At 43.6% G+C, this 60,948-nt stretch overlaps 1 protein-coding gene across 1 annotated transcript; it reads right to left on the bottom strand.

Moving 5' to 3' along the window:
• Positions 1 to 5,658: 5,658 nt before the first annotated feature.
• Positions 5,659 to 43,453, bottom strand: LOC142748282 (zinc metalloproteinase-disintegrin-like crotastatin). Its single transcript, XM_075855382.1, has 15 exons — positions 43,360 to 43,453; positions 42,450 to 42,512; positions 35,416 to 35,487; positions 35,124 to 35,293; positions 34,913 to 34,994; positions 28,133 to 28,263; positions 27,007 to 27,184; positions 26,190 to 26,279; positions 21,746 to 21,941; positions 14,691 to 14,793; positions 14,013 to 14,157; positions 12,346 to 12,426; positions 12,148 to 12,226; positions 10,432 to 10,529; positions 5,659 to 5,749 (listed from the first exon to the last, which is right to left on the bottom strand). The coding sequence occupies exons 1-14, from the start codon at positions 43,423 to 43,425 to the stop codon at positions 10,441 to 10,443; spliced, it is 1,545 nt and encodes a 514-aa protein (XP_075711497.1). The 5' UTR covers positions 43,426 to 43,453; the 3' UTR covers positions 5,659 to 5,749; positions 10,432 to 10,440.
• Between the last annotated feature and the right edge of the window lie 17,495 nt (positions 43,454 to 60,948).

Genomic DNA, 60,948 nt, shown 5'->3' with positions numbered 1-60,948 from the left:
ATTGATGACGTGCTGTTGTTCTGGAACTCAACAGTTGAGGAGTTCAATAGTTTTGTACCAACCCTTAACAAAAATGATCTAGGGCTGAGGTTCACCAGCGAAATTAGTGACCAAGAACTATCGTTTCTAGATCTGAAAATCACAAAAACAATGGAGGGCACAATTAGTACAAAAGTACACCGGAAGGAAACAGCTACCAACAGTTTCCTACAATGGAACAGCTGCCATCCCTATCCCCTTAAACGTGGTATTCCCAAAGGCCAGTTCATGAGAATACGCCGTAATTGTAGCTCCATGGATGATTTCGAGAGACAAGCCAAGGAGCTCAAAAATAGTTTGAAAGATAGGGGTTTTCCCATGGGAGTAGTTAGGAAGGCCTACGAGGGAGCGAGAGATGCGGATAGGCAGAGTCTTCTTGTCCCTAAAAAACGTAAAGAAGGAAAAGTTACGAGACTCATAGGCACTTATGACTCTAAACAGGGCGAAATTATGCAAATCCTCAAAAGGTACTGGCGTATCCTTAGCACGGACACAGACTTAGCAGATCAGATCACATCATGGCCTTCAGTCACGTTTAGGAGAGGAAAAAACATTAGGGATAGAGTTATGCACAGCTGTTTTGAGCCTATCACATCAAAGGGCACATGGCTGGATAGACAAATACCAGGCACATATAGATGCGGTAGCTGTAAGGCTTGTGACTTCATCTTAAGGGGAAACAAGTTCAGGAGTGTCGTCACAAAAGAAGAGTACGACATTCGTGATTTTGCCAATTGCAAAACAGCAGGGGTGGTTTACCTGATTACATGCCCATGCCCCTTAAATTATGTGGGCAAAACGATGCGACAATTTCGGCGCCGGATAAGGGAGCATGTCGGAGATATTGTCCATACAAGGGATACTCCGATATCCAAACATGTACATGCCAAACACCAGGGTCATGCAGAATGTTTAAAGTTTCAAGCAATTGAACTTATAAGACCTCCCAAACGGGGAGGCGATTGGGACAATCTCATTCTACGCAAAGAAGCCCAATGGATTTACAGATTGGCATGTACACAACCAGCGGGTTTAAATGAACAGACAAACTATACGTGCTTTATATGAACATACAGTTATATTATCCATTATCGGGCAGCCAAGTCCATATGGCTGTTTTTCTTCGAAAGGTGGCTTTCAAGCGAATTGATATGGCCAGTGGGTCATTCTGTGTGTAATCAATACTTTACAATATGAGGGACATCGCACTTATCCTTTCAATATGTACTTACATTGTGAGAGTTGGTTTTAAAGGCAGTCTTTTTGCGGTTTGGAACTGATCCGTAAAACCAATATCCTATATCCCATATCGTTATACTCCATCCTTATCGCTGGTTCTGGCAGCATGGGCGATACGTCCGTGGCTTCCACTGCGCCTGCGTGTTCTTCTTGATGCGGTCGATGATGGTTCCGGGTTGTCAGCTGACGGCCGGGAGTCACATGGACAGGCGTCACGAATTCGGGGGACGCATGTGATTGGCTGGGTCGGTTAGCGCTGCCGAGAACAGGGGGTGGAGCTAGGTGTTTAAAGCAACTCATAGCCCCGTTACGAAGTATGCCGCGGACATCAATGCGAGCATCCTTCCGTGATGTATAGCAGAATATCTGCTGCTGAAAATATATATCGCTGGCAATCGGGCCAGAGTGACCAAGACACAGACCCCTCAGGATAAGTATTTGAAACGCGTAGGGTCTTTTTGATTAAGGGATTCTTTGCATAGGGAACGATAGCATTGTGTTATACCCAGCACTGGGAGCTTCCGGTGTGCAAATCTCGGACTCTGGTGTGGACCTGGGATTCAAACTATTGTTGTGCCCAATATTAATGCTGATCCCGTATGCATATCTGCAAAAACACTGTGCTATGTTCATGAAACTTAACAGTGTTTTATGTTTAATAAGTTTTTAATACACACGGTGGGGCTTTTCACGGTGGTGATTTACCCCTGTTTTTAGTGAGTTACAAATAAAAGGTATTTTTTACTCTATTGTCACTTCAGTGAATTTACTGAAATTCCTATATTGTGGGAGCACAATTATATATATTTATCCAATTAATACAGTGAATTCCACATATAGCCACCCCTGTAGATAATGCTCCACATACAGACCCACCTGTAGATAATTCTCCACATATAGCCACCCCTGTAGATAATGCTCCACATACAGACCCACCTGTAGATAATTCTCCACATATAGCCCCCACATACAGCTTCCCGTAGGTAGTGCTCCACATACAGCTCCCCTGTAGGTAGTGCACCATATATAGCCCTAACACTTTAAACAGAAAAAAAGCTTTACATACCTAAACCCGTTCCTGTGCAGTCCTCTTGCAATGCAGACCTGCTCCCTTCTGAGCGGGTCTGCTGGGGCTAAACAACGCAAGCGGCGATGAGTGGTAAGACAAATCATTCTGCCCAGCCAATCAGCGCCTTTCAACGTTGCGTCGTTGAAAGGCTCTGATTGACAGGATGTCTTGCCCTCCGTCTTGTCAGGAGCCAACGGGACTCCAAAGTCCCTCATGACCCCCTGTAAGGCATACAAAATATTTGCGCACACTGTTGAACCACCCGGGCCAACACACAAAAAATCATCCAGGTAATGAATGACAGACTTCACACCTGCGACCTCCCGTATTACCCATTCCAAAAACGAACTAAATGCCTCAAAATACGCGCACGACAAAGAACAACCCATCGGCAAACAACGATCCACAAAAAATTCCCCTTCCCAAAAACATCCCAACAACCGTTGGCTCATTGGATGAACCGGCAGTAACCGAAACGCCGCTTCAATATCCGTTTTTGCCATCAAGGCACCTTTCCCCGCTTCCCTAACCAAAACCACCGCCTTATCAAAAGACGCGTACACCACTGAACACAACTCTGGATTAATTCCATCGTTCACCGATGCACCCCGGGGAAAAGACAAATGGTGTATCAAACGAAACTTGTTAGGCTCACGCTTAGGCACAACCCCCAAAGGAGACACCACCAAGTCATCCACTGGGGGTTCTACAAAAGGACCCGCCATGCGGCCCAAACTAACCTCTTTTCGCAATTTCTCGTTAACCACCCCTGCGTGTTGATACGCGGACCTAAGATTCCTACAAGTAACCGGAATATCATACGGGGGGGCAGGAATCACAAAACCACAACTAAAACCGTCCTCAAGCAACTTTGCCCCAGCCCTATCCGGATAATTACTTAGAAAGGGGGCCATCCTTGGTAAACTCACCGGTGTCACTCCCTTGACCAGCTGCCCCCCCCGAAACCCCACCCCTTTTTCCCTTTCGTAAGCATTTTGACGCACCATGAGACGCCCCGCTGCAATGGGAACACACGTGCTTGAACTTGCACGTGGCCCCAAATTTACATTGGCCGTCGTTAAATTGCCAACAGAAACCGAGTTTCGAACCGGAACTCTGACCAGACTGTCCGACCTGCCCTGCAGATCCCCCGCTCCCTGGAAAGGACTGTACCGGCTTAACCGGAGCAGTCACCCGCAACCACAACGCGATGTCTTTCTGATCCCATCCAATGCTGGGTCGCACCGCCTTCCGCTGCCGAAACTGCTCGTCGTAACGCAACCATGCCATACCGCCATAAACCCGATGCGCCTCCCCAATAGCGTCCATGTAACAGAAAAGGGCAGAGCAATGTTCTGGAGTTTTTTCCCCCACCACACTAGCCAATATCGCAAACGCCTGCAGCCAGTTCACAAACGTTTGTGGAATAAGACGATAACGCCGCCGTTCCTCCTCCTCCTTTTTACTCTCGTCCCTTTTCCCTTTATCCAAATTAAATTTCGCCAAAGGAAGGAGAGAAAATATTTCCACATATTCGTCCTTCCAAATGCGCTCGCGAACCTCCTGTTTTAAATGCGCTCCCAACGGACCCTCGAAACACACATAGACTTCACCCCGCGCTCTATCATCCAACCGTACTCTCTCGCCTTCTTGCGCCCCCTCCGTCTGTACCGACACCGCTACGGCCCCCCCGGAGCCCCCAGCTTGCAACCCCACCAATGGCTGCCCTGCCCCCAGCGCTGCCGTCCCCCAAACCGCCACCGGAGCCACTCCCGCCGATACCGACGCCTGTGACTTATCCAACTTATTCACCAGCTCGCGCAAACAACCTACCAAGTCCGCGAAACCACTAACATTCCCCCCAGAAGACCCGCCATCGGCCGCGCTGCTCGACAAAACCCTTGCACCCCCCGACAAACCAGCATTATGAACAGAGATAGAAGATGAACACCCACCTGGCTGCTCAGGCGCTGTGATCCCGCCAGCCGGACTAACTTGACCGCGCTGATGCTCTCTGACTTCTCCCTCTTCCAAATCCCTTGTCAACTGCGACCGCTGCCCACACACACAGTGAGGGCACGGAGATCCTCTTCCCGATTCTCCTGCCGGGCCGACCTCCATTGGAGCCCTGATGCTGAGAGGGCCAACCGCCTGTTGCCCGATCCGCGGAACCCAGACCTCTGACCGCACTCCACCTCCCACAGGCCTTTCCATCCTCCCTGCAGACAACCTCGCAGCAGCCAGCCCCCTGATTGGCTCTTCATCATGCGGGGCTGCCGACGTGCCCATCTCCTGCATCACCCCCGACGGAGGGGGGGTATTTGGAAAACTGGGGGCAGTCCCCCCCCTCACCGCCAAGCACCGCCGCGGCTGGGGATTTCTGCCAGGCCGGGACCTCCTAGGGGATGCCGCTCTCCCTGGAGACCGGACTGCAGCGACCCTGGAGGGGCTTCCCCGGCGGCGCCGTGCCCGCGGGATTTCCTCAGGGCTAAGTCTCGCCGGCGGGCGGGTACGCCTAGACCTGCGAGCAGTCACCCCCCCTGTAGAGACCGGATCACTTCCCCCACTAACAGGAGTCGCGAACAGCAGCGGGCTGCCCACGTCTAAGTCCAGCACTGCAGCAGCAAACAATGAGGGAGACGAGTGCAGGGGATCCGTCCCTCCCCCCTCTCTGGACACCGCGCGCTGCGAGCGCCGGGGCCCTGCTGCCTGGGGCGCCGCCAGCCCCACCAGCCTTGTCACCTGTATCTCCAACCAGCCGTCCTCATGTGACTCCGCTGCCACCCGGAGCCGCTCCACCAGACCATCGAACGACGCCATCAACCGCCCAGGTAAGTAAAATCCGCTTTGCACAGATGAAACAGCTCACTGCTTCTGCTGTTGTTCTTCTCGCTGTCTCCCTCGCACTGAGGAAAACAGCGGGAAGCCGTTACTCTCACCCCCTCCTTCCGAGCCCCTCCCCTAACTACCTTATGCATCCCTCCCTTAACTACCGTTATACCTATTAACCCCTTACTTCCCCCTACCTCCTATCCTGTCATGGCGGCCTCCCCTTATGTCCTGCAGTCGGCAGTGCGGCCGCTCCTTTCTCACTGTGATGGCGCTGCAGGGAAAATGAACACTTGCTTCCAGATTCTCTCACCAATTACAGCTGAATACTGGGGGGCCATTATAACCCTTATAACAAAACAAAAAAAAAAGCACTGCCCATAGTAGAGAACTCCTTTAAAAAAACAACTATTAAAAACAAATGACAACTATAAATACATTTATTAACAGTATTCAAACCACAAAAGAAACAGAACAACAGAACTGATGAACAATGTCCGCAGTTGGATTCATCCGCAGGGTCAGTGGTGTAACTATAGGGGATGCATTCGCACAGGAGGTCCTAAAGCTTCTCTGCAAGAAGAAAACAGCAGCTTTATAAATGGCACATGGCGGTTGGGGGTCCTTGATATATATTTTGCAACGGGGCTCAGCTTTAGGTTGGATGACACACGTGCATTAATGTAACTATGTTGTCCGATATGAAAGCCACACTGCTGGCACATCAGAATAACAGCTCTCACTTATCCCACCATAAATAAGAACTGGGGAGTGAACCCCAACATGTAACTGTTTATTGGATGAATTATGGTGGAGACTGGAGTTATTTGTTTCATCACCAGTGAGATGGTTAGAGGCAGCTCATGTATCTGGGTGACTTGTGTGTGATACTAGGGAGAATCTTGTGTACTTCACCTTATACATTGATAAATACTCAATGACTAACATACATAGTTCTTATGGAGCAGCCACACGCTTTTGATGAGGGTAAATAGAGTCCACCCTGTGTCCATGAGCCGGGAGCACTGAAGACAGTCAATAGGAGATGCTCAGCCAATCAAGTGTCAGAAGTGATCTATAGAGCAGGAAGTAATCCACTTTAGGTGGGGATCAACACTGGGCCCCTATAAGGGTATGTTCACACTACAGCGTCCGTAACGGCCGAAATTGCGGGGCTGTTTTCAGGAGAAAACAGCCCCGTCATTTCAGCCGTAACGGCATGTGCAGGCGCTTGAACGCCGCGTCCAATACGGACGTAACTGGAGCTGCTTTTCATTGGAGTCAATGAATAACGGCTCCAATTACGTCCCAAGAAGTGACAGGTACTTCTTTGACGCGGGTGTCTTTTTTACACCCCGCCTTTTGACAGCGGGGCGTAAAAAAAATGACCGTCTGAACAGAACATTGTAAGACCCATTCAAATGAATGGGCAGATGTTTGCCGACGCTATTGAGGCGCATTTTCGGACGTAATTCGGGGCTAAAACGCCCGAATTACGTCCGTAAATAGTGTGTGTGAACATACCCTAAAGGTGAAGATTGGGTCACTGGATCCCATCAGCTATTGGTCCTTGACACTGTCTGACTGATGGACCCTGCGGCCACCAATGTCTCCTTCATTACAATGTCTTCTGAATACATTCAACTTTGAGGAACAAAGGAATAAAGCTAAAGACTGCTTTTTGTTTCCATTTTTTGTTCAGTTATTTGTCTCAATTATTTAATGGGGATACTCTACTTTTTTATGACAATATTAGGAGCTCCCCGCTTCACAATCCGCTGCTTGTGTCACCAACAAGGCAGAACAAGATGCCCAGATCAATGGACATTTACAATGGGTTAACTATAGCTGAGGGGGATCAAGAGTATGGCAATATATAAAGGTAACCATTGAGGAATATGAAAGTCACTTCTTATGGAAGACTTAGGATATCACATGAAATAAACATACACAACATGTTATCTGTGCTGATACATTTTTAAATATTCCTTTATGGGGTCAAAGCTCTTTTTCTTTTTTTAAACAGAGCTCCAAATCCTCTGTATAGATATAGAGGTAATAATAACAATTCTGGCTGCCTGCAGTCACCACTAGAGGAAGCTAAAGCATTCACTGTATACTTTTCATACATTGAACTGAATAATAAAACCATATGCTGTAAGCTCGCTCGCCACAAGGGGAACTATTGCATACTGTTTTATTAAGCGTCATGCACACAACCACAGTTTTGCGGCCGTATACTATCCGCAACTGCAGAACCGCAATTGCAGAATGTATAAAATGTATGACTTCCCATGGGCCAATGCACACGACCGTGGTTTCCATGATCCATGCATTACCCGGACCGCAAAAAAAATAGGACATGTCATTATTTGTGGTCTGGGCTCATAGGAATCAATGCACATCTTCTGTGTGCACGGTCTGTGATTGCGGCCGGCCTTCGGATGAAACTTCACAGGCCCGTCTGTGCCGAAATCACGGACCGTACACACCGTGTTCAGGGGGCCTTAGAGTTCAGACAAAATTTTACATTTTGACTCTGTCTATGCTGGTGATTTGAAGACTTGAAGCTGTGTATGAGAAACTAACCTCTATAAAATATATTAAGAAATTAATCAGTACAGAATGTTGGACCTAAAAATAATGGCGTTAAAGGGTGTAGATTCACATTCTATGTCCAAGAAACATATTCACTTTTCACTATTACATTTTCTACTAACAAACTTTCCATCATTCACTTCACATCTTTGCACTACATTTAAAGTGTACTTAAGAAAAACTCCTGACGTATACGCTAAGAGTATGTTCACACGGCTTATTTTCAGCCATTTTTCAGGGTGTAAACACCTCGAGAAACGGTTGAAAAAACTGAAGCTGAACGCCTCCAAACATCTGCCCATTGATTTCAATGGGAAAAAACGTATTTTCGTTGCGACGGGGTGTTTTTTTACGCGGCAGTTTGAAAAAACGTTGCGTAAAAAAACGCCCTGTAAAAAGAAGTGCATGTCACTTCTTGAGCCGTTTATCATGGGGTCAATAGAAAAACAGCTCAAAAAACGGCTCCAAAAAACGTTTGATGCTTTATAAACGGCTTAACATCAGAGGCTGTTTTCCCTTGAAAACTGCTCCATATTTTACAGCCGTTTTTACTTACTACCCTAAAGGTGCCCATAAGAATCCCTTAGCCTGACAAAGTCCAAAAGAATCTCCTTTTGCCCTCCATCGGGTTGGTATACCTTTTTTTAGTATGGAATACTAAAGTAGTAGACTCTAATATTTAAAAAAAACACGATTCCGCAAAAAAATGCCTGAGGTATGCCACTGTATGGCAGTTGTCACAGGTATCCATTAAATGTATACGTCATGGGCTTTTCCTAAGCTTTTCTATGATGTATACGTTAAACAGATGCCATAAAACATTATTATGGGATCTGTTTAATGTATATGTTAGAAAAAGGGTCATAAAAGTTCATAACTTATATGTCAAACGTATCCCATAATAGTTTATGGGTGACCAGTGGTGGAATAAGTAGACCATAGGCCCTGGGCTGTTCCACAAACTTGGGCCCCCCTTCCCCACCGCCGTTCTGCCGTGTCTGTAGTGAACACCACCTTCTTGTGCGAGCATTGACAAATGGGTGTTACGATTCCCCTTGTCAAAGGGCTGTGTCCCTACATACTGACAGTCTCCAACCATCGCTGACAGTATCACACTGTAGGGACACATCCTTCTGACAATCGGAATGGTAACACACATTTGTCTATTAGTCCTGGATACACAAAGATATGTAGAATACAAGGGTTTTCTACTACAGACATGTCAGGAGAGGGGACAGATCCTCTATAAATCCAGTGACTCACAAGTGACGTCTTCTCTGATGGGAGTCGTTCTCTTTTCTTCTCCATCTGACTCAGACTGTTATGGCGACTTCTCCTGATGAGACATTTTTGCCCATCACTTCTGCAGCCATTTCCAGCCCCTATAGAAACACACAAATTCAGACACCAAGGCCCAGGACCATACATTAAAGGGGTGGTCTGGGCACAGACCGTTTTTTATACTGATGACCTATCAATATGCCCAGACAACCCCTTTTACTCAGACTAATAAATTTGGACCCCAGACTAGATCTTAGAATACATACAGATCCCAGACCTTATAAACTATTGCAGTCCCCAGACCAGAACCCCCCTAAACAAATACAGACCCCAGAACAAGCACCCTAAATAAATACAGACCTTAGACCAGACCCCAGACTTGACCCCCTTAATACAGACCCCAGACCAGACCCCCTAAACTAATACAGCCCCCTAAATAAAGACCACCTAAACTAATACAGACCCTAGACCAGGCCCCCTAAATACAGACCCCATAAACTAATACAAACCCCAGACCCCTAAATAGACCCCAGACCTCAAACTAATACAGACCCCAGACCTGACTGCCTTAAGTAATGCAGACCCCAGACCAGACTCCCTAATCTAATACAGACCCCAGACCAGACCCCTAAATAAAGACCCCATAGCTAATAGACCCTAGAACATGCCCCCTAAATAGACCCCATAAACTAATAAAGAACCCCAGACCAGAACCCTAAATACAGACCCCAGACCTCAAACTAATACAGACCCCCTGAATACAGACCCTAAACCCATAAACTGATACAGGCCCCCTAAATACAGACCCCAGATCCCCTTAAACTAATACAGACACAAAGCCCCCTAAATACAGTCCCCAAACCAGGCCCCCTAAATACAGTCCCCAAACCAGGCCCCCTAAATACAGATCCCCACACCAGGCCCCCTAAATAGAGACCCCTTAAACAAATCCTACCCCTTATACTTATATAGCAGCTCACCTCAGTCTTCTCTGTGGAGTCTTGCTGCTGCTCATGGACCTGCGGTCATGTGACCAGCAGGTCGCTAAACAGTAGTAAGAACTTCAGAGATGAGGTCATGTGACCTTATGTCAGGTCCTTTTGCAGGACATACACAATGCAGTTTCGTTGTCATTTGCGGCAAAAACCAGACAAAACTACGTTGTACCTTGGGCGGCCATGGGCCCCCCGGTGACCGCCCAAAACGCCCTGTGATGATCCGCCATTGTGGGTGACGGATGCAACTGTTAGGCATCCGTCACAGCTTACATTTAATGTATTCGTTGGGACCTCCTTGCCATGTGTATGTTAACCATAGGCCAAAAAGAGCCTTAGAAACTCATGTCTTTACTTGTTTCCAGTGCATCAGTTATTTACCCAGCGCTACTAGCAGTCTGACACCATTATGGAGAAGAACGGTAACCACCAGGAACACAGACTCAACCGTAGAACACAAAATGCTGAAAAGCCGACATCTGTAAAACAAATAAAGAGAAAAATGTCATCACCATGGAACAGTATCTTGTGGTTCCTTGGTTGTACTACTACCAGCTCAGCCTCATAAGGTTGATATGTTTTCATATATCTCAGAAGATCACATCTATCAGTGTCTGGGAGCTGGGTCCCTGAAGAAGCCATCCCTCCACTAGTAAGAGTTCTGCTACGCATGTGTCAAAATCATTAGTTGAGAATACAGTTCTTGGGCCCTCCCCCATAATACAACATGAAAGCTGAGGCCACTTTCATAACTGCTGTGGTACTTGCCAAATCAGGCAACATCGCGATTCAGGAACTTACGTGTCATTCGTTCACTCTGTTGGAGTTCCCTGAAGTCAATTTTCATAACAAACAGTGAAATGTGTCTTTCCTACCATGACTATTTTAGTAAATATTGGAAATACTGTATTCTCCACGTAATCACAGTGTTGTAGCTTCTGCCATTCCTCTGTTATTCCTACTGGAAAGTCACACTGAATAAACACTTTAATAGAGACACCCATTTGATTCTATTAGGGCGTTGTGTACTTCTGTCATAGGGTAAACAGCGGCCATAAAGGGATGAATTTGGTTGGCCACAATGCTTAGGTAAGCCCTACTGTTCAAACGTCCATTAACAGGTATCAGAAGACCCAGGGTGTGCCCAAAAAATATTCCCCTCACCGTTACTCCACCTCCACCAGCCTGACCTGTGGATACCGGATTGGAAGGGTTCATCGATTCATGATTCTTAACCCAAATTCTGACCCTCTCATCAGCATGGTGCAACAGAAATGTGGATTTATCTGACCATGCGATTCTTTTCCACCGATCAGTGATCCCATTTTTGTGTTCTTTTTGCCCACTGGAGTCTTTCCTTTCTGTTTCCCTTTAGACAGCAGTGGCACTCAAACTGGTCGTCTCCTGTTACAGAGCATCCGTGCTAAGGAACGACGAGTTGTATTCAACTGCAATTTTCCTGACTGTGCACTGCCTGATCGTCAGAATGATTCTTGACCTCCTCCTCTGACCTCTTTCGTCGACGAGTTCTTGACGTCCACAGGATCCCCCTTTCACTGGATGTTTTTCCTCTATCACACCATTCTTTGTATGCTCTTGACTCGACTACATTGCACGAGAAAACACCACAAGGTTGCCAGTTTTTGAAATACTGGCCCCTGCTACTCTAGCAACAATGATCAGGCCTTGTTCGAAGTCACTCAGAGCGCTCCATTTTCCCATTGTGATTTGGATTGACACTGCACCTGATCCACAGAACACTTGCTCGCTTGATTTGTTGCCTCACTCTGGGGTCACGTGTCTAATTTCCATATTTCCAATCCTGGGAGGCAGGTGTCTCTAATAAAGTGGCCATTCAGTGTATGTCAGCGGTACGCCAGTATTAGTAAGTAGGACCCATTCATGAAACACATGTATTTTACATGGTGGCATCAAAATGATTCCCCTAAAGAGTTAAACCAGAAGGCACTGAAAGCATCTGCTGTATAGTCCTTTGTTATAGTACAGTCTACTATAGGGTATGTAGAGCAGATGATCTCACTGCCTGCTGTCTTATACAGAAACCCATCAATGCTCTCTTCCATCTTGTAAACGTACCACTTGGTTCTATGTAGACTTTACAGTCAGGGGGTGCCCATCCCTCTTCACAGTGGCACTGCAGATCGTGATCACAAACCTGTGGGGAAGAGAACCACTATCAGCCACAAAACAATCCTACTGAATATTCGATGCATCAGATATGTATGACTGTAGTACAGAGGGGATCTGGGGGACACATTTTTAGACTTGTCTCACCGCATGTCCTATGCAATTGGCTTTACAACTTGCTGTCATGTAGGACTCCTCGATGCTGGAACATTTCCCATTCATACAGACCTGAAAATCACAGTAATACTGGTAAACCACATGCCATGTAGGACTTCTCCATACCACTGCTTCTCCCTGGTCACAGTTATGGGGCAATACCAGGGACGTAACAAGTAATCATGGGGCCCCATAGCAATAATATGTAACCATGTCCCACCTGGATTAACTATGACCAGCAGCAAGTGAGTCTAGAAAATAGAGCGGTATGACAATGTTGTGTGATTTAACCCCTTGGGCACATTAATCATTTTTTAGATTTTGCCTCTTTGAATTCTGGCGGTCATAACTTTCCTACTTATTGTTTGACGTAGTTGTATGAGGCTTTGTTTTTTTGCGGGATGAATTAATAAGGTACTTATGTAGGCGTCATGTTTTAATACGTATACATTAGCAGTTTGTATTATTTTTATTGCAGCATACATTGTTCATTAAAAGGATGTTACAAAAGTGTAGTACAGGTTATTTCGGTCATGACGATACCAAATAAATGCGTATTATTTTATATCTTTGTTATTGAGTTATATTTAATACATTTATTTATTGTGAAAAAAAATGGTGTTTGTTTTTTTTAAAGATTTTTTTTAACATTATTCTTTTTTATTTGACTTTTAATCCCACAGGAGTATTTTTCATTTAAATTATTAATTATAATTTACAGTAATTATTCTGTGTACTAATACTACGCAAGTAGTTGTTCCATCATACTTTAATACAGTATGTCCTAACGACAGGAAAAATAGTCAGGCAGCCCTGGGGTCCATCAACGGACCCTAGGCTGCCTGCCCATATAAGATATGGGCCCCGATTGTGACACAGGGGTTCCCAATGATGAGATAAAAATAGGTTCCCCCAAGGTTCCTCTGATCTCCGTAGTTAGAGTGGGGTTGCGGCTGTGTATTACAATAGCAGTGCCCGCATCTTCAGCATGACATGTATGCTCATCATAATGCGGCCACTGCTGCTGCTCATGACGAGCGTACTCCTCATTGGTCATCAAGTGGTTAAAATACATGAAAAAGGTGAGTTTTAGTAGGTATCTTCGATCCTTGTGTGTTTTATTTTTCTCTACCTCCTCTTGGTCCTTCCCTCACCTCTGATGCTCCTTTAAATAATGATCTGTGCCCATATTAGCTGCTATGCCCGCTATCCTGCTAGTTACACCCCTGGGTAATACATATAAAACATTTAATACGATTTGAGAATGTGTTACCATTAGTAAACACTCAGATCCCAGCCAGTCCGGTCCTCCAATATCCTTTTTCCCTACTTTACTTACAGGGTGTATTTACTTCTGCAACCACTTTTGATTTACTCTGATGCATCAATAATAATAAAGAACACTGTAAATAATCTTAATAAAAAAAAATCCTCATGTTTTGTGTATACAACTCCTATGCAGAACTATGTGTCTCCACGGATACAGACTACAAACAAACCTTGTGTGTAGTCGGATCCAGTACTTATGTGTTACTCCCTTCAATATGTCTTCTCTTCTACTGTCTGTACATTAGTAAGAAGAGGGGTCGGAGGTGGTAGAGTTACACATGACTGGCGGATCAGACTACACACGCATGTAATGTGCACTATGTACTCACATTTGTAGCACTGCACTTTGTCCCTGTAGTCACCAGTCCACCTTTAAATATAATAGTTTTACATTGGTCATAGGTACTAATAGAGCCTCCGATGTTAGGAACTTGTGAACCACCGACACAATAGAGAAGTCCACACTTTACATCCCTGCAAGAAAAAACATACCTGTTCTACAAATGATGTGACTCCACAGATCACGGAGTATTACATATCACATAGCACGGCCCAGTTTTGTTCTGATCTCTGAACACTGAGCAAGGAGAACCCACATGGAAATATCTAATCAATAAATCCATTCCAATCATTTACTATCAATATTTCGCTTTCTGATATATAATTCCAACATTACAATATTTGTAGATGATAAATCAAATCAGATTCGGTCTGTAGATTACAGAGCAGATTATTGTTATCAGTCACCCCTTCTCTCTATGATATAAACATTGGGGTGTATACAGGCCGGTGCTTCTCAACCTCAGAGGCTGGTGTCACTGGTGAGGCGCCCCCCGGTGGATGGTGGTTTTGACAGAAGTGATCATATGAAGCAAAACCCTTTCTATGGTTGCACCAATCTCTGGTTTAGCAACATGATTGACTTCTTGTTTTGGGGCCCCAGATTAAGGAGCCCTGGTGTAGAGGGTCAGGACGCTTCCCTGTGTTATTCCATATAAAATACTCACTCTTTCTCACATTCAATGTAGTTCCTCCCTTCTTTCCTGCAGTATCCTCTTATGCTGCCTTCTTCATTCAAGCTAAAACACTTGTCATATCCAGCGATGGATCCTAAAAAAAAAAAGAGCTAAAATGTAACTAAAACTGCAAATATAAATTGTATAGTACTAGCTAATTGATGTTATCCTATATCCTGCTGCAATAAACTGACATCTAGAATGGGGAAGGAAACAACATTATAGACTTTAGTAAGGATTACGTATCAGGTGCTGCCCTGTACCCGACTCACATTTTTACCAGGACCTAATGTAGTTGTGCCCTCACCTATAGTGGTATTCCCTGAAGGGATTCATGAGGATGTCTTTAATAATATAAAGAGTATTTTTCCAGACCTTATTTGGAAGGGGCGGCCTCCTAGAATAGCTCTCAAGGAAGTTTTATGGGGGTGACAGATGGGGGTTTAGCAGTTCTGAATAACTATCTAGCAGCTAAGTTGAAACACATTAAAGAGTGACATCTTCTGTCGGCAAACAAACACATATTGGACGTATTTGGTAAATTTGGTTATAGGTCAATATTTCACATTTTTGAATCTGGGAAGTTGGGGAGTTCTCATAAATCTTGCCCTATGCTGACCTCGATACATAGAGCATGGTTGGATATGAAGAGGATATTGCAAATTTCCGGATGCTTCTATTTTACTCCGCTATGGCTTAACCCCTTAAGGACGCAGCCTAGTTTTGGCCTTAAGGCTCAGAGCCCATTTTTCAAATCTGACATATTTCACTTTATGTGGTAATAACGTCGGAATGCTTAAACCTACCCAAGCGATTCTGAGATTGTTTTCTCGTGACACATTGGGCTTCATGTTCGTGGTAAAATTTGGTCGATATATTCAGTGTTTATTGGTGAAAAATTGCAAAATTTAGAGAAAATTTTGAAAAAATTGCATTTTTCAGAATTTAAATGCATCTGCTTGTAAAACAGACGGTTATACCACCCCAAATAGTTACTAGTTCACATTTCCCATATGTCTACTTTAGATTGGCATCGTTTTTTGAACATTCTTTTATTTTTCTTGGACGTTACAAGGCTTAGAACATAAACAGCAATTTCTCATATTTTTAAGAAAATTTCAAAAGCCTTTTTTTTAAGGTACCTCTTGAGTTCTGAAGTGGCTTTGTGGGGCCTATGTATTAGAAACCCTGATAAAACACCCCATTTTAAAAACTAGACCCCTCAAAGTATTCAAAACAGCAGTTAGAAAGTTTTTTAACCCTTCAGGCATTTCACAGGAATTAAAGCAAAGTGGAGGTGAAATTTGCAAATTTCATTTTTCTTGCTGAATTTCAATTTTATTCATTTTTTTTTCTGTAACAAAGAAGGTTTTACCAGAGAAACACTACTATATATGTATTGTCCAGATTCTGCCGTTTTTAGAAATGTCCCACATGTGGCCCTACTGCGCTCGTGGACTAAAAGACAAGCCCTAGAAGCAAAGAAGCACCTAGTGCATTTTGAGTCCTCTTTTTTATTAGAATATATTTTAGGCAGCATGCCAGGTTTGAAGAGGTGTTGAGGTGTCAAAACAGTAGGAATCCCCCAATAGTGACCCCATTTTGTAAACTACACCCCTCAAGGAATTCATTTAGGGTTGTTGTTACCATTTTGACCGCACATTTTTTTCACAGCACGTATTTGAATTGGGCTCTGAAATGAAAAAAATGTCATTTTTTCCAATAAAATGTCATTTGTGATCAAAATTTCTTATTTTCACAGGGAACAAAATACCCCATTTTGTTGCCCAATTTGTCCTTAGTGTGGCAGTACCCCATTTGTGGTGATAAACTGCCGTTTGGGCCCATGGGAGGGCTCAGAAGGAAAGGAGCGCTATATGTTTGTTGGAGTCCAGATTTTGTTGGATTGGTTTTTGGGTGCCATGTCGCATTTGCAGAGCCTCAGAGGTATCAAAGCAATGGAAACCCACCAAAAGTGACCCCATTTTGGAAACTACACCCCTCAAGGAATTCATTTATGGTTGTTGTTAGCATTTTGACCGCACAGTTTTTTCACAGCACCTATTTCAATTGGGCTGTGACATTAAAAAAATGTCATTTTTTCCAATAAGATGTAATTTTTTACCAAAATTTCTTATTTTCACAGGGAACAAAATACTCAATTTTGTTGCCCAATTTCTCCTGAGTGCGGCAATACCCCATTTGTGGTGATAATCTGCCGTTTGGGCCCATGGGAGGGCTCAGAAGGAAAGGAGCGCTGTGTGTTCTTTGGAGTACAGATTTTGTTGGATTGGTTTTCGTGTGCCATGTCACATTTGCAGAGCCCCAGAGGTATCAAAGCAATGGAAACCCACCAGAAGTGACCCCATTTTGGAAACTACACCCCTCAAGGAATTCATTTATGGGTAATGTGACCATTTAGACCCCATAGTTTCTTCACAGAACTTATTTGAATTGGTCTGGGAATGAAAACAAAATTATTTTTGTCAAATAATATGTAGTTTTGGCTGAAAATTTCTTATTTTCACAAGAAACAAAATACCCCATTCTGTTGCGCAATTTGTTCTGAGTGCCGCAATACCCCATTTGTTGTGATAAACTGCCGTTTGGGCCCATGGGAGGGCTCAGAAGGAAAGGACCACCATTTTGCCTACTCGCGATTTTCTAGTGCGAAGTCATGTATGCAGAAGCCCCTGAGGTACCAGTACAGTTGAAACCCGCAAGAAGTGACCCCGTTTTAAAAACTACACCCTTAAGGCATTCATCTAGAGGTGTAGTGGCCATTTTGACCGGAGACCTACACCCCATAAACTGTAATGTGGGTTCTCCCGGGTATGGCAATACCCTACATGTGGCTGTTATCAGCTGCCTGGACACACAGCAGGGCCCAGAGGGGAAAGACTAGGGGGGATAAGCTGTGCGGAGTGCATCAGGGTAAGTAAAATTGGGGTAAATTATAAACCAAGGGATGTATGATAAATTTTAAAACACTCATACAGAGCTCTGGTTATTCGGGACACGTGTCACATTGATATATTGTGTCATCCCTTATCGCCCTCTTATAGCAGACTTTGCACCTCTTTTGACTTTTTCCCTTCTTGCCAGTTTGGGGAACTTCCCCTGGAAAGTGTTGCCCTGGTACGATGCGTGTGGGCTCGCTTCCAGAAGTACTGGGTGCCCCCCCTTCTTGGTCCCTAAAGATTAGGTTCTTGATAATCACCTCTTGAAATTCCAGGAAAGTTCCCGTCTGGCCTGCACATCGACGTAACACGTACGCATTGTACAAAGCCATCTATATGATGTTCCCGGCCAGCTTCTTATACCACACCGCATGGCGCTGTAGGGCTTCAGGGCTTGATCTTACAAGTCCATCACTCCCATGTACCTATTGTAGTCCAGGATGCAGTCTGGTTTGGGGGTGGCCTTTCCTTCATATATCCTAAACCTGTAGGTATACCCTGATGCACTCTCGCAGCTTATATAGCTTCACGCCATACCTTGCCCTCTTACCCGGCAGGTACTCGTGGAATTGAACCCTCCCTTTAAAATGTACCAGGGACTCATCAATAGAAATACACTTCTCGGGGGTGTATGCTTGGGAAAACCGGGCACTGGAACGGTCTAATAAGGGTCTCCGTTTAGACAAACGGTCAAAACTGGGGTAATCTCGGGGTGGGCACGGCTCATTATCAGTATAATGTAAGAAGCGAAGTATTGCCTCATTTATTAATTTTTTTAGGTTCCAGTTCAGTTCTGAAGTTGCTTTGAGGGGCCCATATATTAGAAACCCCTATCAAATACCCCATTTTAGAAACTAGACCCCTCAAAGTATTCACAACAGCATGTAGAAAGTTTATGAACCCTTTAGGTGTTTCACAAAAATTTAGAGCAAAGTAGAGGTGAAATTTACATTTTTTTTTTGTCAGAAAATCCTCTTTATACCATTTTTTTTATAACACAAAAGGATTTATCAGAGAAACACAACTTAATACGTATTGCCCAGATTCTGCAGTTTTGAGAAATATCCCACATGTGGCCCTTGGGCGGTAATGGACGGAAGCATCGGCCTCCGAAGCAAAGGAGCACCTAGTGGATTTTGAGGCCTCTTTTTTATTAGGCACCATGTCCGGTTTGAAGAGGTCTTGTGGTGCCAAAACATTGGGAACCCCCCAAAAGTGACCCCAATTTGGAAACTAGACCCCTTGAGGAATCCATTGTAGTTTTCTTGGGGTGCATGCGGCTTTTTGATCAGTTTTTATTCTATTTTTAGGTGGCGTGGTGACTAAAAAACAGCAATTCTACTATTGTTTTTTTTTCGTTTTTTTTTACAGCGTTCACCGTGCGCTATAAATGACATATTCACTTTATTCTGCGGGGCGATACGATTACGGCGATACCAGATGTTTATAGTTTTTTTTTATGTCTTATGGCGTTTGCACAATAATTTTGTAAACAATCATTCACTTTTTGTGTTACCATGTTGTAAGAGCCATAACGTTTTTATTTTTCCATCAATAAAGCCGTGCGTGGACTTATTTTTTGCGTAACGAACTGGAGTTTTGATCAGTACCATTTTTAGGTACATGCGACTTTTTGATCTCTTTTTATTCCATTTTTTGGGAGGTGAAGTGACCAAAGAATTGTGATTGTGGTTCGGTTTATTATTATTTTATTTTACGGCGTTCACCGTGCGGGATAAATAATGAAATAATTTTGTAGTTCAGGCCGTTACGGACGCGGCAATACCAATTATGTATAGTTTATTTGTTTGTTTATATATTTTTATTAATAATAAAGGACTGATAAGGGAAAAGGGGGGATTTTTACTTTTATTACTTTTAAATCTTTTATTTTCTAATTTTTACACATCTTTTTTTAACTTTTTTTTCACTTTATTACTTTGTCCCACTAGGGGACATGAGGGCAGGAGGCTCTGATCGCTATTCTAATACACTGCACTACATGCGTAGTGCAGTGTATTAGAACTGTCAGCTACTCACTGACAGCAAGCATAGTGGGTCCTGACGTTGTCAGGACCCACTAGGCTTCCGTCTATGGCATAGCCGGACGCCATTGTTTGGTGTCCGGTTGCCATAGTCACCATCGCCGGCCGCTATCGCGTAGCAGGCCGGCGATGGCAGCTTAACCCCTAAAAAGCCGCGATCTCTATAGAACGCGGCTTTTAAGGGGTTAATCAGCGGGGACACAGCGATCGGTCCCCGCTGTAGGAGCTGTGACAGCTGCTGAACGAGACAGCAGCGTCACAGCTCCTGTATGTGTCGGGAGGACGGCCGAAACGGCCGTTACTCCCGAGACGTACTATTACGGCATGGAGCGCGAACTATACAGCTGCCATGACGTAATAGTACGTCAAGGAGCGGGAAGGGGTTAATAAATATCTAAAAGGGATTTGATTATAATTTTTGGGCAGCCAAAGAAATCTTGCAACTTTCGCACATATTAAAAGATGAAGACTTAATAGACTTTAACCCGTTAGTGACCGCCAGTACGCCTTTTCACGTTGGTCATTAACGGGCTTTATTCTCATGCATAAGCCTTTTTACGGCACTGCGTCAGGATAAATAAACCGAGCAGGGAGCTGTCAGTTCTCCCTGCTCTCAGCTAGCTGGGGGCATCCCTGCTCGAACGTGTGAGATCGATATCAGTATCGATCTCACCCGTTTAAACCCTTCAAATGTGGTGCTCAATAGCGTGCACCGCATCTGAGTGGTTTTGGAGGGAGGGAGCGCCTGACTTTAAAAAAATGTGATAAAAAGTGATAGAAAAGTCGCACCTACTCCAAAATTATACCAATAAAAACTTCAAGTCTTCCCGCAAAAAAAAAGCCCTCATACAGCTGCATCGGCAGAACAATAAAACGTTACGGCTCTTCAAATATAAAGACACAAAAACAAAAATATTTGAAAAAAAAAAGTGTTTTTACTGTGTAAAAGTAGTAAAACATGAAAAACTATACAAATTTGGTATCGTTGCAATCGTAACAACCCGCTGAATAAAGTTAATGTGTTATTTATACGACACTGTAAACAGCGTAGATTTAGGATGCAAAAAAGAGTGGCGAAATTTCCGTTTTTTTTCTATTCCACCCCAAAAAAAGTTAATAAAAAAGTTAATCAATAAATAATACGTCCCCCAAAATGGTGCTATTAAAAAATACAACTTCTCCCGCAAAAAACAAGACCTTATACAGCTATGTCGACGCAAAAATAAAAAAGTTATAGCTCTTGGAATGCGACGATGGAAAAACGTAAAAAATGGCTTGGTCATTGGCTGGTCATTAAGGGGTTAAAGGCTATGTACACTATTGAAAACATTTTTTATTTGAAATAAAAAATTGTATCAGTGTAATTGGTGCAACTTTCAAAATACTTTTTATTAAAAATATTTAAACGTTTTTAGATACAGCTGCTTTGTATCCTGTATACAGAGCAGCAGTATGTTGCAATGATTCCTGTATCCGACAGGTCTGCGGGACTGACGCGATCAGTGCCAGCGGGTCCCAAGTGTCCCTGACACGCAGGATCGAGCTGTTACCGATATCATCTAAGTTCAGAACTTAGATGCGATCTATTACAGGTAGAACCTGCACGTCAGGGACACGTGGGACCCACTGACTGATTCAGGTCTTAACATACCATACAGCGCAGATAGCGGTTAAAGCATGATTAACCCATATTAATAATGTATAACATCTGATGTTTCCTGCATTATTGCCCTGATGAATTCCCTCTAGCATACATCTGCCTCGCCCTTGACTTTGATAGATTTCGAGAAGTCAGCAGCACAACCAAATCGATTTCATCAACAGGAGATGACAATTTCCCAATAGTGGGTGGTGCATGCAGCTAAAAAGTCCCAGGTCCAAAAGAGACAGCTTACATAGAAGAGAAAGGAACTGCAGCAATCCGTTTCCAAAAACGGTGTCTGATATTCACCAAGCATGTAACACTTGCAACGTTTCAGCCCAGCATGGTATCATGGTTGATAAAGAAGAGATTTTGCAGGTTTCCTCCTGCTCTACTCACCCGGACCCCAGAAGTCAACACATTGGCTATTTAGTAGCGGACATTTTCCTCTGTAACAAGCCCCTTTTCCATCCATGCATGGAGAGCCGTTTACTATAAAACTATCCTTTGGACATGCGGAAGACTTTCCATCACACATATCGGTAAGGTCACACTCGTCTCTGGCAGGTCGACAAATAGATCCTGCAGGTTTAATCTGTAAGAAAGGGAAGAGATACAACATAATAAAGGAACTTAAGCTATGAAATAAAGAAAAAGAAACATAAAATACAAGTAACTCCATAACTCCTCCTCTTCCATGATGATATTATGTGTCAAATTGGTATCCAAGGGGTTACGAATAAACAAGAAAAGCTCTGTACCTCCCCACCTTAGTGAATGGAAAGGGCAGGCCTATAAGATTTTGCTATATGAAAAATCATATTACTTTGGTAAATTTATGAGAGATACATTTTCTAGTAAATGAAAACCCTGGTTTATTAACTTAAATGATGAAGTAAAAAACCTATGTTCTGAGCTCCGAATAAAGGTTATTTTTTTATTTTTATTTATTTTAAACTCCACTTATATGGGGGGGGGGGGGGTTTGGGGTATTTTATATGTCTGATTTGATACACCGTGTTCCAATTTATTATGCAAATGTTATTTTTCGCTGATTTTCCTAAATAGTCGATGCAAATGACAGTCAGTATAATCTTCAAGCCATCAACCGTTGGAGTATAATGCGAGTTTTATTGAACAAATCTCCTAATGATAACAGTTTTTTTTTAGAAGTAAAAAACGCAAAATGCACTGTTTCACATTATTATGCACAACAGAGATCAAAACATTTTAAAGGTTGTAAAGAGAACTAAAATGGTAATTTGTTGAATTTGCAGCATCAGGAGGTCATATTTACAGAAATCAAAAGCTCTTTCAATCAAAAAAAACTTAACAGGCCAAGTTACATGTTAACATAGGACCCCTTCTTTGATATCACCTTCACAATTCTTGCATCCATTGAATTTGTGAGTATTTGGACAGTTTCTGCTTGAATATCTTTGCAGGATGTCAGAATAACCTCCCAGAGCTTCTGTTTTGATGTGAACTGCCTCCCACCCTCATAGATATTTTGCTTGAGGATGCTCCAAAGGTTCTCAATAGGGTTGTGGTCAGGGGAACATGGGGGCCACACCATGAGTTTCTCTCCTTTTATGCCTATAGCAGCCAATGACACAGAGGTATTCTTTGCAGCATGAGATGGTGCATTGTCATGCATGAAGATAATTTTGCTACGGAAGGCACGGTTCTTCTTTTTGTACCACGGAAGAAAGTGGTCAGTCATAAATTCTACGTACTTTGCTCTCCCCATGATTCCAGCCCAAAACATGATGCTGCCACCTGCTTGCTGATGTCGCAGCCTTGTTGGGACATGGTGGCCATTCACCAACCATCCACTACTCCATCCATCTGGACCATCTAGGGTTGTACGGCACTCATTAGTAAACAACACGGTTTGAAAATTAGTCTTCATGTATTTCTGAGCCCACTGCAACCATTTCTGCTTGTGAGCATTGTTTAGGGGTAGCCGAATAATAGCTTTATGCACACTTGCAAACCTCTGGAGGATCCTACACCTTGAGGTTCGCGGGACTCCAGAGGCTTCAAATACTTGTTTTCTGCTTTGCAATGGCATTTTAGCAGCTGCTCTCCTAATCCTATTAATTTGTCTGGCAGAAATCTTCCTCATTATGCCTTTATCTGAACGAACCCGTCTGTGCTCTGAATCAGCCACAAATCTTTTCACAGTACGATGATCACGCTTAAGTTTTCTTGAAATATCCAATGTTTTCATACCTTCTCCAAGGTATTGCACTATTTCACGCTTTTCGGCAGCAGAGAGATCCTTTTTCTTTCCCATATTGCTTGAAACCTGTAGCCTGCTTAATAATGCTTAAGTAGTTTTCCTTTGATTGGGCACACCTGGTAAACTAATTATCACAGGTGTCTGAGATTGATTACAATGATCCAAAGAGCCCTAAGGCACAATACCATCCATGAGTTTAATTGAAAAACTAATAATGAAATGTTTATGACACTTAAATCCAATGTGCATAATAATTTGTAACACGGTGTATGTAATATCTTTTGTTGTATTATAAGACAGAAAAACTTAATAAAGAAATGATTAAAAAAAAAAGAAAAGCCCTGTATATTCTAGTGTATTGTTATGGAGACATTTATTTTATCATTGAAATGGATATCTGTCTGGCTCATAAAGGGGGGTCCGGAGTGTGGGCTCCAGCACTGTTGTGTAACTAGGCAGATTTGCCATTCATGAGTCTAGGAAAGCTGGAGTTTGTACTGAATATGTAATTTAAAGGGATTGTCTGGCTTATCCATATGCCCAATCTGCTAATCATTAGGGACATCTATTGTGCTAAGGGGTTGTACGAGCCAGACAGGGGAGTAACTAGGAAAGACGCGGCCCCATAGCAAACTTATCACTGGGCCCCCCTAGGTTCCACACACAGCCCACCGTGTAGATCGTGCCCCCCTATACAGAGTGCTATACAGCGCTCCCTGTAGACAGTGTGTCACCCTACTTGTAGATAGCGCCCGACCCCTCAACTGTAGACAGTGTCATACAGCCCCCCTGTAAATAGTGCCATACAGCCCCTCCTGTAGATAGTGCCAAACAGCCCCCTCCCGTAGGTAGCGCCATCTGGCCCCCCGTAGATAGTGCCATCCAGACCCCCCTCCTGTAGATAGAGCCATACAGCCACCCTGTATATAGCGCCATGCAGCCCCCCTCCTGTAGATAGCGCAATACAGCCCCCCTCCTGTACATAGCGCCATACAGCCCCCTCCTGTACATAGCGCCATACAGCCCCCCCTCCTGTACATAGCACCATACAGCCCCCCTCCGTTAGATAGCGCCATACACCCCCCTCCTGTACATAGTGCCATACAGCCCCCCCTCCTGTACATAGCACCATACAGCCCCCTCCTGTAGAGAGCGCCATACAGCCCCCCTCCTGTTACATATCACCATACAGCCCCACTCCTGTTGATAGCGCCATATAGCCCCCCTACTGTAGATAGCGCCATACAGGCCCCCAAAAAATAGAGCCAAACAGCCCCCCCTACTGTAGATAGCGCCAATCAGCCCCCGTCCTTTAGATAGCGCCATACAGCAACCCCTCCAGTACATAGCGCCATACACCCCCCGCCTGTACATAGCACCATACAGCCCCCCAACAATTAGATAGCGCCATACAGCCCTCCCTCCTCTACATAGCACCATACAGCCCCCCTCCTGTACATAGCACCATACTGCCTGTGCCTGTAGATAGCGCCATACAGCCCCCCTCCTTTAGATTCCAGCCATTTAAACAAATAAAAACAAAAAAAAGTCATACTCACCTAGGTCTCGTTCCCGTGAAGAACGGAGCAAATCAGCACCGACGAGGTCATTGCGTGGCCGGCATGATCCAGTGACGTCATCACACCGGCCTTTGCGGAGGGACCCCGTCCCGTGTGCATAACAGGCTGCAGGCCGAACTTGGCCTGCAGCCTAGTAGATGGCAGAGCGGGAAGATACCTCCCTGCTCTGTCATAGTGAGTGATTCCAACACCTGCCCATCACTGTGTCTGACAGTCTTCTCTCTACAGCTGATGTGCCGTACCTTACACAGGGGGAGAGTGATGGCCGGCCCTGCACCTAATAGTGGCAACTGGCGGCCACAAACCCATGCTGAGGGACAGGCCCGGGGGCATAGTCTCCTGCCCAGCCCGCCTTGATGGGGGAGGCCGTGACAGTGGGCGGCACGGGCCCCATATGCCACGAGCCCCGTAGCAGCTGCAATGGCTGCTACAGTGGTTACGCCACTGGAGCCAGATAACCCCTTTACAAAAAACGCTGTAAATGTATTGTGATAACTCCCTGGTTTAGGATAAGGCAGTACGTTTACCTGCCAGTCTATGCAGAGGTTTATCTTGAAGCACGCTTGTACCGACCCCCCACCTCCCCCAAACCACTACAAGCAGATATTAAATGACTTGACACTATACAATCTATATTCATTATACAGGTGAAATCGTTATTTGTATGTTGAGATAAAGCGGTCTATAATAATTACATTATAGTGCTATTATCACGCCCTGCAGTATCCCTCTGTAATACTGCTACTCTCCTATGTGGCAGAGGGGGCTCCCTCAAGTACCACAGCCCAGATGTGACTGCCGCTTCTCCATATGCTGCAAACATTGGTCCTATGTTAAATCACAGATAAACCATTGTGATATCTGGAGGAGTTGTGACTAATGACAAACTAAGCTCTGCTACATCTATATTTTTATGTCACTGCAACTTTCTCTAAATATGGATATACGTGAAGGACAATTACATGGTATTTGAATAACATTAATATTTGTCATGTTCTGTATAACTTTATACACTTACCTTACAATCCTGACAACATATATCGTCCTCACATTGACATCCTGACTTCAGTCTACAAGTTTGTGCATCACAGCAATGACTTGTACATTCCTATACCAAGAAACAAGATAACGCTTCTGTATAAACTGTTTTATGGGATAAACCTCAACGCTTTGTGCAACCACTTACAGGATACAAGGAAAATATAACCTCTACATTGTGTCTACCAGCACTTTTACACCTGCTCTTTACAGAGGTATTTCACTCAGTAAATAAAGCTGAATCATTGCACAATGAAAAGTAATGCAATTTTCAAATATACTTTGTGGCTTTCAAGACCTCTGCTTGCTGTCATTGTATGGTATCCTTCATTGCAGACTTCTATTTCTTTCTTGTATGGAGCCGTGTGACCTGAAAACCACGAGGACTACAGCCACGATGTTCAGGCCAGGATCACACACCCAGTTTTGATGCTGTTTTTCAGTGCAGTTTTTGGCAGTTTTTTTCTAGCCAAACACAAGAGTGGACACAAAACTAAAAGAGATGCATCAGTCTTTTCTTTATACTTTTGTTTTCTTTTGGATACACTTCTAGTTTCCACTAAAAAAACGGAGCCATAAACTTCATCAAAACGGCGTGTGTGATCCTGGCCTTACACAGGATTTTTAAACATTACTTCACAGTAAAACTGCTGTGTGTGAATGTAGTACAACAGAAGGTTTTTCTGCTTTCCTCCAGTGGGATCTGATTTGTGCTACAAAAAAATACGGAACTCACAAGGATCACATACACATCCTAACACATTATACAAAGCAGCTGATAATAGAGGGGCCAATACCTGGGGTTCACCACAGTCACACTCCTCTCCACTTTCAACAAACTTATTACCACACAAGGGAGGAGACAGCAGTTGTGATGCCTGTGGCACATTTAACATGCAGTCTGGAAAGTTATTGTAGATAAATCTCTTCAGATCCCCGACGCTGCAGCTGGAGAACATGAGTGGAGGTGCAAAGCTGGAATAAGAAATACATCGTTATGTAGGGGACTGGTAGCAACTGCACAAGAAGATCTGCGGACAATGGGGTTGTGCACGAACCTTTAGGCTGGGATCACAGAGGGAGAACTGAACTGTTTCCTAATGTAAAATGCAGTCAGTAGCACATGTGAAAAGTAACATTGGCGCCCCATAGCAAAATTTAGAAGGGGCCACACTCAACAATAACTGCTGTCAACAGCAAATGTGTTCAGCAAAGTAGTGGAAGGTTATGGACATGGCTTCATTCCCTGTATCTTTTCCTCCCTTCCTTGGCCATTCGGTGTTCTGAATTCTACTATATCTTCTCCATCTCCTGCCCCTCTTTTAATAGTGGAGGCTCAATCAGCTGTTGGTGCCCCATAGCAGCTGCTATGCCTGCCACCCTGGTAGTTACACCCATGGCAATATCATGTGATTGTGTTTTGTATCCACAGCTGCCATTATTTCCCATTGGCGAAAACCAGGTGCGATTATAGATAATATTACCAAACTCGGAAATACATTAAAGTGTAGCTGAACGTTTAACAAATCGTGTGAGCGCTGAGCCGCTTCATGTTGTTCGGCTTTTTCCGGAATTGAATGTATCGGAGTACGGGCCCAATAGAAAGTCTATGAGCCCGCACTCCGATACATTTATTTACGGAAAAAGCCGAACAGAAACGAAGCAGCTCAGCGCTCACACGAGCGCTTCAGCTGCTTCGTTTTAGCGATTGGTGGGGTCTCAGTGCTCGGACCCCCACCAATCAAAACTTCTGACATGTCACTATGACATGTCAGAAGTTTGTTAAATGTTTAGTTACACTTTAAGTATAGAAAAGGAGAAGATCAGTTATGGCCTGAACCACAATTAACTAGAATGTCATCTGTCCTGTATTACCTAGAAACATGTACAAGGCGTGAGGTAAATTGAAGTTGGTGCTTTTACCCGAGACTTGGAAACATGACACAGGGAGCATCTTCGCATGTACAGCCAGACTTATCATGAGGCATCCCGAGGTTATGACCCATCTCATGAGCGACTGTGGCACCAACAGAGCCAACAAATCTGCTGTGATCCTAGATAAAAGACCGTAAGAGGGGATGATTAAAGTGATTCATGAAAAAGTAACGTACAGTAACATATAGAGTATTATTAGAAATACAAGATTGAATCTATCACACTACACATGCTACTCGGAGAACAGACAATTCACTAAACCACCTTATTATACAGTGAAAAACGATCTTCTAGAGGGGCGCTGCTCTCATAGAAGAGGTCACAGGATATAAGGCAAATGAGACTCCCTCACAGAATAACCTGGTCTAGATCAGCAACCCCTCCATCAGATCTCCCAGAAATTAATCTCCCAATATGCATTTTTATTACTTCCAAGCCAATAATAATGCCCCAAAAAAATCCCACGCCTCTTTATAGCCAATTGATATGAAGTGGACATTGCATGTCCCAGAGAAATCCCCATAGACACCATGACAGCACTAAACAACATGGTGACATACCTACCAGCAGCATCCTGAAAATAAAAATGACACATACTGTAGGGTTATGTCTCACCATCCTGAACAGCCAATGTGCATAATATATGTAAAGGCAAAAATCTATGCAGGGCTGTGCAGGAGTCTAGGGCAGGAGGTTATCTGGCTCATGGCACATCATGGACCTTGCGGCTCTGTAATACTCAGACAGGCTGAGTCTTTTTGAGGGGGAGACAGACATACAGACACTCTTTTTAGCTGAACTCTCCTCCAGCTACAAAGGTCCTTCATTCAGAGAATCCATCATTAAGATGGAAGCACCAAATGAAGGATTCCCCTCTATTTACTTTATTAAACCAGACAACCCCTTTAAAGAGGTTGTCTCATGAAGACAATAGGATTTTAGTACTTACCAGTAAAATCCGTTTCTTGTTGAATTCAGCTCCTCAGTTTGTAACCTGAGCAGTAGGGGAACAGAGAAGGTTTAACACAATATGTTTCCAATGAGAAAAGCAACCTCCAGAAGGCCAAAAACATAGCAATAAGAAATAGGGTGGGACCTGTTTCCCCCAGTGAATTCAACAAGAAAGGGATTTCACTGGTAAGTACAAAAAAAAAAATTCACTAAGGGACACAGTACCATGGGACGTCCTAAAGCAGTCCCTTAAGGTGGAAAAAAAGAATCACAGCCATGTGAGCAGGCTAAAACCATTCGACCCAAACTGGTATCGGCAGAAGCCAAAGCATGGATTGGGTAAAACCTCGAAAAAGTATGTAACGAGGACCAGGTTGCGGCTTTACAGACCTGAGGGGCAGGAGCCTGATGCCGCACTGCCCAGGAGGCCCCAACTGCAATAGTAGTATTAGCAGTGACCTGGAAGGCAGGTCCCCTACCCTTTGCAGAGTAGGCCTTTTTAACAGCCAAACCTATCCAGCTAGCAATGGTGGCCTCTGAAGATGGGCCCTGCGATGGCCCTCAGGAACAACAAAAAGTGTGTCCGTCTTATGGATGGACTTTATAGCTGCAATGTAGACCTGAAGGGCTCTAACGACATCCAGGCAATGTGAGGCACGTTCTCGAGGATGTAAGGGTTTAGGACAAAATGAAGGAAGAACAATGTCCTCATTTAGATGAAAGGATAGAGGTGATCACCACAAGCTCAGAAACTCTACGGATAGAGGTTATCACCACAAGGTAAACTACCTTCCAGGATAATATCCTGAGAGAAACTTCCCGCAAAGGTTTGAGGGGTGCAGCGTGGAGAGTGTCAAGGACCAGGTTGAGTTTCCAAGGTTCCAGAGGAGACAGATAAGGAGGAGCACAATGTGCGACTCCCTGCAAAAAAGTCTTAATTGGAGTTCAGAAAGCCAAAATGCGTTAGAAAGCAAAGATAGGGCTGAAACCTGCCCCTCCAAACCAACTTGGAGGAAGGCCAGAATTTACAGGATGGAAAAAAAGGAGAGGGTGGAACTGATGGGATTCATACCACCTAAAATAAGCCAACTAAGTGCGATGGTAAATTCTTTGGAATTGAGCCTTCCGGTCCTTAATCTTGGTCTGAATGACCGGATCAGAGAAACCTTTGAACTTCAAAACCGCGGTTTCAACAGCCAAGCTGTCAAACGCAGCCGAGGTAAAGCAGAGTGGAACATTGGACCTTGGGAAAGGAGGTGGTGCCGCAGAGGAAGCGGCCACTAACAGGAGGATGAGACCGGCGTACCAAGCTCTGCGAGGCCAGTCCGGGGCCAACAGAATGACTGGGACTCCTGCGTCCCTGATCGTTTTCAGCACTCGAGGCAGTAGTGGAAGATAATAAAAGATATTTGAGGTAGAAGGACGACCAGGGGAGAACCAGGTGAGGTGAGATGCGAAGAGATCCACGTCCGGGAAACTCCACCGAATGCAAACGCAGTGAAAAATCTCTGGATGAAGAGACCATTCTCTGGGATCCAGGCATTCCCATGTCAGCTAATCCGCCTCCCAGTTGTCTACTGCTGGGATGTGCACTGCTGAGATTACTGGGACATTTTGTTCCGTCCAGCGAAGGATCTTGGCGGTTTCGTTCCATACAGTCTTGCTTCTTGTACCTCCCTAATGATTGAGGTACGTCACTGCTGTAGAGTTGTCTGACTGTATCCGCACTGGAACTCCACCATGGAGACGAGACATCCAGTGAGACAAGGCCAGGAAGATGGCCCTCAGCTCCAAGATGTTGATCAGGAGCTGAGCTTCTGGGTCTGACCAGGTGCCCTGGACTGTGAGGCAGCTGAAGACCACCGCCCAGCCGGACAAACTTGAATCCGTTGTGATGACTTGCCAGGAGAGAGTTGCGAAGGGCTTTCCCTGAGAGATGTTGGGGAAAGACATCAACCACAGCAGCTCTTTCTTGACTGAAGGGGACAGATGGATCGTCAGATCCTAGGAGTCCGGAGACTTGTCCCAGCGAGATAGAATTGCCAGCTGTAGAGATCGGGACTGAAATTGAGCAAATGGAACTGCCTCGAAGGTTAAGTCTATCGTCACCAAGACTTTCATGCAGAAGCGGATGGAGCAAGGAGTATTCCTACAGAGTACTGTCATGCCCTGTCTGAGAGTGGTGATTTTTTTCCCTGGGTAAGAATACCTTGGCTGCCTGTGTATCCAGGACTATCCCTAGAAACTACTTTCTCTGAGAAGGAGTGGGGGATGACGTGGCGCTGTTGATCGACCATCCGAATCTGCAAAGGCAATCCAGTGTAATGTTGAGGCTGTCCAAGTCTTCCTGTTTGGAATGTACCAGAAAGTCGTCCAATTATGGGATAACCGCTATTCCCCTGGATCCGATAAGAGCCATGGGCGCCGCCATGATCTTGGAAGCGTGGCCAGTCGGAAGGGGAGGGCCACAAACTGGAAATGCTCGGAACCTACTGCTAAGCGCAGGAAGCGCTCATGTAGTTGAGCAATGGGAACATGAAGATAAGCATCCTTGATGTCTATTGAGGACAATAATCCCTAGACCTCCAAGGAAGCGACCACCGATCGAAGGGACTCCATGCAAAAACTTTGAATCTTCAGATATCAATTGAGATCCAAAATGGGTCGAAGAGATCCATCTTTCTTTTGTACTGTGAAAAGGTTTATATAAAACACTTTGGACAGTTCTAGAGTTGGTACTGGGACAACTACTCCTTGATGGGAGAGGTTTTGAATGGCTTGAGAAAAAGCTTGGGCCCTGGAGGAATTGATAAAAATAACCGCCCAGGAGGGCAAGAAGAAAACTCTATTTTGTAGCATGTCAACACAACCTCCTGCACCTAGGTGTCTTCGATGTTTGTGAGTCATGTCTCCTGGAAGGGGAGCAGCTGTCCCCCCACCCGAGGTAGCAGCTCGGGTGAGGGCAAATTTTCAGGCTGTGGAAGCCCGCTGTGCCGGAGCAGGTCTGTTGCGGGGCTGCCAGGAGTTTCTAGACCAGAAGGAAGGTCTCTGCACTCGGAAGGGATGGGAGTCTCTTGAGTTCTGCCTCTGACATGGGGCCGAGTACCGAAATTAACGAAACCATCTTGTCTTCTGACTGAGGGAATTGGGCATAGTCTTTGACGACGTTGTGGAAGATAAAGTGCTCCTTCCTCCTGTAGCCTCAGAAATTAGTTGGACCAGGTTAGGTCCATAAAGGAGATCCTGGGCAAATTGAAGGGTTAAAACCTTCTTCCTAGAGACACTGTCAGTAGCCCAGTTCCTAGTCCAAGTGGCCCTGCGTACAGCTACCGCATTAGCCATGGCCTTTGCTGACCTATGGGCAGCTTGGACAGAGATGTCACAGATATATTTAGACATCTGCAAAAGCTGTGCAGCTAGCAGGGAAGTATAGACTTGAGTGTCCCCTGAATCAATTACGTCCTGTAGTCGAGTACTTCAATACTAGCCAAGCTAACCCAATATGCTGCAAAAAAAGCCTGTCTGAAGCTGCGGCCGCTCTGAAAGTGGCTCTTGCCATAGACTCCACTTTGGCATCAACAGGATCCTTTAAAGTGGAAGCATCTGCAACCAGTAAGGTAGTATTTTCATAAAGCTGGGCCATGGGAGCATCTACCTTGGGGTGAGCTGACCATTTGGCAATACACTCATCAGAGAAAGGAAACATAGTCCGCACTCTTGGACACGTGCATAGACCGGTCAGGATGTTTCCACGCATCAGAAAACAATTTGTCAAAACCCTTATGATCTGGAAAGACCAAAGGGGGTCACGAGTGGCGATGCAATAATGACTCATTTTCAGGGGATTCAGCAGGATCATCCGCAATCTAAAGTATATCTCTCACTGCCTGAATGAGATCCTTCACAGCAGGAAGAGTAGATTTGCTTCTATTACACACAAACTCAGAATCGGAGGGAGACGTCTCTTGAAGAAGCTTGTTCAGATATATCTCTCGAATGAAAATAATGAACGATGCATGCAGTATTTTTATCCAAAGAGCATTTCAGAGGAAGAATGATATCTCCTTGATTTCCTGGCCCGCTTGCGGGATGCACTGGGAGAACTAGAACGAGTGCAATCCAGGGAAGAATGTCTGGGGGCCTGAATGGACAGTGGTGCCTGAGAGGGGTCAGACAGTTGGGACGCTAACTGCTGAGGAAGGCGTTGTAAGGCATTAGTCGTGGCCTGAGAGAGGCGGGTGAGATTATCTACCGCCTGGGTGAGGGAAGCTGTTTATTGGGGGGTAATATGCTCACTAACTGTGAGAGCTGGGGAATCCTGGGGTGGTTTTGGCAGGGGGCTTTGAACACAAACTGGGTCAGCCTGCCCGCATGGAAACTTAGTACTGCACCGTGTACACGTAAATTGCGTTACAATGGCGGGGGTGAGGGGGGGTTGGCGTCTTATGAGCTTTACCTTTTGAAGACATATTATGAGCCTTTTGCAAAAAAACACTATAGCCAACGTCCATCCTAACAGACCCCCTAGGTTTTGTGTGCCCTGTGAAGCAGGAATATTTCCAGCGCTGTATGACTTCTGTACACCGCTCAGTCTACTATGGTGTTCACTGGCAGTGATAGAGAGAAGCGTCTGAGGAGAACAGAATAACACCTTCCCTCCAGCCAAAAACACATGCCACGCTGGTTGGACAGGGCAGGCATGTGACTCAGGTCCCGCCTGGTGACCAATCAGAACGTGAAAACGGCATGGGAAAACGGTGGGACGGGGAGGAGAGTAAGTGGGAGTGTGAGGGGGCGTGGCCAGCTTGCAGCCTAGCAGAGAACCAAAGCCGGGGCCAAAATTAATAACGCCACCGGCAGAACGCCGCGGCTTGTAGTAAAAAATAGAAGATAATGCTGAAAACATGTCTGAAAGCACATAAATGTTAAAAAACCCATTAGTACGGACACAACACCTCAGAATAAAAAAAAACTCCTCTATGTATAATGCTGCTAAGCCCGCTGACAAAGTCTGAATGCTCCACCACAACAGCAGCTCCCTATGGCGGGGGGAAGGATGACTTACCTGTCAGTCGTCTTCAGGCACAGCCTGTCACCCCTTCAGAAAACGCATAAACGTAGTGCGGCTGTCCTGCATCCTTAACTGCCATTGCGGTAATAATAGGGGACTGGGTGACCAAGGCAGGAAACTTCCACCAGGGAGATGGGCATCCACTGAGGTGGGAGTAGCATCCGCCAAAGTTGCGGGCATCCACTGAAACTGTAGAAAATTCCTTCCGCCCAGCGCCCGCAGGGGAGTCACCAAGTGGAACACACTAGGGACTCGCACCCTGCACCTGAAAAATAAATAAAAATAAAATCTAGCAGAATTGCCTGCAAACAGGACATGTCTGCCTCCTACAGAGGCAGACTGAGCTCTCAGCAGAGGGTATAGTCCACAGGGCGGAGCCACACATTTTTTATATTTACCTAGTGTCAGCCTCCTAGTGACAGCGACCTATACCCATGGTACTACTGTGTCCCCCAATGAATACTTTAACAAGAAAATTAATTTTGCAAGGACATGCTGTGGGTCTGGCTTCTCTCACCCTAGCAATCAGCTGTTATTGCCAGGGAAGCTGCGGCCATTCAAACATTTCCCCTTCAGCAATAAATGTCAGTCTGTGTAATGCAAGGACACGCCAAGTTCGCCAGAGCACATAGTTCTGACACATCGCGGGGGTCCTAAGCGGGCCTAATAGGGCATATGGACAGGGATTATTCTGATAGGACAAAACCTTTAAGGTGCTGCTTAAACTGTGCTTACACTGAACTTACCTGGTTAATTCCAGAAGACAAATCATCACACATCACAGACAAACCTGCATATCCAACTGTGTTACCACTGAAGTCAACATGCCTGGAAGAAAAAGACTGATCCCTTAATATCATGAGAATCAGTTCACACCAGACAAAAACACAATGGAAATTATGTAATCAGTCAGAATCCGGGCATCGTGGATATTAGTCCTGGTGGCTGGAGGCTTACGTGATAAACTGGGCATTGTCATGAGGCTTCCTGGGCAGCAGGGTCTGAATCCTCCAATTAGAGAATCTATCTAGGAGCTTGTCAACATCGGGGACCACCTCTATCTGATCTCCAGAGTCCCAAATTTCAATCCCAATGAGGGCAACAAAAATATTGATGTTTTTATAAACCTGTGTAAGGAAGAAGAGATAAGTCTGGATAATACCAGCAATGAAGAAAAGCTGCCAATACAGTCCAGATGAAGTTATTCTAGTATCTCCAGTAGTAGTGTATCTGTTACCAGCAGTCTTACCTTATTCACAAAATTCGTCAGTCCAAACAGTCGCTGTTTAACACTTTGTATATTGCGGTCATATTTATTGTACTGGAAGAATTAAGAGTTTTTGACATGTGAGAACAGTTGTACAATCACTGTCTGACTTACAGATCACTGATATTTATGTGAACACATCTCGGGTTATACTCAGGGGCGTACATAGAATGGGCCCCACACCCAAAAGGGGGGAAAAAATGTATAGCAAATAAAACTGGACATAGTGTATGTGTATGAGTTTATACAATATATATATATATATATATATATATATATATATATATATATATATAAAATCTCAAAAAAATGAAATCCAAAAAAATGAAGAGGCAGCACTCCAAGGAACTTGGTGAAAAAGTGGTGTGTTTATTCACCCCAGGATTTCATTAACAAGGGTTCCTAGCCTCAACCTAGGAGGCCTGCACCCACTGCTGTTGCTGTGCTGCTTTACTCTTTTTCTCTTTATATATATATATATATATATATGTATATATATATATATATATATATATATATATATATATATATATATATATATATATATAAATATATATGAAGTCTGTAATAATTTATTTATTTTAATTTTTTCATTTTTAGGGTATGCTGGCTTCATATAGTGATACAGCTCATTAGTAAAATTCTAGATTCCTGCAGCCACCACCAAGAGGAGCTCACTGTATATAGATTTATACAGCTACCATTGAACATATTTGGAGCTGTCTAAATCTATATGTAGTGAGGTTCCCTAGTGGCAGCTACATGTAAACTCAATTTTATCCTCTATATAACTCAATGGGACTGTGAAGGGAAGCAGCAGGAGATGGTTCAGAGCTGGTTCCCGTCTCCCTATGACACACCACTTGTTATAGTTGTCATTAGTTTCACTTCTATCTGTCAAACGTTAATCTTTTAAACATTTAGGGCATGACCAGACGTGGTGTATTTCTGCGGACATTCTCCGCATCAATGCCGCACATAATCTGCGTTGCAGATTCTGTTGCGGCTTTGCCTAAAATGGGCATTAAATTGATGCGGATTAGCCGTTGCGTATTAAGGTGAAAGTACTTCCCTTCTCTCTATCAGTGCAGGATAGAGAGAAGGGACAGCCCTTTCCCTAGTAAAAGAAATTCATACTTACTCGGCCGTTGTCTCGGTGACGCGTCCTTCTTTCAACATCCAGCCCGACCTCCCTGGATGACGCGGCAGTCCATGTGACCGCTGCAGCCTGTGATTGGCCTGTGATTGGCTGCAGCCGTCACTTAGACTGAAACGTCATCATGGGAGGCAGGACTGGAGGAAGAAGCAGGGAGTTCTCGCAAAGTAGGAACTTCTATTTTTTTTACAGGTTGATCTATATTGTGATCGGAAGTCACTGTCCAGGGTGCTGAAACAGTTACTGCCGATCGTTTAACTCTTTCAGCACCCTGGACAGTGACTATCTCCTAACGTCGCCTAGCAACGCTCCCGTAATTACGAGTGCACACACGTAGTCACCCGTAATTACGGGAGCCCCATTGACTTCTATGGGCCTGCCAGTGCCGTAATAACGGCCTGTGATTACGGGCGTTTTTACGTTAGTGTGCATGGGGCCTCAGTCTGGCTGTAGACCTAGAAATACATAGGTCCAGCCAGAATGAAGAAATATCATGTTTGTAAAACCAATACGCTACGCAACACACATAACATCTGCAGACTTCATTGCGGAATTTTGACTCTCCATTGAAGTCAATGGAGAAATTCCGCAATGAGTCCGCAACAAGTCCGCTACACGTCCGCAAAAGCCAGTGTATGCTGCGGACACCAAATTCCGCACCGCAGCCTATGGTCCGCATCGGAATTTTCCGCAACGTGTGCATGAACCTAACTAAAAAGCTGTGGAAAGCAATGGAGAAACGTGTACGCTGCGGATTTCCGCAGCGGACTGTCCGCAGCGGAATTCCAGAGCAATTCCGCCACGTCTGGCCATGCCCGAAGACAACTGCGATCGATATGTAGCTAAGATTTCCACAAAAGGGGCACATTTAGTATTAACAGAACTTTTTGCCAACTTTGTAGCTTGAGGTTGGTAAAAACAATAACAAAATCAGTGAATGGTTGTGTCCATCTGTAGTTATGGCTAAAGATTTGGGAACCAATTTGTAAACTACAAATTAAATCATTCATTGATAATAATAACTACAATAATAATAATAATAATAACAATAATAATCATCATATACCAGCAATGATCTCTTCCCGCTTTGGCCACTTTTGACCTTCCTGACAGAGCCTCATTTTTCATGTTTCATTTTATGTGGTAATAACTTTGGAATACTTTTGCCTATCCAAGCGATTCTGAGATTGTTTTCTCGTGACACATTGGACTTTATGTTACTAGCAAAATTTGCTCAGTACATTTAGTATTTAATTGTGAAAAACACAAAAATTTAGTGAAAAATTGCATAAATTTGCATTTTTCTCAATTTAAATGTACCTGCTTGTAAGTTAGGCAGTTATACCACATACAATTGTTGATAATTAACATCCCCCATATGTCTACTTTAGATTGGCATCGTTTTTTGAACATCCTTTTATTTTTCTAGTACTTTACAAGGCTTAGAACTTTAGCAGCAATTTCTCACATTTTGAAGAACATTTCAAAAGGCTATTTTTTTAAGGGACCAGTTCAGTTGTGAAGTGGCTTTTAGGGCCTTATATATTAGAAACCCCCAAAAAGTCACCCCCATTTTAAAAACGTCACCCCTCAAAGTATTCAAAACAGCATTTAGAAAGTTTCTTAACCCTTTAGACGTTTCACAGGAATTAAAGCAAAGTAGAGGTGAAATTTACAAATGTCATTTTTTTGTTGTTGCAGAAATTCATTTTTAATCCATTTTTTTTTTGTAACACAAAGTTTTACCAGAGAAACACAACTCAAAATTTATTGCCCAGGTTCTGCAGTTTTAGGAAATATCCCACATGTGGCCCTAGTGTGCTTATAGACTGAAGCACCGGCCTCCGAAGCAAAGGAGCACCAAGTGGATTTTGGGCCTCCTTTTTATTACAATATATTTTAGGCACCATGTCAGGTTTGAAGGGCTCTTGAGGTGTAAAAACAGTGGAAATCCTCCAAATGTTACCACATTCGCAAAACTACACCCCTCACGGAAATTATCTAGTATACCCCACATGTTTTTTGCAGAAATTATTGGAATTATGCCGTGAAAATGAAAATCTACATTCTTTCAAAGAAAATTTAGGTTTAGTTAATTTTTTCTCATTTCCACAAGGACTAAAGGAGAAAAAGCACTGCAAAATTTGTAAAGCAATTTCTCCCGAGTAATACAATACCCCACATGTGGTCATAAATGGCTGTTTGGACACACAGCAGGGCTTAGAAGGGAAAGAGTGCGATTTGGCTTTTGGAGCTTAAATTTAGCAGGAATGTCGCATTTGCAAAGCACCTGAGAAAATACTCAAAAGGTGACTCCATTTAGGAACTACACCCCTTGAGGAATTCATCTAGGGGTGTAGTGAGCATTTTGACCCCACAGGTGTTTTATAGATTTTATTAAAATTGGGCAGTGAAAATAAAAGTATATATTTTTTTTCCAATAAGACGTAGCTTTAGCTCAAAATTTTTCATTTTCTCAACAAATAAAAGAAAAAAAGAACCCCAACATTTGTAAAGCAACTTCTCTGGAGTACGGAAATACCCCATATGTGGTCATAAACTGCTGTTTGGGCACACGGCAGGGATCCGAAGGGAGGGAGTGCCATTTGGCTTTTGGAGCACAGATTTTGCTAGATTGGTTTCTTGACACCATGTCGCTTTGCAAAGCCCCTAATGTACCAGTACAGTGGAAACTGCCCAAAAGTGACTCCATTTGGGATACTACACCCCTTGAGGAATTAATCTAGGGTTGTAGTGATCATTTTGACCCCACAAGTGTTTCATAGATTTTATTAAAATTGGGCAGTGAAAATAAAAATATATTTTTTTTTCCAATAAGACATAGCTTTAGCTCAAAATTTCTTATTTTCTCAAAAAACAAAAGGAGAAAAAGAACCCCATAATTTGTAACGCAATTTCTCCCGAGTACGGCAACACCCTATATGTGGTCATAAACTGCTGTTTGGGCACGGGATCAGAAGGGAAGGAGTGACATTTGGCTTTTGGAGTGCAGATTTTGCTGGATTGGTTTCTGGTCGCTGAGTCGCATTTGCAAAGCCCCTGTGGGACCAAAACAGTGGAAACCCCTCAGAAGTGACCCCATTTTGGAATCTACAACCCTCAAGGTATTAACCTAGTCGTGTAGTGAACATTTTAACCCCGCAGGTGCTTTGCAAAAATTAGTGTGCACTCGATGTTGCAGAGTGAGATTGTGAAATAATAAAAGAAAACCCTGAGAAGTGACCCCATTTTGGAAACGACACCACTCAAGGCATTTATTAAGGGGTGTAGTGAGCATTTTCACCTTACAGGACTTTTCCTTAAATGATTGCGCTGCGGATGGTGCAAAGTAAAAATTTCCATTTTTCCCCAAATATGTCGTGCCCAGCTTATGCCACTGAAGACACAGACCCCAAAAATTGTTAAAAAGGTCCTCCGGGGTATGGCGATGCCGTATATGTGGAAGTAAACGTCTGTTTTGGCACGCTGCAGGGCTCAGAAGGGAGAAAGCGTCATTTGGCTTTTGAAATCGAATGGGTATAGATTTCCCTTGGTAGTAGTTTTGTTTGGAGTTTTACTGGTATTTCAGTTTATAATGTGGGGGCATATGCAAGCCGGGCAGAGTACATCAGGGGCATAGTCAGGTGGTATAATAATGGAGTAAAAAAAAACAATAAAATAATCCATAGATGTGTGTTACGCTGTGAAGAAATCTTTCTGCACAGGCCGGTGTCACACTGATATATGGCGTCCTTTCTTATGCCCCTTTTGGTCCACACTTCGCACCTTTGCAGTTTGGGGAATTTTGCTGGGAAGTGTTGTCCTGGTATAATACGGGCACCCTCGCTTCCAGCAGATATGTTTGGGTCCTCCCCTTCCTGGTTCCCTAATTTTAGTGCCTCGATAAATCGCCTCTTGAAACAGAGGAAATGTTCCCCTCGGACCTGCACAACCGCATATTTTTATTTCCTGACTTATTGGAGCCTTAACTAATTTTATTTTTTCATAGACGTAGTGGTATGAGGGCTGTTTTTTGCTTGACAAGTTGTAGTTATTATTGGTAGCATTTTGGGGTACATGCAACTTTTTGATCACTTTTTATCCTATTTTTTGGGAGGCTAGGTGACCAAAAAACTGCAATTCTAGTTTTTTTTATACAGCGTTAACCATGCGTTATAAATTACATGTTAACTTTATTCTGCGGGTGAGTACGATACCAAATTTATAGCAGTTTTTCATGTTTTACAACTTGTTGCACAATAAAATTACTTTTGTAAAAAGAATGTATTTTTTCTGTCGCCAAGTTGTGAGAACCATAACGTTTTAATTCTTTCGTCGACGGAGCTGTATGAGGGCTTGTGTTTTGCAAGTCGAGCTATAGTTTTTATAGGTACCATTTCTGGATACATGCGACTTTTTGATCACTTTTTATTTAAATTTTTGTGGGGCAAAGTGACAAAAAAACAGAAATACTGGCATTGTTTTTTACGGGTTTTTTCTACGCTGTTCACCGCGTGGAATAAATAACATACAGCTGACATCCACCCCTGATGACGTCGGCTCATCTTCTGAGCCGGCATCATCTTGCCGAGGGCTACGGAAGCCTTTTAGGCCCTGCCTCCGGGCGGGGGCTGGGAGTTTTCCATGCTAGGCAGACCGGGAAGCCACTATTAGGCCTCCGGTTGCCATTGCAGCCACCGACACACTGGCGATTTCATTGCTGGGGTATCGATGAGCTGCAAACACCTTAAATGCAGCGATCGCTTTTGACCACTGCATTTAAGTGGTTAATGGCGGGGATCAAAGCTAACTTCAGTCCCCGCCATTACATCAGGGTGTCAGCTGTAAGGCTGGGTTCACACTACCTATTTTCAGACGTAAACGAGGCGTATTATGCCTCATTTTACGTCTGAAAATAAGGCTACAATACGTCGGCAAACATCTGCCCATTCATTTGAATGGGTTTGCCGACGTATTGTGCAGACAACCTGTCATTTACGCGTCGTCGTTTGACAGCTGTCAAACGACGACGCGTAAAAATACAGCCTCGGCAAAAGAAGTGCAGGACACTTATATACATTATATGCAGGACACTTCTTTCAGACGTAATTTGAGCCGTTCTTCATTGAACTCAATGAAGCACAGCTCAAAATTTACGGCTGTCAGAGAAGCCTCGCAAAATGCGAGGAGGAGCATTTACGTCTGAAACGAGGCAGCTGTTTTCTCCTGAAAACAGTCTGTCTTTTCAGACGTAAATGCCTGCTATCGTGTGCACATACCCTTAGATACAGCTGACATCCGGGGATGATGGCACCGACTCAGCTTCTGAGCCGGTGCCATGCATTTGTCGTAAGTATACAACATTTTGCAGGAAGCACTGGCTTTCCATGACGTATACTTACGAAAAATGTCGGGAAGGGGTTAAAAACGACAAAGTAAGGTCAGCTGAGCCATCTAAGAATTTATAACTCTCAATATCCATATCAGACAACCCTCTATACCATTCAGGCACTGTAATATTTCAGAGTCGATACAGAAGTGGTGGATGGTGTACAATAGCGACCACTAGTGGTAGAAACTACAATAGTCTTGAAAAAAAAATCTTTTGAAGAAATTCAACTTTACTAAATATCAATACATAACAGTATCCACAGCTCTATCATACAGTGTACTGCTGACAGGAGGAACAGAAGTAGCAGGGTCATGTCCAGATTTACATCCGTCAGGGCAGCTATAACATTTCACTTCTGGTGGTTAGAGACTTTGTCATCCTATATTGTTGGAGATATGTGCTGAAATCTAATGGGTATAGATGACATACAGAAGAATATTTCTATCATCCATGTAACATATCACTTACCATACTCTGATCAGCCACCATCAAGAAGTCAATGTATTTTTTGGTTTTCCACAGATTGTCCTTCTGAAATAGTTGAAAATAATGTAAAACTTAATTTAGGGTAGGAACACACACAGCGTAATGACTTCGGATTTTCCGCAACAGATTTCATTTCAGAAAATCTGCAGCGTATTATAGTAGCAGAAACACACCACGGAAAAAAATAGTCTGAGAAACTGTTCAGAAATTAACCTGCGGTGCGTATTTTTATTCAGCAGCATGTCAATTTATGCTGCGGAATCACCGACACTCTGTTGCAGGTTTTCCCCATTTTTGCGGCAGAAAAGCTGCGATTTCCACCACAAAAATCGCAATAAAAATAAGAATCCGTTTAGTAAATACCTATCAGTAATTTACAGGGGATCTGTCACCAATATGTCCCCTATGAAATAACACTGCGGAGTGCACAGGTCCATTAAACTATACCAGTTATATAACACATATGCAGCTCTACCTGTTGTGTGATTGGCGGAGTAGAAGGAGGACTCTTCTCAGCCTGGGACTGCTGTAGGTCTAAGCTGAATACAGTATGTGGGGGGGGGGGGGGGGTAAGTTATCCAGAACATAATTGTCTACACAGGCTTTCGGAGAACACGGAAGAATATCTCCGCTATTAGTATGGCTCACAGGATCTGCTCATTCCCCTATGTTTAATCCATTAGCAAAAAAATTGTGACAGGTCCCCTTTAAATTTCTGTAATTCGATAGAGGAAAAATCAGGTGATGCCGCATTGGGTTTGTTTTATGGTGTTTTTCCTGCTGAAATCCTAAAACTCAGTTCACACTGACGTTTCCCTGTATGTTATTCTGTTCTATTGTTTTTGCAGAAAACTATAGTGAAAAGTTTAGGATTGATAGCCTTGGGTAGTACCATGAATTTGATCTGTTCTGAGTGAAGAGCTCCGACCCGTAGTGTCAACGGCTCTGTGATGAGCATGATCGGATCAAGCAATGGTAGACCATTCACAGAGGCAACTGCCAGGGGTCTCTCCAGACGGACTGTGGGTAGTCGAAACCGATCCACTAGATCCTGCTGGATAAAATTAGCAGCCGCTCCAGAGTCAAGATAGGCGGAGGAAAGATGTGATGTCTCTCTGGTGATGATGGCCACAGGAATCGATAATCTGGAAGAGGTTTTAACGTTTGGAGACGTTCCACCTAGAGTTGCCTCTCCAATCAACCCTAGGTACTGGAGTTTCCCGATTTCTGTGGGCATTGGCGCACAAAATGACCCTTGAGGCCACAATACATACAAAGTCCAGAGGAGCGTCTGCGCTGCTTCTCCTGTTCAGATAACCGGACTCTGTCTACCTGCATGGGTTCTTCAGGTAGCGCACTAGGAGTGGACAATAGTGGTCTCTGGACAGAGGGTGCTGGTCTGTGGACCCAGCTCTCCTGACGAACCTCTTGAGAGCGCTCCCGGATTCTCATATCAACCCGGGGAGCTAACAGGATGAGGGCATCCAAGGTAGAAGGAAGGTCGCAGGCTGCCAGTTCGTCCTTGATGTGAGAGGACAGTCCCTGCCAGAAGGTCGCCACCAGTGCCTCATTGTTCCATGCCAGCTCGGCTGCTAGGGTATGGAAGGAGATAGCATACTCCCCTACTGTGGAGCCTTCTTGCTTGAGGGTCAACAGAGTGGCTGCAGCAGAGGATGTTCGACCCGGCTCCTCGAACACGGCACGAAAGGACTGCAGGAAAAAAGGCTAGGTCCGCGGATACAGGTCCTTGTTGCTCCAAGATTGGGTTCGCCCATGCGAGGGCCTTGCCAGCGAGGAACGAGATAATGAATGCCACTTTGGCCTCCTCGGAGGGGAAGAGATGAGGCCGTAGCCTAAAATGCACCGTGCATTGATTGAGAAATCCTCTACATGCTCTGGGGTCACCGTCGTAGCGAGGAGGAAGAGGCAGAGGAACTGTGGATCCGGAACAAACAGGGGAAGCAACAGGCAGTGGCACAGCAACAACTTCAGGAGGAAGAACCGGAGGTAGAACAGCGAGAAGATCCAGGCGGACCAGGATAGAATTCACCGCCTCAAGAAGTTGATCCTGATGTGTGCGTAGGTCCTGCATCTCTGTCTGAATCTTCTGGACTGCGGTCTTGGGCTGGCCAGCGGGTTCCATGGCCTGAGCGTACTGTCACGGACACAGGGTATGTGGACCCACTAGGCCGCTCCGCCGTAGCGGGGAGGCAGCTGACCAGGTCACAGTCTATACGAAAGTCAATGGCAGACATTAACGCTTGGGTACCTGAAATAGTCCGGACGATGGCTGTGGCCTCAGCACAGATGTAGGCTGGTGCGGCAGGTCGCGCCAGACGTGGCGGGCAGTATCCGATGAAGTAGAAGACACTGGACGTGGCAGAAGACACTGGACGTGGCAGACGACACTTGACGTGGCAGAAGACACTTGACGTGGCAGAAGACACTGAACGTGGCAGAAGATACTGGACGTGGCAGAAGACACTGAACGGGGCAGAAGACACTGGACGTGGCAGAAGACACTGGACGTGGCAGAAGACACTTCTCCAACGCAGGTAGGCACCGGAGCTAGAACAATACGGAAAACAGGAACGGGTAACAGGGCACAGGTAACAGCTGGAACGGGAAACACAAATGGACCATTTGCGAGACAGACTGGGATAGACTAACAACGCTCAGGCAAGGATCAGAAGACCTGGGGCCTTCTTATAGACCAGGAAATCAGGGCCACAGCAGGACGGAGCGGAAGTGAGCGCTGGCGTCTCCTGGGAAGGAGACAGGGACCAGCTCTCACGGATCCATGGCTGCCGGCGTCGGGGGGTGAGTAAACCCGACGGCCCGCGGCCATGGACGTTACACCCCTGCTCACAGGGTTGCCACATATGGTCTAGCACCTGAAGCTTACAACCACTATTAACCCCTTTCTGACATTTGACCTATGGCTACGTCATAGCCGGGTAGGGGAAGTATGGAGTGGGCTCATGGAGTAAGCCCGCTTCATACAATGCGGGTGTCGGCTGTATGTTAAAACTGACACTTTACAGTAATGAGTGGGATCCTTCTCTTGTGCGTTCACGCTCATTTAACCCGTTTAATGCGGAAGTCAATAGCGACCGTGGCATTTAAATCATTAGAAAGAGGGGGCAATGCAATCGTGGGGTGGCGATGGTTGCTATGGCAGCCCGTTGGCCGAATGGAGGCCCCCACGTCTGCCATCTTTGTGCTCCTATTAAGCCTTTAACCCCTTCAGGACTGAGCCTGTTTTGGCCTTGTGGACGAGATTGTTTTCTCGTGACATATTGTACTGTATGTTAGTGGAAAAATGTGATCAATAAATTCAGTATTTGTTTGTGAAAATCACCAAACTTTAGACAAAATTTGCAAAAATTTGCATTTTTCTAAATTTAAATGCATCTACCATAAGTCACCCAATTTTAAAAACTGCACCCCTCAAAGTATTCAATACAGCATTTAGAAAGTTTCTTAACCCTTTAGGTGTTTCACAGGAATTAAAGCAAAGTAGAAGGGAAATTTACAAATTTATTTTTATTGTCGGAAAATCCATTTTAATCCATTTTTTTCTGCAACACAAAAGGTTTTACCAGAGAAACGCAACTCAATATTTATTGCCCAGATTCTGCAGTTTTTAGAAATATCCCACATGTGGCCCTAAAGTGGTAATGGACTGGAGCACTGGCCTCAGAAGCAAAGGCGCATCTAGAGGATTTTAAAGGGAATGTGTTGCCAGAAAAACATGTTTTTTTTTTTTTAAATTAAACATTTAGTGTGTGGGTGATTAAACATTGTTCAATTTTTTTTTATTTTTTTCACGAGTCAGGAAATATTATAAATTAATTCTAATTTATAATATTTTCCATTTCTGGTCACTAGATGGAGCTATTCCCAAAATTGCAGCATTGCAAAATTGGGTAAAAAGCCCTCGCTCTAGTGAGCTCTCAGCATCCCCCCCCCTCCTTTATCCTGGCTAGTGCCGGGATAAACGAGGGGTTTAAACGGTGTAACCTCCTACACTGTGTGTCGCCATTTTTTGAGCTAACACACAGTGTAGTAGGTTTACATCCAGTAGTAAACACACACAAACACGAACATACATTGAAATCTCTTACCTGCTCCTGCCGCCGCGGCTCCCTCCGGCCCGTCCGCTCCGTCTGCTGCCGCTGGTCCAAGTGCACAAGTCCGGAAGCCGCGACCGGAAGTAGTAATATTACTGTCCGGCCGCGACTTCCGGTCCACAGGAAAATGGCGCCGGACGGCGCCAATTTCAAATTGGACTGTGTGGGAGCGGCGCATGCGCAGTTCCCACACAGACGGCGTACACAGAAGTGGATGGGACGGGAGCCGTTCGCAGTCCCTATGGGACTGTGGCTGCCGTATTCCATGTCTGTATGTGTCGTTAATCGACACATACAGAAATGGAACAAAAAATGGCAGCCCCATAGGGAAGAAAAAGTGTAAAAATAAGAAAAAGTAAAACACAAACACACAAATAAATATAAACGTTTTTAATAAAGCACTAACATCTTTAACATATAAAAAAATAATTTGTGATGACACTGTTCCTTTAAGGCCTCCTTTTTATTAGAATATATTTTAGGTACCATGTCAGGTTTGAAGAGGTCTTGTAGTGCCAAAACAGTGGAATCACACCCAAAAAGACACCATTTGGCAAACTACACCCCTCGAGGAATTCATCAAGGGGCATAGTGAGCATTTTAACCCCACAGGTTTTTTTGCTGAATTTAGTGGAATTAGTCCGTAAAAATTAAAATCAAAATTTTTTCCAATAAAACTTTACAAAGGAATAAAGAAGAAAAAGCGCCCCAAGATTTGTAAAGCAATTTCTCCTGATTACGGCAATACCCTATATGTGGTAATAAACGGCTATTTGGACATACGGCAGGGCTCAGAAGGGAAGGAGCGCTATTTTGTTTTTGCAGCTCAAGTTTACTGGATTGGTTTTTGGGTGTCATGTCGCATTTGCAAAGTCCCTGAGGGACCAAAACAGTGAACATCCCCCAGAAGTGACCCCATTTGGGAAACGACAGCATTAAAAATAATTTATCTAGGGGTATAGTGAGCATTTTGATCCCATAGGTTTTTTGCTGAATTTAGTGTAATTAGGCCGTCAAAACTTCTATAGTTTTTTATTCTTTTTTTTTAGGGGGATCACCATGCGCTATAAATGACATATTTAATTTATTATGCGGGTCGATGCGATTACGGCGATACCATATGTATATAGGTTTTTTATGTTTTACGATATTTAAATGATAAAATCACTTTGTATATCAAGTGGAGTTACAAAACCGGAGTTAAAAAGAGGAGTTAAAGCCCCAGTAAGTACTCTTCTTTTCTTTTTGCATTAACAACTGTTCGCCGTTTTTTTGTAACTGGGATAATGGACAGCAAGATTGGAGGTTTTCTCCAGTGCACAGTTTGCCATATGTATGCACGACTGGAGCAGGAGTTCCAGGGTGAATACCTCTGTGGCAGATGTGAGCATGTTGGTCACCTGGAAGCTCACATTAGAGATCTGGAGGAGCAAAATGCAACACTGAGGAAGATAGACAATCTTGAGCGGAGCATGCTGCTCACAGAGCATGCAGTTAGTGGGTTAGAACTGGAGGGTGAAGACATGGGTGAGCAGGATCAGGCAAGTAGCTGAGTTAATGTAGTTAGGGGCAGTAGAATGGGGTCCAAGAAAAGGAAGGCCAATCCTGTTTCTGACATTCCAAGCAAAATTGCCAAGTTGGGTGATGATGTGAGGGTGTCGGTCTCAGAAATGGCAGCCCTAGTGGATACTGATCTCCCTAACAGCCGGGAGAACAGCCCAGCTAGTAGTCGGCGGGATGGTAATGCATGTAAGCCAAGACAATTGATAGGCGTAGGGGATTCTATAATCAGGAAGACGGATAGAATAATTTGTCGCCAAGACCGCCTCAACCGAATGGTTTGCTGTCTCCTTGGTGCCAGGGTCCGGCATGTGGTGGAACGGGTTGACAGATTGCTGGGAGGGGCTGGTGATGATCCAGCTGTTGTGGTCCATGTCGGTACCAACGACAGAATAAATGGTAGGTGGAGGAGCCTTAAGAATAATTTTAAAGAACTAGGCTACAAGCTAAAGGGAAGGACCTCCAAGGTAGTTTTCTCAGGAATACTGCCTGTGCCATGCGCATCACAGGAAAGACAGTGGGAGTTAAATGCATGGCTAATGTCTTGGTGTAGAGGAGAAGGATTTGGGTTCCTAGAGCACTGGGCTGACTTTTCATTGGGGTACTAACTGTATTCTGCAGATGATTTGCACCTAAATGGAAGGGGGTCCGCTGTGCTGGGGGAGAGGATTCTAGCTGGGGTGGTGGAGTATTTAAACTAGGGCTGAGGAGGGAGGTCAATGTAGAAAATAAAGGGGTAGTTAGGTTAGAGAGCGGTCAGACTATATTGGTGGGGGGAGAAAAAGACTGTGGGGAGAGGACTAGACAACAGGATAAGGAGATCCTTTTGTTACAAAACAGTAGTGTAAATAAAAAAGCCCAAATAATGTCAAATCACATTTTTGATAATAAAAGTGAAAAACTGAAAGGCAAGTTAAAGTGTATGTTCACAAATGCCAGAAGTCTAGCAAGCACAATGGGGGAGCTGGAGGCCTTGATACTAGAAGAAAATATAGATATAGTTGGTGTTGCTGAAACATGGCTGGACTCTTCACATGACTGGGCTGTAAATCTACAGGGTTTTACACTTTTGTTTCGGAAAGACAGGACAAATAGGAAAGGTAGTGGTGTATGTCTTTATGTGAGAAGTGATATGAAGGCGAGTGTGAAAGAGACAATTGTGGGTGAAGACTGTGAGGAGGTTGAAACCTTGTGGGTGGAACTAGAAAGGGAGGTAAACAGTGAAAAAATTACTTTTGCTGTAATCTATAGACCCCTCAATATAACTGAGGAGATGGAAGTACAGCTATATAAACAGATGGAGCGGGCTGCACAGGCTGGTACTGTAGTAATAATGGGAGATTTTAATTTCCAGGATATTAATTGGTGTCATGGTTCGGCTTCAACTGCAAAGGGGAGACATTTCCTCAACCTGTTGCAGGAAAATTTTATGGGCCAGTTTGTGGAAGACCCGACTAGAGGTGAAGCTCTGTTGGATCTGGTCATTTCTAATAATGCAGATCTTGTTGGGAATGTCAATGTTCGTGAAAACCTTGGTAACAGTGATCACAATATAGTTACATTTTACCTATACTGTAAAAAACAAACACAGGCTGGGAGGGAAAAAACATTTAAATTTAAGAAAGCCAATTTCCCCAGGATGAGGGCTGCAATTCAGGATATAGACTGGGAAGAACTACTGTTAAATAATGGGACAAATGATAAATGGGAGATTTTCAAATCTACTTTGGGTAATTATAGTGCAAAATTTATTCCTGTAGGTAACAAGTATAAATGACTAAAATTAAATCCAACATGGCTTACACCTTCTGTGAAAGGGGCAATACATGACAAAAAAAAGGGCATTTAAAAAATACAAATCTGAGGGTACATCTGTAGCCTTTGTAAAATATAAAGAGCTTAATAAAATCTGTAAAAATGTAATAAAATTAGCAAAAATACAAAATGAAAGGCAGGTGGCCAAGGATAGTAAAACAAATCCCAATAAATTCTTCAAGTATATAAATGCAAAAAAGCCAAGGTCTGAACATGTAGGACCCCGTGATAGTGGTAATGGGGAGTTGGTCACAGGGGATCAAGAGAAGGCAGAGTTACTAAATGGGTTCTTCAGCTCTGTATATACAACAGAAGAAAGAGCAGCTGATGTAGCCGGTGCCAGTGCTGTTAATTTATCAGTTGATATACTGAATTGGATGAATGTAGATATGGTCCAAGCTAAATTAAATAAAATAAATGTGCACAAGGCCCCGGGACCAGATGGGTTACACCCTAGAATTCTTAAAGAGCTTAGTTCAGTTATTTCTGTCCCCCTTTTCATAATATTCAGAGATTCTCTAGTGACTGGTATAGTGCCAAGGGACTGGCGCAAGGCAAACATGGTGCCTATTTTCAAAAAGGGCTCTAGGTCTTCCCCGGGTATTTATAGACCAGTAAGCTTAACATCCATCGTGGGGAAAATGTTTGAGGGGCTATTGAGGGACTATATACAGGATTATGTGACAAAAAATAGTATTATAAGTGACAGCCAGCACGGTTTTACTAAGGACAGAAGTTGTCAAACTGACCTGATCTGTTGTTATGAAAAGGTGAGCAGAAGCCTAGACAGAGGGGCCGCTGTGGATATAGTGTTTTTGGACTTTGCAAAGGCATTTGACACTGTCCCTCATAGACGTCTAATGGATAAATTAAGGACTATAGGTTTAGAAAATATAGTTTGTAATTGGCTTGAGAATTGGCTCAAGGACCGTATCCAGAGAGTTGTGGTAAATGATTCCTACTCCGAATGGTCCCAAGTAATAAGTGGTGTACCCCAGGGTTCAGTGCTGGGACCACTATTATTCAACTTATTTATTAATGATATAGAGGATGGGATTAATAGCACTATTTCTATTTTTGCAGATGACACCAAGCTATGTAATATAGTTCAGTCTATGGAAGATGTTCGTGAATTGCAAGCGGATTTAAATAAACTTAGTGTTTGGGCATCCAGTTGGCAAATTAAGCTTAATGTAGATAAACGTAAAGTTATGCATCTGGGTACCAACAACCTGCATGCATCATATGTCCTAGGGGGAGCTACACTGGGGGAGTCACTTGTTGAGAAGGATGTGGTGTACTTGTAAATCATAAACTAAATAACAGCATGCAGTGTCAATCAGCTGCTTCAAAGGCCAGCAAGATATTGTCGTGTATTAAAAGAGGCATGGACTCGCGGGACAGGGATGTAATATTGCCACTTTACAAAGCATTAGTGAGGCCTCATCTGGAATATGCAGTTCATTTCTGGGCTCCAGTTCATAGAAAGGATGCCCTGGAGTTGGAAAAAATACAAAGAAGAGCAACGAAGCTAATAAGGGGCATGGAGAATCTAAGTTATGAGGAAAGATTAAAAGAATTAAAGGGAATGTGTCGATAGAATTTTTTTTATTTTTTTTATTTAAACTGTTAGTATATAAATGATTAGACATTGTTCTAATTTTTTTAATTTTTTCACGAGTCAGGAAATATTATATATTAGATTCTAATTTATAACATTTCCCTGTGCTGGTCACTAGAGGGAGCAATTCCCAACATTGAAGCATTGGCATGTGGTAAAGCAACCACATTGGTTTATGCTGCAAAATTTGTGAAGACACACTCGCTCTAGCGTCCTCAAACAATCCCCCCTCCTTTATCTTGGCTAGTGCCAGGAGTAAGGAGGGGATTGAATGTTCAAACCTCCTACACTGTGTGTCGCCATTTTTTGAGCGAATACACAGTGTAGCAGGCTTACATACAGTGGTAATCACACACGAAAACATGAACATACACTAACATAACTAACCTGCTCCTGCCGCCGCCAACGCTCCCTCCGGTCCATCCGCTCGCTTCTGAACACATGTCCTGATGCCGTTCCCACACAGACGGCGTACACCATAGTGAATGCGAACGGCTCCCGTTCACATTCTCTATGGGGATGTATGTGCCGTATTCCATCTCTTTATGTGTCGTTAATCGACACATACAGAGATGAAAAAAAAATGCCAGCCCCCATAGTGAAGAAAAAGTTAGAAAAAAAATAAAAAAAGTTAAACACAAAAACAAAAATAAATAATTTTTTTAAAATAAAACTCTAAAAGCAAATTGATATAAAAATGATTTTTTTTGCGACACCCTTTCCTTTAAACCTATTTAGCCTTGAAAACAGACGACTAAGGCGGGACATGATTAATTTATATAAATATATTAATGGCACATACAAAAATATGTTGATATCCTGTTCCATGTAAAACCCCCTCAAAAAACAAGGGGACACCCCCTCCGTCTGGAGAAAAAAAGGTTCAACCTGCAGAGGCGACAAGCCTTCTGAACTGTGAATCTATGGAATAGCCTACCGCAGGAGCTGGTCACAGCAGGGACAGTAGATGGCTTTAAAAAAGGGTTAGATAATTTCCTAGAACAAAAAAGTATTAGCTCCTATGTGTAGAAATTTTTCCCTTCCCTTTTCCCGCCCCTTGGTTGAACTTGATGGACATGTGTCTTTTTTCAGCCGTACTAACTATGTAACTTTTAAAAAAAATATTTATTTTTTGTGTCGCCATATTCTAAGAGCCACAACCTTTTTATTTTTGCATCAAGAAAGCCATGTGAGGGCTTGTTTTTTTATGGAACAAACTGTAGATTAAATTGGTACCATTTTTGGGTACATGCAACTTTCTGTTCCCTATTTATGCACTTTTTTGGGAGCTGAAGTGACTAAAAATTGCGATTCCGGTATAATTTTTTTACTTATTTTTTTTATGGAGGTCACCGTGCGGGATAAATTATATTATATTTTTATAGTTCAGGCCGTTATGGACGCGGCGTTACCAATTATGCATATTTTATTTATTTTCATTTTTTTCTAATAATAAAGGACTTTATAAGGGAAAAAGGGCGATTTTAAAAAAAATTTAGTCCCACTAGGGACTTGAAGATCCAATTTTTGGATCGTTGTTATAATACCCTGCAATACTTATGTATTGCAGGGTATTACACCTGTCAGTTTCACACTGACAGGAGGCATATTAGATGGCAGACCGGAAGCCTTTGTTAGGCTTACGGTTGCCATAGCAATGATCGCTGGTTGAAGTCCCCTAGGGGGACAATTGAAAAAAAAAATCTGTCAAATAAAGTTTTTTTATGTCAAAAAATTAAATATATACAGGGTGGGCCATTTATATGGATACACCTAAATAAAATTGCAATGGTTGGTGATATTAACTTCCTGTTTGTGGCACATTAGTATATGGGAGGGGGAAAACTTTTCAAGCTGGGTGTTGACCATGGTGGCCATTTTGAAGTCGGCCATTTTGTATCCAACTTTAGTTTTTTCAATGGGAAGAGGGTCATGTGACTCATCAAACTTATCGAGAATTTCACAAGAAAAACAATGGTGTGCTTGGTTTTAACGTTACTTTATTATTTCATGAGTTATTTACAAGTTTCTGACCACTTATAAAATGTGTTCAAAGTGCTGCCCATTGTGTTGGATTGTCAATGCAACCCTCTTCTCCCACTCTTCACACACTGATCGCAACACCACAGAAGAAATGCCTCCCGATCTGACCCCCTTAGACTTTTATCTTTGGGGTCATCTGAAGGCAATTGTCTATGCTGTGAAGATAAGAGATGTGCAGCAACTGAAACTACGGATACTGGAAGCCTGTGCTAGCATTTCTTCTGCGGTGTTGCTATCAGTGTTTGAAGAGTGGGAGAAGAGGGTTGCATGGACAATCCAACACAATGGGCAGCACTTTGAACACATTTTATAAGTGGTCAGAAACTTGTAAATAACTCATGAAAGAATAAAGTAACGTTAAAACCAAGCACACCATTGTTTTTCTTGTGAAATTCTCAATAAGTTTGATGTGTCACATGACCCTCTTCCCATTGAAAAAACTAAAGTTGGATACAAAATGTCCGACTTCAAAATAGCCGCCATGGTCAACACCCAGCTTGAAAAGTTTCCCCCCTCCCATATACTAATGTGCCATAAACAGGAAGTTAATGTCACCAACCATTCCCATTTTAATTATGTGTATCCATATAAATGGCCCACCCTGTATATTAAAAGTTAAAAAAAAACTTTTTTCCATTTCCCCCTAAAGCATACTGTGTGCATAATGTGCGTACTTTGTACTGTGCGTACTTTGTGCATAATGTGCGTACTTTGTGCGTACTTTGTGCATAATGTGCGTACTTTGTGCGTACTTTGTGCATAATGTGCGTACTTTGTGCATAATGTGCGTACTTTGTGCATAATGTGGTACTTTGTGTACTGTGCATACTTTGTGCATAATGTGCCTACTTTGTGCATAATGTGCGTACTTTGTGCATAATGTGCGTACTTTGTGCATAATGTGCCTACTTTGTGCATAATGTGCGTACTTTGTGCATAATGTGGTACTTTGTGTACTGTGCATACTTTGTGCATAATGTGCATACTTTGTGCATAATGTGCGTACTTTGTGCATAATGTGCGTACTTTGTGCATAATGTGCCTACTTTGTGCATAATGTGCGTACTTTGTGTACTTTGTGCATAATGTGGGTACTTTGTGCATAATGTGCGTACTTTGTGCATAATGTGTGTACTTTGTGCATAATGTGCGTACTTTGTGCATAATGTGGTACTTTGTGTACTGTGCATACTTTGTGCATAATGTGCGTACTTTGTGCATAATGTGCGTACTTTGTGCATAATGTGCCTACTTTGTGCATAATGTGCCTACTTTGTGTACTTTGTGCATAATGTGCGTACTTTGTGCATAATGTGCATACTTTGTGCATAATGTGCGTACTTTGTGCATAATGTCCTTACTTTGTGCATAATGTGCGTACTTTGTGCATAATATGGTACTTTGTGTACTGTGCGTACTTTGTGCATAATGTGCCTACTTTGTGTACTTTGTGCATAATGTGGTACTTTGTGTACTTTGTGCATAATGTGCGTACTTTGTGCATAATGTGCCTACTTTGTGTACTTTGTGCATAATGTGCGTACTTTGTGCATAATGTGCATAATGTGCGTACTTTGTGCATAATGTGCGTACTTTGTGCATAATTTGCGTACTTTGTGCATAATGTGGTACTTTGTGTACTGTGCGTACTTTGTGCATAATGTGCCTACTTTGTGTACTTTGTGCATAATGTGGTACTTTGTGTACTGTGCGTACTTTGTGCATAATGTGCATAATGTGCGTACTTTGTGCATAATGTGCCTACTTTGTGTACTGTGTGTACTTTGTGCATAATGTGCGTACTTTGTGCATAATGTGCGTACTTTGTGCATAATGTGCGTACTGTGTGTACTTTGTGCATAATGTGCCTACTTTGTGTACTAGTGTTTAGGTAGTGTTAGCAATAGTTACGGCGCGGCAGGGTGGTGGTGGAGAAGGGGGGCCCAAGTTTGGGTAACAGCCCAGGGCCCATGGTCTTCTTAATCCGCCACTGCTCCTACCTGTCTATGGGAAGGATGCATGCACCGCGCTCCATCAGGCCGCGGTGCACGCTGATATTGGTAGTTCTTTGATGGCCTGATAAGCATTGGCGGCAGTGGTGAGCGGCAGGGAGCATGGACTACATTTCCCATAACTCCCTGCATAGCCGCGCCGTCTGCAAGCACGCACCTGCGTCCCCTAGTGAAGCGGCATCTGCCTCCTCCCTTGTGTCTCCCTTGGACGTTAACGGTAGGAAGTATTCTATTCGTCGTTGGTTAGCAACAGCATTAAAACGTTATTATGTTATAAAAAAAAGAGTTCGGAGATTTGTTGTTCTTTAAAATTAAATACAAGTCAATGTGTGCACTTTATGTACAGTGAGACTATTTAATAAAGTTCAATTATTTATTACGCTGGGTGTGCCTGCTTGTATGTACCACTTTAAGTAGTAAATGCTTTAGTTCCCTATGGGTCTGAGCCTCTCTTTTTTGTTCATTTTCTGTAAGACCAACACTTTTAAAAGGGCCACTGACAGATACAATTGCTCCAGCGGTCACTTAGTACACAAAGGAGTGTTCCTCTCTGCTGCACTAAGCCACCGCTGGACCTAAACAATAATTCGCTGTAAAATAATAAAATAGATAATTGACATAACTGACAATGCGTTGTGTGACATGTCCAACATTCCAGCTTCTTTCTTCTGCGAATGCCTCAAAGCTGGCATTCTCTCAACATCAGGTGGGAAGAATGCCAGCTTCCAGTCATGCGCAGGAAAAAGAAGAAGCCAGACTGCTGGACTGATGTCATGCATCGCAAGCTCACAATGTAAGTTATTTATTTAATTTTTTTACTGCTAATTACCATTGTTTCAGTCCAGTTGTGGCTTTATACAGCAGGGAGGAGCATTCCTTGCTGTACTAAGTGAACATTGGAGCGATTGATCTGTCAATGGCCCTTTAAACATATTGTACGGCTCTCGCGGAATTATATTTCAAAATATGTGGCGTTTACGGCTCTCTTAGCCAAAAAGGTTCCTGACCCCTGCTATAGATGTATTGGAAACAGTAAAGAGACCTTAGTGTGTCTAGTTTCTAATAAAACCCTAAAATATTTTAAGGGGCAATTAAACTATTTCTGGGAAAGCCATTCTGAGGAGCCAAAATAGAAATCCCACCTCAAGCCTTCCTATCCAAAATTATGCACCGATCATGCCATCCGGACTAGAAACCATAAGTAGGATATAATAGTCTCTAATCACAACTCCTAAATTATTCACCAATCACACCAAAGATCAGATGCCAAGAAGAAATAGCACTTTCCTCCACATCTGTATAAAACAGAAAACCATTCTACAATCTAATGAGTGGACCATTTACAACTCATGTATGACATGGGACTAAATATGTTCTAGAGAAGACACAATATAGCTATTATCAATCATCAGGAGTAATATCACACATTCAACAAAGACCTCACATGCGCCAAGATAAGACACAAAGTGATATATATCACTAGTATTAAAAATAGCTGGGCATGGACATCAACTATACTGTGCACTCATAAAAAAATAAATAAAAATAAACATTGTACACACAAACCCTAAATTAACAAGTCATGACAGCCACAATTTTTCAATGAAAGCCAAAATGCACGTATGACAGCCACAATGCCCAAATAAACACCTCAATGCTCTCCATGCCAGCCATACTGTTTCTAATCTCAGCCACATTGCCAACATGAATGCCAAAATGCCACCATGACAACCACAATCCCCAAATGCCTAATAAGCTAGTCAAAATGCTCTTAATACCAATTCCTCGATGATAACCACGATGCCCACTATGTCCAACATCCCAGCCACAATGTCTCCCATGGCAGCAGCGATGCCCGCTTCATTTAGAGCCACTATGCCCCCATGATCCCCATATTGTCCCTTATACCAGACACAAAACCCTCCAGCCACAATGCCCTCAATTCACCTTTTGCCAACGACAATGCAAAAATGACAGCCACAATGCCCTCCATGCAGGTCACAATGCCAATCATGGCCAAATGCAATTTAGAATAGATCTATATTAACCAGAAAGCCCCAAATGCAAGCCACAATGCCATAATGACAACCGCTATATGCCTTATCCCAGTTGGAATGCCCCAATGCCAGCCACAATGGCTCCAACTCAAATAACAATGTCCAAGTCCCAGCCACAATGCTCCCATAAGAGCCACTATGCCCAAGTGACACACAATGTACCTTATCCAAGCCACAATAGCTCCATTATAGCTACAATGCCCTCCATGCCAGCCACTATGCCCTCAATTCTGCTTTTACCAATAATAATTGGCATGGAGATCATTGTGGCTGTCATTGGCAGCCATTTTTCTCTCAAAGCCCCTTATGCCAGCCAAATGCCACAATGACAACCTTAAACCTTCAATGCCCCGACGGCATCCAAAATGTCCTAATTTGACAAACACAATGCTGTCACTTCCCCTTTTGCCAACCACCACATGACAGACACTAGTCCCCTATGGAAGCCATAATGACACCCGCCAGCCAAAATGCAATCATAATACCTGCTATGTCCCTTATCCAAGCCAAAATGCCCCAATATTAGCCACAATATCCACTATGCCAGTCACAATGCCAACCAACCACAAAAAAACCTTCATACCCATAAAATCAAGAATATCCCATATCCCAGGAAAAAAGCCTCCATGAAGGATACAATGTAAAGTGTCCATCATCCCACCCACAATTCCCCTTATGCCAAAAACATTGTCCTCAAGGCCCCACTAGCCATTTGCAATACAACCATGACAACCACACTGCACAATGACAACCAAAATGTCCTCATGACCAATTGACCCCAATGACCAATTTACCAGTCACAAAGCACAAATAAAAACCACAATGTCTCCAAAAAAGTCACAATGCAATCATAACAGCCACATTGTCTCTAATCCCAGTCACGGTGTCTTCATGAAAGCCACAATGTCCCCTAACAACCACAATCCTGGAATGCATCATATACTAGCAACAATGACACCAATGCCAATTAGAATTTCATGAGGACAGCCACAATGATCGCTATGCCAGCCACAATGCCCCCTGACAACAACAATCTCGGAAAGTGTCATATGCCAAGAACAATGCCTTCAATGACCACTGTACCAGTGACAATGCAAGGAAAAAAACCACAAGTCACAATGCCCTCAAGACAGCTGCCCTGTCTCTAAAACCAGTCACGATTTTTCCATGAAAGTCACAATAACCCCTGACAAACACAATCCCGGAATGTGTCATATGCCAAGAACAATGCCTTTAATGGCAATTACAATTCCCAGAGGACAACCATAATACCCTTAATGCTGCCTATAATAGCTACAATGTCCACATGAAAGACACAAAGTCCTTCATAGCCGTAAAATGACACTAAACGCCTACTATATCTACCCCAAAGCCAATATGAGAACCACCTTAAATATCTATAGCCAAAATATGTACTACTAGACATATATCCTTATATACCAGGAAGGTATTACCACACCTCTGAAAGTCCAGAGCTAGAAACTAGCCTGATAATTATCAGTAATTAATAATAATATTAAAGGGAATGTGTTGCCAGCAAAACATGTTTTGTTTTTTTTTAGTTAAACAATTAGTGTGTAGGTGATTAAACATTGTTCTAATTTTTTATTTTTTTTTCACGAGTCAGGAAATATTATAAATTGGATTCAATTTATAATATTTCCCAGCACTGGTCACTAGATGGAGCCATTCCCAAAATTGCAGCATTGCATGTGGTAAAGCAACCACATTGCTTTATGCTGCAAAATTGGGTAAAAATCCCTCGCTCTAGTGAGCTCTCAGAATCCCCCCCTCCTTTATCCTGGCTAGTGCCGGGAGAAACGAGGGGTTTGAACGGTCTAACCTCCTACACTGTGTGTCGCCATTTTTTGAGCTAACACACAGTGTAGTAGGTTTACATACAGTAGTAAACACACACTGAAACACGAACATACAGTCGCCGCCGCTCCCTCCGGTCCATCCGCTCCGTCTGCTGCCGCTGCTCCATGTGCACAAGTCCGGAAGCCGCGACCGGAAGTAGTAATCTTACTGTCCGGCCGTGACTTCCGGTCCACAGGAAAATGGCGCCGGACGGCGCGCATTTAAAATTGAACTGTGTGGGAGCGGCGCATTCGCCGTTCCCACACAGCGGCGTAGACCATAGTGGATGGAACGGGCCCCGTTCGCAGTCCTTATGGGACTGGAGCTGCCGTATTCCATGTCTGTATGTGTCGTTAATCGACACATACAGAAATGGAAAAAAAAATGGCAGCCCCCATAGGGAAGAAAAAGTGTAAAAATAAAAAAAAGTAACACACAAACACACAAATGAATCCAAACGTTTTTAATAAAGCACTAACATCTTTAACATATTAAAAAATTTTTGGGGGTGACACTGTTCCTTTAATTACCAGTCCACTGATTCCTCTAGCCGCTGACAGGAGGATACCATATCTTCGTTCTTATCACTTACAAATAGATACCTAGAAAAAAACCCACAGAAAAAGAAGTGTGATAATACTTTCCCGGTATATGCTAAACTATATGTTAAAATAGTCACCAATCACACCAAAGATCAGATGCCAAGATGAAATAGCACTCTCCTCCACATCTGTATAAAAAGGAAAACAATTCTATAGTCCATTCAGTGTACCATTTACAACTCATATATGACATGGGCCTAAATGTGACCTAGAGAGGACACAGTATAGCTATTATCAGCCATCATGAAGAATATCACACATTCAATAAAGACCTCACATGCGCCAGGTTAAGACACAAAGTGATATCACTAGTAGCGAAAATAGCTAGATGCTGACATGCAACTTGTGGCCAAATCACTAGAGAGGCAAAGAAAATTAGACACATCAACTATACTGTGCCACTCATAGTAAAAAAAGAAACATCGTCCACGCAAACCCTAAATCAAAAAGCCACGACAGTCACAATTTTCCAATGACAGCCAAAATGCACCTATGACAGCTACATTGTCCCACCACATCTAAATGGCTCCAATTACAGCCACAAAGTCCTCAGTGCCAGCCACATTTCCCCCACATGACAACCACAAAGTCATCAATGCCCCCTATGCAAACCACCATGCCTTCAATACCTGCTAAGCCAACCAAAATTCCCACATGACAACCGTAGTGCCTGCCGTGCCAGCTACAAGACCTTAAAAAAGCCACAATGCTCTTCAGGTCAGCCACAATGCCCTCACAACAACCACAATGTACCTTATTCTATCTACAATGCGCCATG

The sequence above is a fragment of the Rhinoderma darwinii genome, chromosome 3 (assembly GCF_050947455.1).
Source record: "Rhinoderma darwinii isolate aRhiDar2 chromosome 3, aRhiDar2.hap1, whole genome shotgun sequence".
NCBI lineage: Eukaryota > Metazoa > Chordata > Amphibia > Anura > Rhinodermatidae > Rhinoderma > Rhinoderma darwinii.
The sequence above is the reverse complement of the archived record's forward strand: the minus strand, read 5'-3'. Positions and strand labels throughout refer to the sequence as shown.

Bases quoted from the DNA above. Each gene is read 5' to 3' on its own strand.
- LOC142748282 (XM_075855382.1), bottom strand. From the start codon at position 43,425: ATGCTCATCACAGAGCCGTTGACACTACGGGTCGGAGCTCTTCACTCA. The intron at 34,995-35,123 runs GTAAGCCTCCAG...TTTTTCTTCCAG, and splicing joins GACAATGCCCAGTTTATCAC to GCATGTTGACTTCAGTGGTA. The intron at 14,158-14,690 runs GTGAGTATTTTA...TTTTTCTTGCAG, and splicing joins TACATTGAATGTGAGAAAGA to GGATGTAAAGTGTGGACTTC.